A 72,089-nucleotide genomic window follows, 5' to 3' on the forward strand; every position below is an offset into this window, starting at 1 on the left:
ATCTTTGACCTCTTCCTCCCTGAGTTCGATAAACCTTGGGTGATTCACTTAAGGGAAACTTGCTGCTGTTCTACAAACCTCTGCTCTTGGAGGCCCAACACTGTCTACAGGAATAGAAGCGTGCGTAGACATCACCGGTTCAAGCGGAAGTACCGCTTGCACAAGAGGAAGTACCGCTTAGGTCGTTTTCTGCCTGTTTTCTGCACAGTTTTGACGCAAGAGGTAGTAGCGCTTCGACGAGCGGTAGTACCGCTTTGGGTCGCGAATCTGACCGTTTTTCTGCCCAACAGCCATATTTTTTAGCCCCCTATTTATACCTCTCTCCCACCTCTGTCCACACTAGTTCTTCCCATCTATTCTCTCTCCTCCATTGTTGACTTTGAAGAGCTTGATCCTCCTCTTGATCCCCCCACTATTTCTTGCATCTTTTTGGGGGAAAGGAGAGAGGAGATCTAGATCTAGTGCTCCACCAAGTGAATCCCCCTCCTAGTGAGGGGATCTTGCTAGATCTAGATCTTGGAGTAATTTGGTGTTCCTCCTCTTTTTTGTTCTTCCTCTCTTATTCTCCCAATAGCTTTTGTAGCTTTGTTGGAATTTGGGAGAGAAGGACATGGGCATCTTAGTGGTATTCTTAGCCATTGCATTAGGTGCATCGGTTTGGGTTCTCTCCAGGGTTTCAGTCTCGTGTGAGTTCGTGTGAGTTCCCTCTAGGGTTTCTTGGAACCCTAGAGGGCTTGTTGACCTTAGTGGTGTTGTTACCTTTGTGGCCTTGTCGCCTTTGTGGCGTGGTAGCCTTTGTGGCCTTGTTGCCTTTGTGGCCTTGTCGCCTTTGTGGCATGGTAGCCTTTGTGGTGTTGTTGCCTTTTGTGGGTGTGGTAGCCTTTGTGGTCTTGGAGCCGGTTGTGGCGCGTTGGAGCCTTCGTGGCCTTGTTGCTGTTTGTGGCGTGCTGTAGTCTTTGTGGCCTTGTACTTGAGAGCCTCAGGTGTTGTGGAGTTTGCCTCAAGCTTGATACTTGGGTGTTTGCCCCAAACTTGTACGTGTTCGGTGACCACCCTCAAGGGTCCCTTAGTGGATCGAGGCTTTCCCTTTGGTGGAAAGGTTCGAGGAGAATACGGTGGCCCTAGTGGCTCATTGGAGTGCCTTGTGCCTCCACACCGCTCCAACGGAGACGTAGCACCCAAGGGTGTGAACTTCGGAGTATATCGTTGTCTCCTCATTTGCCGGTTACTTCTCAACCCGAGCGCCCTTACCTATGTTCTTTACATTGTGATAGCCATCGTGCTTGATGTTATATATCTAGTTAGCTATCACCTTGTTGCTCATCATGCTTAGCATAGGTTGTTGGTGCACATAGGCAAACCGTAGTTGATAGGCTTTGAGCTAAACAAGTAAACCTTAAGTAGTTTTATTCCGCCTTGTTTAGCGCTCAAGTAGAAGTTTTTACAACCCGGCTATTCACCCCCCTCTAGGCGACATCCTTGTACATTCACTTAGTGGTTCACTCTCCGAGGACGCGTCCGTGATCGCGCTTGCGACCGGCATCCTTGGCGAGCCCGTCGTGCCCTGTATAGGCGTTGCCGGTGAAGGTACCAAAACCTCTTCATCTTGCAGCTCGGGGTTGTGGTCGACATCAGTGTCATCCTCGTCGATATGTGAACCGTCGTGGCGTGCGTCCAACACGCCGTGGTCACTGCACCTCAACACCTGCATCAACATGAGTGGAATACTCAACAATGAACGGCTCACCAATCGTGTCTTCACTCGTTGGTTCGATGCTCCATGCACAAGCTTTATCTTCCTCGAACACCACATCTCGAGAAATATGTACTTTCTTTGCCACGATAGGCCTTTGAGTTAGCACTTGTTTCATATCCAATAAAAACCACCTTCGTGTTGCGATCTTCTAGCTTTGTGAGGTTCGGTGTGGGCTTCTTCACATGCCCAACATAGCCAACAGTCCTAAGGCGTGCCACGTTTGGCTTCCTTCCATAGAAAGCCTCGTATGGAGTTTTTTCAGGCAAGATTTCGGTTGGTTCCCTATTTAGGAGATAAACCGCTATAGTGAACGCCTCTCCCCAAAACATATTAGGCATGTTCTTACTCTTGAGCAAACTGCGAGCCATTGCTACAACAGTCTGGTTCCTTCTCTCGACTACTCTGTTCTGCTACGGTGAATAAGGAGCGGTGATAAATCTTTTTATCCTTTTTTCCTCGCAGTAGTCATAGAGCTCCTTTGAAGTAAATTATCCTCCCCGGTCAGTGCGCAAGGAACACACTTGCAGCTTCAGTTCCATCTCTGTGGCTGCCTTAACCTTCAGGAACGCTTCGAACGCTTCATATTTGCTTCTTATCAAGACGATCCACATGAACCTTGAGAAGTCATCAACTAGAAGGAGAAAATATTTCTTTCCTGCGTGATTGGTCCACATAAGTCACCATGTAGCAGCTCCAAGGGTGCAGCAGCACGGAAACTCAACACGGCCGGAAACGACGCCGTATGTTCTTTTCCTACGAGACAACCATCACACACATGCTCGATGTGATCGATATGCGGCATACCGTTCACCATCTCCATGTCTGGTAGCTTCTTAAGGGCATGAAAATTCACATAACCAAACCTCGAACCACGCTTCTTCCGTTGATTTGGCTATCCAACACTATGGTTTGGATTCCTCAATGTTGAGAATATATAGGTGATTGCTAGAGCGTCTCACCCTTGCAAGCACCTTTCTCGCTCTATCCTAGAGAGTCATGAAACCATCAACAACTAGCATTTTGCAGCCGTACTCATCTAGCTGCCCAATGCTTATGTTGTTGCTCTTCAACCGTGGTATATAATACACCTCGGTGAGTATCCGGTGCTCGCTGTTTTGGCACTCGAACAAGACAGAGCATTTCCACAGATTTCTACTATGGAGCCATCGCCAAATTTAACAGAGCCCGTGACCTTGGTGTCTAACTCGGCAAACTTCTCTCGGCAGCCGGTCATGTGGTTACTCGCACCAAGCAATATTCTGGCTACCCTTCAATTTTGGGATCACCTTCCTCTCATTCAAGAACACCCTCTGGTTCATATCTGGAGCATCTAGTGTTAAAACACACTTTTCCATCAGCAGAAGATGTACAACTTCATCATCTCCTTTCTTTACAAGATTTGCCTTCAATCTTCTATCCGGCTGCTTGCACTCCTTTGCAAAGTGACTGGTTTCATTGCAATTAAAACACTTTACCTTTGATTTGTCATAATCCCGTGGCCTCCTTTCGTCGATGAAACGAACACCTTTGCCCCGACCAGCACCTTGCGAACTATCTTGTCCGCAGCCTTTGCCACCATCACGGCTGTCGGGTTTCTTGCTGCTGGAACCTTCAAAGTTCTTCTGCTCTTTTGCAATTCGAGCTTCAAGATAAGCGTGACTTCTCACCATTGTCATTAGCCTCTTTCCTCCCCTTATGATTCTCTTCGTGTGTCCGCAATCTGCCGATAGCTTCTGGAACCGTCATCTTGGTTATGTCGCTGAACTGCTCAATCGTCCCGACAATATTTGTGAATTTTTCGGTGACTGACGAAAACAATTTCTCGATGACCTCCGTATCTGTGACTTTCCCGCCGAGAGATTTAATCTCGCTCACCAAGTTTGTGATCTTCACGGAGTACTCGGCGATCGTCTCTCCTCGCAACATCTCCAACTTGTTAAGCTGTCGTTTCAGCACCTGAGCACGGGCACGCTTGCGAGAGAGCAGCCATGGTGACCTCGTCAACCTCGTTGTCGACCTCATCTCGGTGCCTTCTATGGCCTTCCACACTCGGAGGTTCCTGAGAATAAACTTCATCTTTGTGGCCCAAACCACATAGTTTGTGTCGGTCAGCATTGGATACTGAATCGGCACTGAACTTGATCTTGCCATCATCATGAGAGGCTTGGCGCTAGCTTCCGCCTTCACCAACGCCTTCTTCGACGTCGCCGCCTCCTTAGTTTCCTTGTCGTCGCTTGACATCTTCTGTCGTTCGACTAGCGCTTGTAACTCTCCCAGGCTCTGATACTACTTGTTGGTTCCTACCCTGAATCTTTACGAGCTGAAAAACTAGATCAAAGCAAGAACTCAAGCAAACTTCAACGTCAGAGAGGAAAAACGAATTTGGTGGTGCACAATGATCCCACATTTTCCCGGTTCTTTCTTTACTTCTTATAGGCGTCTACAGATAGAACTCCACGCCCAACACGGAATAGCAAAACCGAACCCAACACAACGTGACCCAGTACACAACTCGTACACGGTTTAGACTCTTCACAACCTTTCCTAAATCAAACGAAAATTTCCTAAACGTAAGACTCTTGAACTTGGACGACAAGATTAATCATCAACACTCTATTCCATAATATAAGACGTTTTGGCAAACTAATTTAGTTTGCCAAAACATCTTACCTTAAGGAACAAAGGTAATATTTCTGATGTACTTCCGCCGTTTGCCCGTCAGTGCCTTGGCAAGTGCTGCATGTACAACTGCAACCTGAACTCTGAAGCCATGAGTATTTTTGTGTTCATTGTTGCATTGTATCATTGACATAAGGAACGTGTATCACGAATTCTGACCATTAGGTGTTTTCTCTTTTGCCTCAATGGCTTAGCTTCCTTGTGAAATGGTTCATCTTGAACTAACTGTCACCTAAAATGGAACTAGGTTGATCTTGCTCAGGCAAATCAGTTGAACGCAAAGGCCAATGGATCAGGTTCAGAGACCTCACCCACTGCAGCATCTCTTTTTGTTTTGTAGAATGACTCGATGGTTTTATCTTGAACCATTGCCACCTAAAATTTCTTGATTCTTATAATAGGCATTTAGTGTCCGGCTTTAAATTAATAAATCCAACCATTGTCACCTAAAATGAAATTTACAGACAATAGTTGGTCTCTTTTCTGTTAAATAAGCAACTCAATTAGCCAAAAGTAAAATCGAAATCTGCAATAGGCTTACAACATGGTGTGGTACTCTGTCACTGTCTTATGTTCATTCAATTCATCAATTGGAATCAGTCTATGAAACTAAGGTGCTCATTTTGGGGTTTACATCAACGTGGCAACATAGTAGTAAATACGATTGAAGAACTCAAATCAACGTTTCCTATGTAAGTACATACCCTGTTCGATTTGACGCTCCCACAACTTGCCGCCACTAGAGATGGATCATCCGATCTAACAATTTTGATCGGACTCACGAGATGTAATTTTAGAGCAGAACATGAGCACGGGCGTAGATCGTCTTATCTACACTCGCGGCTTTGGTGGCATAGAACATTAGGTTGCTTGATCGGGATAATTTTTTTTCTGAGGGTGTGGGATAGCTAAGATGCCTATTTATAACTCTTCTGTTGGGCCACGGGACTTAGAAAATCGGGCAGAAAATCGGGCAGAAAATCTAGGAAGTCAGGAATAGGCTGTAACATCCCAAGTTTTCAAATCAATAAAGACAAAGAAATCCATTACTCAAATTTTGGAGTTAACAAAAACTTTTCCTTACACATATAGTGCTATGCATAAGTGTTCATGCATTTTTGGTATGCCATTGCCATGATGAGTGTTGATGTGTTACTCTACTATGCTTAAATCCTAACACATGATCTTAGCACCTCAATTTGAGAAAAATAAAGAATAGAGAGAAATACCAAATTTCACTCACATACACATTTAGCCATTTTTGCAAATCATCAATCAAGGCCACCTTTGCTTGTGCCTTTGCTTGTGAAACCCTAATGTATCAATAACACACACAATTGCATCAAAGAAACACAAATCAAATCAAAGGAAAAATCAAATCCTTGTTACATATGATAATGGTCAAAATTGGATTTCTTATCAACATGCCCACTTTGAGCCCCTGGTTTGGCAGATTCTTAAACCAAAACCCCTCACTTCTTTCCACCTCATCCAAGACCATATCAAGTTGAACATTTCTTGTGTTGACCATCATGGTTGACTCTGCCTAGTTTGACCAGAATAGAGGTGACAAGTGGAGACTTTGAATCAAAGAGAAGATCACCTCAATTTTGAAACTTTGTAAACTTACACCATTTTGACCACCACCACCACCATTCTACTCCCATATTTATTCAAAGCAACTCCACCAAAAAAATTTCAAAATTCGAAGAAAAGTTTCATGCGCCATATTATCAAACACCTTGCAGGCAGCATTTCAGTTTTGACACACACCCTAATATCCACCAGATTTTAACCTAAACCACTTTTGATTTGTGATGATTATGGCTCCTATGTGTCTCCTGCATCAAGCCATGTCCTTGCCCTGCTGATTAAAGCGTGGAGAAGCCCTAAACTATGCAATGTCGTGCACCATGCCGACCAGCATGCCACTCATCTCTCTGCCCCTCCTCTCCCACTTTAACCTTGCCCAGTACTCTCCCCTGGCATCCCTGAGACGATCCATGCACGGCCCTGGCTCGCGCGAGGCTGGCATTGGCCAGGCCAGAGAGTGCCCAGCACGCCCAGAACCATGCCAGTCACGCGGTGAGCCCGCACTGGACGCGCCAGAGCACGTCATTGTCCAGTCGCCTCCGTCCTCCCCTACGCCTCCGCTTCTGCATCAAGTACCGCCTCTACACCCTCTAGCCACTAGACACACTCGAGGCCCTGCGCGTGCACCGTCGCCGTCGTCCTCGTCGACTTTCCGCCGCAGTACCGTGACAGAAACTTGATCATCGCGAGCGATCACCTCATGCTTTTGCTGCGCCAGCTAGCCGTTGAGCATCGCCATGCCGTTGCCCATCGAGTGTCGTCCTCTCCTTGCCCCTTCGCGCCCTGGAACCGCCGCGCCATGCTTTACCTCCACGGGCACCCGCCAGTGACCTCCTCCGCTATAAATAGAGCACTCCCGCGTCTCAATCCTTCACACCATCAGCTTCTCCTCCCTTCCCTGCTTCTCCTCGACCAAGTCTCACACTCAATCGTCGCCGGAGTTGCACCAATTTGACGATCGGAGCCGCCAGTACCCGCAGGTCACCGCCGTCGATTGGAGCTTCCCCACGCCACGCCGCTTGTACCAGTCGCCTCGTCGTCATCGCCAACATCGCCGCGCACCTCGCCGTCGACCGCAGGAACGCCGGTAGGCTCTCCCACCTCCTAGGCTCGCCGGCAGTGAGTCGCTTCTCGCCGGAGAAGACGACGATCGTGCACCGTTAGATCTCATTCTAATCCTACGTCCCACGCTCGCCCATACCCCTTCGCTTGTTATGTTTCGCTGACAGTAGGCCCCACTGGCAGTCAGCCCACTCGCGCGAGACGCGCAGATGGGCTGGCCCAACTTATTTTCCCCGCAGCGGCCCACTTCCTTTCCCGCCTAAGCCCAGCTATTTGAATTCGAATTTAGTAATTGTTTGAATTCCTTACTGGTGTCAACTTCAAACTTGAATAGTTTCAAATTGGCTAAACCAAATTCTGTGAATTTTATATATTTGGAAAGCTTATGAAATTATCTAAACAACCTCACTGGTCTCACCCTCAGTTTCACTGTATATTTCAAATAGTAAAAATAACAAGGCAGGGCCTTTTCAAACTTCAAACTTTATTTAAAATTCAACCATAAGTGATTTTGAGTTGATTCCAACTCTCATAAATCACATTTGACTTACTCTGATTGTTTTTGCAAAAAGATAGCATAGTGGTTTGTATGATCATGGACTAGAGCAAAATAATGGCTATGGAGCCATTTCTAGTTCATTTAAATCATCCCATTTAATTGGTTTAAATAGTATGAGAGCTCCTCTCTCATTTAAATCATTATCTTAAGTAATCCAATGTGAGGTAATGATCTTAGTTTAGAATACCTCATGTATGATTACTTAATGATATTAAATTGTTTCATAGAGGTTTTAAATCACATGAGATCTACTATCTCATTTAAATCCTTTTTCCCAAATGACCATTATGAGGTGTTGACCTTGGTCAACATGTCTTCATACTTTGTTATTTGAGGAGATTAAATCTTAACAAGATATAATGAGAGGAAATTATTTTTCTCTTAACCAAGAAAACTAAGTCAATCACCTTGTGAATATTAATGTGATGCTAGAATAGTTTGTGTGAACCATTGGTGTGTTTAGTCTAGCACTTAAGATTTGTTGGTGATTGTATACCTCGTATTTGTGTATAGACGCTAGTACCAAAGAATACCAGGAGGAGGAGGTCTACTCTCAAGAGGAGGAAGAGAACTTTGATCACTACCCCACTCAAGGCAAGCTAATATTCTTGCAAACCACCCTAATGCAAGGCTCTACAAGAGCAAGGCAGCATCACTTTTACTTTATGTCTATTACACCTATCCCATGTTTTTACCTTACTTTTATTTTGCTTATTGTATTTCAAAGTTCACTTTTGACTTATGATTCACTTGGTCTAGAATAGAAAAAGAGTATCACACTTAGCTTAGAGCAATCAAAGTTAGATTAGTACCCCTCATGATTAGTTGCTATTGCTAAACTAAAAATGACTACTCTAGATGGGAACAAGTGAAAACCAATGACTTTGAAAACCTTGGAATGATGAGTCTTTCTATTGAAAGATTTTGAAGGTGAAGGTGACTTGTGAATGACTTGGTGAATTTGATGAAAACTGATGATTGGGTTTGGATGCGATACCTTTCCAATTTAGAGTACCCCCACAATACCTGATTATGGGTAGGGCTTAACTGGAAATTTATGCATCTTAGTATGGGTTCCCTCTAAACAAGCATCATAGGGGTTATGCCGAGGTTGCCTCCATTAAGAGTGAAATGATGTGAATATGAGGTGAATGTACGACCCCAAGCCCTGTGCAGTTCCCGTGATAACATTTGGCTATCACCGGGAGGCCAAACTCATGGGGAGAGGTGCCTATACTAGGGTATATAGGTGAAAGGTTATGGTTGATGATCCGTGTACTGAGTTACGATGATTCCGGGTTATCCTCGACGGATATAGTCAAAAGTTGTGGCATAAGAGTACAACCTCTGCAGAGTGTTAGACCTATTCGAATAGCCGTGTCCACGGTTACGGACGATTGGAAAGGCCATACTGTTCCGTTGTCAGAATTTTGGTCTTGAAAAGAAATGTTGAATTGAAAGGTGACTTGACTTTAATCTTACTTGATTTGTGGGAATGACACTAATGTTACCACTTGAGTTAGTTAGCAAAAATGAGGAGTCTTCATTAAATGTTTATGAACTAAACTTGGCTTTATGCAAATAAACCTAGAGCTTAGCACCCCTTACAAAAATTGCTAAAGCACTTACATTAGTATTAGTTTGCGAGTACTTTAAAGTACTCACGGCTGTGTCCCTAGCTATTCAAATGCCAGACTATGAAGAGGAGCAACAGTATCAAGACGACGGACAACAGGACGTCTACGATAACTAGGAGCATCTTCTAACGTCAAGTGTTGCCTGTGGAATAGATAGTCCACTACTACTTCGCTTCTGCTACGTATCTTGTTGTTGGTCATTAGATCAACTTATTGTGTAATATCGGATCATGTGATCTATTGTTGTACGATGATTATGTGTTGTAATAAATGATGACTCTATGATATTCAACTGTTATGTCTCGCAAAAACAATCTTCCTGGGATTGCGATGTATGGCATAATAGGCATCTGGACTTAAAAATCCGGGTGTGTTGACAAGTTGGTATTAGAGCCATTGTTTGACCTTAGGAGACCCTAGTTAGAATGGACGTCTGAAAACTTAGTTTCAAATTCAACGAAGTGAATAGTTACAAAAACATATTCACACTCTTACCTTTGAGATCTTTTCAAAACCATGAATTCATGCTCTTCTTTATAAGTTACTTAAAATTTTGAACACTTGCACCTCTCTCATTTACTCTTCTATTCCCTCTACAGATGGAGCAGTTCATCCAGACCGAGGCTTACCAGCTAGGGAATGGCGGGGACATGATCTTAGAGAGGGACCTCCATGCCCTATCTGAGTTCCTTGGACGCCCGTCCCCGGTGTTCTTCGGGGGTCAGGTCAACGACCAGCCCGGAGGACAGCTGCAGTGGGTCATCATGGCCGACCTCCCAGGGAAGCCTGAGTTTCCCCTGGAAAGGATCCAGTTCTCTTTCAGGGAGAACAACTGGGCGGACGGGCTCGCTCGTGCCCTTCAGGAGTCGCTTGCCCGTCTGTGCGGGCAGAACGCGATGAACATCCAAGGGAAACGCTTTGCTAACCTCGCAAGGCACAACTCCCTTGGAGTACCCATGAACCTGCCGTCCCACCCCGAGCTGAGGCATCACGTGGACCACCTCGACTTCATGCTATGCGAGGTTCGCATGGAGCTGGACAACTCCCGCGCCTACGCCAACCACACCTACCTAGCAGGCTCAACAGGCCGAGACCATCAAGGTCATTGCCAAGGAGCGCAGGACTCTTTGCCGCCTGAACGCGAAGAAGGACTACACCATCGCTCGCCTCCGAGCAAAGATAGCCTCACTGAAGGAGACTGTCGAAGCCCAGGCAGAGCAGCTCCATGACCTGGAGGGAGAAGGAGAAGTAGAAGACATCCAGGGAGATGGATACTCCTATGTGAGCAATGACAATGACTATGAAGAAGAGGATGACGAAGATCTGGCCTTCCACCCCTACGTGGATGGCCATGAGCATCTGGAAGCCGGGATGGATAATACCTTCCCGATCAATGTTGATGAAGAGTAGTTTCACATGAGCACTTGAGTAGCGTGAGTTGTATCGGTCCCTTGTATCGTAGAACGGTGAAATGGTTCTTCAAACCATCCGGTGTGTTAGCGTGTAATGTGTGCTCCTTGAATGAATAAATGTGTGTTTAATTTCAAGATGTCAAGAACTCAAGTTTTAAACTTTTGAACTTACCCAAAATAAGCCATAGAAAATTCCCTCTCATCTCATGATCTATCTCAATGTTCAGATGGCCCCTCCAAATCGCAGCGCAAATCAGGATGCAGTGATGAAAATGTTGCAGATGATGATGGCGACTGATAGAGAGGCTGAAAGAGCTGAAAGGCAAGCCAATATCGCTGCACTGCAACAGATCGCTCAGAATAACCAAGGCCATGGAAACCATGATCATCCGGGATCAAAGCTGAAGAACTTCCAGAACACTAACCCACCGGTGTTTAGCAAGACAGAAGAGCCCCTTGATGCGGACGATTGGCTCCAAACCATGGAGAACAATCTGGAAGTTGCCGGAGTGGAAGCCAATGATAAGGTGCTGTTTTCCACCCACTACTTGGCTGGACCTGCACGAGCCTGGTGGACGAGTGCCCGCGCACTGAATGCGGGGCAAATGATGACTTGGGCAGATTTCAAGCTCAAGTTTAGCAAGTATCATGTGCCCACGGGTCTGATCAAGAAAATGAGGGACGAGTTCAGGGAACTCAAGCAGGGCCGACTGACCGTGGTAGAATACCGCGACAGATTCCTCACTCTGTCAAGGTACGCCCCGGATGAGACGGACACCTCCGAGAAGAGGAAGGAGAGATTCCTGAACGGACTACACGATGAGATGCAAACTGTGCTGGTCAACATTCCTTTTGCTGACCTTGAAGCCCTGGTTGACTCAGCCATCCAGATGGAGGGAAAACTCAACCAAGCCAACGAGAACCGCAAGCTCCGCATGATGCACCAGAGTGGGCCCAGCAATACCCCAAGGTATCGCCCCAGCTCAAGCGGAGGGTTTGCCCCAAGAAACAACAAGCCCCCGATGCAGATGTCACGTCCGGGTTTTCAGAACCGGAGTGGAGGACACCCTAGGCCAGGAGGCCACAACAACAACAACAACCCCCACCATGCCAACACCAACCACTTCAACCGTGCCCCGATGAGAGCCCCCAACAACAACAACGCCAACACTGCTCCAAGGACTGGGAGCAACGCTGTTCCCATCACCCCCAAGGACAAGTCCACCATCACTTGTTACGAGTGTGGAGTGGTGGGTCACTACTCCAACAATTGCCCCAAAAGGCTCGCCAAGACTACCGCCAACACCTCTGCCCCTGCTCAGCAGCAACGCCGTGTCTCCACCGGCAGGAAGTTCACCCCCAACAACCCGAACAACCGCATCGGCCGCCTCTTTCACATGAGTGCGGAAGAAGCCCAGGAAGCACCAGATGTCGTGCTGGGTATGTTCTCTGTTAACTCAATACCTGCAAGAGTGTTGTTTGATTCTGGAGCATCGCATTCGTTTGTTACCGAAGATTTTGCATGCACTAGTAAGATTCAACCCATCAATTTGAAGCATGTCATGATAGTTCAAATACCTGGTTCAACAACTAAAGCTAGAAAATTTTGCAAAGATGTGCCTATCAGAATACATGAAATAGATTTTTATGCAAATTTGATTGTTCTAGGAGCAAAAGGTTTGGAAGTAGTACTGGGTATGGATTGGATGTCGAAACATCATGTGCTGATTGATTGTGCCAAGAAGGCCATCACCATGACTAGTAGCACCGGAGTATTAGTAGAACATGTGTCTGAGAGGCTGCCCAGAAAGTTCACCTGCAACCAAAGTCTAGCCAAACCAACATTGGATCAAATCAGGGTCGTTTGTCGATACCCCGATGTATTTCCTGATGATTTACCCGGTATGCCCCCAGATCGGGATATCGAGTTTATCATCGAGTTAATCCCTGGAACAGGACCTACAGCCCAGAGAGCCTATAGTATGAACCCGACAGAGTTAGTGGAACTGAAGAAGCAAATGGATGATATGTTGTTCAAAGGTCCGATTCGACCAAGTGTGTCGCCTTGGAGATCCCCAGTTTTGTTTGTGGATAAGAAGGACGGTGCCACTCGTTTATGTACGGATTACCGTAAGCTTAACGATGTCACCATCAAGAACAAGTATCCTTTGCCAAAGATAGAAGACCTGTTTGACCAGCTGACCGGTGCCAAAGTATTCTCTAAGATTGATCTTAGGACTGGTTACCATCAACTGAAGATTCGTGCCACCGATATCCCCAAAACCGCCTTTACCACCAGATATGGATTGTATGAGTACAATGTCATGTTGTTTGGATTGACCAATGCCCCCGCTTACTTCATGAATCTCATGAATAAGATCTTTATGAACTTCCTGGATAAGTTTGTCATTGTCTTCATCGACGACATCCTTATCTACTCCAAATCCGAAGAAGAACATGAGCAGCATTTGGAAGTGATCCTAGAAACCCTTAGGCAGCACAAGTTGTACGCCAAGTTCAGCAAATGTGAGTTTTGGTTGAAGGAAGTAGGATTCCTGGGACATATCTTATATGCAGGACGAATTTCCATTGACCCCTCCAAAATCAAGACCGTTGAAGAATGGAAAGCCCCAACTACTCAAACGGAAGTCCGTGCATTTCTCGGATTGGCGGGATATTACCGCCGGTTTGTTGAAGGATTCTCCAGCATAGCAAGACCCATGACTCAATTGTTGAAGAAGGACAAGAAGTTTGAATGGACCGAGAAATGTGAAGAAAGTTTCCAGCAGCTCAAGAGCAGATTGACCTCAGCCCCAATACTGATTATGCCGGACATCACCAAGCCATTTGACGTCTATTGTGATGCATCCAAGATTGGTCTTGGATGTGTGTTGATGCAAGAAGGCAAGGTAATATCATACCTGTCAAGACAACTGAAGCAACATGAGCAAAACTATCCAACCCATGACTTGGAGTTAGCCGCCGTAGTCTTAGCCTTGAAAGTATGGCGTCATTATCTCATGGGTAATCGATGCGAGATCTATTCGGATCATAAGAGCCTAAAGTATATTTTCACCCAGAAAGAGCTGAACATGAGGCAACGAAGATGGATTGAGTTGATCAAGGATTACGATATGGAAATCCACTATCACCCCGGCAAGGCCAATGTGGTAGCGGATGCCCTGAGTAGACAACCGAGTCAGTTGAACTCCATGATTGCCATAGAACAGCCTAGCTTGTATCACGAGTTTGAACAGTTTAGACTGGAGCTAGTTAGTGAAGGATTCCTAGCAAGCATCGAGCTTCAACCCACTTTGATGAGTCAGATCAAGGAAGCCCAGAAGGGAAATGCCAGCATTGATGGAATCAAGAGTCAAATAGTTGTAGGAAAGGCACCGGGATTCACCGAAGATGAAGAAGGAGTGCTGTGGTACAACGGACGTTTATGTGTACCATCAGATTCAGAGTTGAAGCAAGTTATCCTGAAATAAGCCCATGACACCCTTTACTCCATTCATCCCGGAGGAACCAAGATGTACCAAGATTTGAAGGAACAATTTTGGTGGCATGGAATGAAGAGAGAGATTGGAAGCTACATCGCCAAGTGTGATATCTGTCAACGAGTCAAAGCAGAACATCAACGACCCGCAGGATTGCTGCAAGCCCTGCAGATTCCTAAATGGAAGTGGGATTCTGTAGGAATGGACTTCATCACCGGATTGCCCAAATCTAGTAAAGGAAATGATTCTATTTGGGTAGTGGTCGATAGATTGACCAAGGTAGCCCATTTCATCCCCGTCAAGACCACTTATCAAGGACCAAGACTCGCAGAGTTATATATCTCACGGATAGTCAGCCTGCACGGAACCCCGAGGTTGATAGCGTCCGATAGAGGATCCCAATTCACCTCAAGATTTTAGCAGAAAGTACATGAAGGACTAGGAACCCGTCTGAAATTCAACACAGCCTATCACCTGCAGACTGATGGACAGACGGAACGAGTCAATCAAATACTGGAAGATATGTTGAGAGCATGTGTGCTTGAGTATGGATCCAAGTGGGAAGACTGCTTGCCTTACGCAGAATTCTCGTACAACAACAGTTATCAAGCCAGTTTGCAAATGGCCCCCTTTGAAGCATTGTACGGAAGGAAGTGCCGTACCCCTCTGAATTGGTCGGAAGTCGGAGAGAGCCAAGTGTTCGGACCAGATATTCTCTGAGAAGCTGAAGAGAAGGTGCACAAGATCCGCGAATACCTCAAGATAGCCCAATCAAGACAGAAGAGCTACGCTGACAAGAGACGCCGAGAGATGACCTTCGAGATCGGAGATTTTGTGTATCTCAAAGTATCCCTCCTTAAAGGAATGCAGAGATTCCAACTTAGAGGAAAGCTTGCACCCCGATATGTTGGACCCTTCAAAGTCCTGAGTCGCCGAGGAGAAGTATCTTATCAGCTGGAACTACCTGAAGAAATGTCAGCGGTACATAATGTGCTTCACATCTCCTTACTCCGGAAATGCTTGGAAGTGCCGGAGATGACCGAGGTTTTCAAGAACATCGATCACCGAGCTGTGGATATCAACTCAGACTTGACCTATCGCGAAGTACCTATTCGCATCTTGGAAGAAGCTTTCAGAACCACCCGCACCAGGAGTATCAAGTTTATGAAGATCCAATGGAGTAACCATACCGAAAAAGAGGCTACTTTGGAGCGAGAAGACTTCATGAGGACTGAATACCCAGATCTCTTTAGTACCTAATTTTCTTTAAGATCTCGGGACAAGATCTTTTGTAAGGGGGAAGGGTTTGTAACATCCCAAGTTTTCAAATCAATAAAGACAAAGAAATCATTACTCAAATTTTGGAGTTAACAAAAACTTTTCCTTACACATATAGGGCTATGCATAAGTGTTCATGCATTTTTGGTATGCCATTGCCATGATGAGTGTTGATGTGTTACTCTACTATGCTTAAACTGTAGGATAACGTTGCATAGAAAACAAAATTTTTCCTACCGCGAACACGAAATCCAAGCCAAGATGCAATCTAGAAGACGGTAGCAACGAGGGGATTATCGAGTCTCACCCTTGAAGAGATTCCAAAGCCTATAAGATGAGGCTCTTGTTGCTGCGGTAGACGTTCACTTGCCGCTTGCAAAAGCGCGTAGAAGATCTTGATCACGGCGCCACGAACGGGCAGCACCTCCGTACTCGGTCACAAGTTCGGTTGTTGATGAAGACGACGTCCACCTCCCGTTCCAGCGGGCAGCGGAAGTAGTAGCTCCTCTTGAATCCGGCAGCACGACAGCGTGGTGTCGGTGGTGGTGGAGAAATCCGGCGGAGCTTCGCTAAGCGTGCGGGATGTGGTGGAGGAGAGAGGGCCGCTAGGGTTTGGGAGAGGGGGGCGCCGGCCACTAAGGGGTGCGGCCACCTTGTGGTCTTGGGGTGGCCGGCCCCCTCCCCTTGGCCCCTCATTATATAGGTGGAAGCCCCAAGTGTTGGTCTCCAAGTCTTCGAATAAGACCTGAACCAAAAACCTTCCATATGGTGGGGAAACCTACCCAAGCTAGGACTCCCACTAGAGGTGGGAGTTCCACCTCCCATATGGGGGGGTGGCCGGCCCCCTAAGGGGGAGTCCACTTGGGACTCCTCCCCCACTAGGGTTGGCCGGCCATGGAGGTGGAGTCCCATGTGGACTCCACCTTCCTTGGTGGTTTCTTCCGGACTTTTCTAGAACCTTCTAGAACCTTCCATAGAACCTTCCGCATCATTTTAATTCACATAAAATGACATCCTATATATGAATCTTATTCTCCGGACCATTCTAGAACTCCTCGTGATGTCCGGGATCTCATCCGGGACTCCGAACAAATATTCGAACTCCATTCCATATTCAAGTTCTACCATTTCAACATCCAACTTTAAGTGTGTCACCCTACGGTTCGCGAACTATGCGGACATGGTTGAGTACTCACTCCGACCAATAACCAATAGCGGGATCTGGAGATCCATAATGGCTCCCACATATTCAACGATGACTTTAGTGATCGAATGAACCATTCACATACGATACCAATTCCCTTTGTCACGCGATATTTTACTTGTCCGAGGTTTGATCATCGGTATCACTCTATACCTTGTTCAACCTCGTCTCCTGACAAGTACTCTTTACTCGTACCGTGGTATGTGGTCTCTTATGAACTTATTCATATGCTTGCAAGACATTATACGACATTCCACCAAGAGGGCCCAGAGTATATCTATCCGTCATCGGGATGGACAAATCCCACTGTTGATCCATATGCCTCAACTCATACTTTCCAGATACTTAATCCCACCTTTATAACCACCCATTTACGCAGTGGCGTTTGATATAATCAAAGTACCTTTCCGATATAAGTGATTTACATGATCTCATGGTCATAAGGACTAGGTAACTATGTATCGAAAGCTTATAGCAAATAACTTAATGACGTGATCTTATGCTACGCTTAATTGGGTGTGTCCATTACATCATTCATATAATGATATAACCTTGTTATTAATAACATCCAATGTTCATGATTATAAAACTAATCATCCATTAATCAACAAGCTAGTTAAGAGGCATACTAGGGACTCTTAGTTGTTTATATATCACACATGTATCAATGTTTCAGTTAATACAATTATAGCATGGTATATAAACATTTATCATAAACATAAAGATATATAATAACCACTTTTATTATTGCCTCTTGGGCATATCTCCGACAGTCTCCCACTTGCACTAGAGTCAATAATCTAGATTACATTGTAAGGTACCTAACACCCATGGCATTCTGGTGTTGGTCATGCTTTGCCCTAGGGAGAGCTTTAGTCAACGGATCTGCTACATTCAGATCAGTGTGTACTTTGCAAATCTTTACTTCTCCATCTTCGATGTACTCGCGAATCGAGTGATATCACAGCTTGATATGCTTCAGCCTCTTGTGTGACCTTGGCTCTTGTGCATTGGCGATGGCACCCATGTTATCACAGTAAATGATTAATGGGTCCAATGCACTAGGAACCACACCGAGCTCTACAATGAACCTCTTCATCCATACCGCTTCTGATGAAGCCCCTGAAGCCGCTATGTACTCTGATTCTGTTGAAGACTTCGCCACCGTGCACTGCTTCGAGCTTGCCCAGCTTCTTTGCAAAGCACCATTCAATATAAACACGTACCTGCATCGTGACTTAGAGTCATCAGGATCAGTGTTCCAACTTGCATCGGTGTAACTTGTTACAACGAGCTCTTGGTCACCTCCATAACAAAGAAACATATCCTTAGTTCTTTTCAAGTACTTCAGGATATTCTTGACCGCTGTCCAGTGTTCCATCCCTGGATCACTTTGATATCTGCTAGTCAAACTAACAGCATGTGCTATATCCGGTCTAGTACATAGCATGGCATACATGATAGAGCCTACTGCCGAGGCATAGGGGATCTGACTCATCCTTTCTCTTTCTTCTGCCGTAGCCGGACCTTGAGTCTTACTCAAAACCTTGCCTGGTAACATAGGTAAGAATCCTTTCTTACTTTCGTCCATTCTAAACTTCTTTAGAATCTTGTCCAGGTATGTACTCTGTGATAGCCCTATTAGGCGTCTTGATCTATCTCTATAAATCTTGATGCCTAATATGTACGATGCTTCACCAAGGTCTTTCATTGAAAAACTATTATTCAAATAACCTTTAACACTGCTTAATAGTTCTATATCATTCCCGATCAATAATATGTCATCTACATATAATATCAGGAATGCTACAGAGCTCCCACTCACTTTCTTGTAAATACAGGCCTCTCCATGACACTGTATAAACCCGAAGTCTTTGATCACTTTATCAAAGCGTCGGTTCCAACTTCTCGATGCTTGCTTCAGTCCATAGATTGAACGCTGAAGTTTGCATACTTTGTCAGCATTTTTAGGATCGACAAAACCTTTGGGTTGTACCATATACAACTCTTCCTCAATGTCTCCATTAAGGAACGCCGTTTTGACATCCATCTGCCAAATCTCATAATCGAAAAATGCAGCTATTGCTAACAAAATCCTCACAGATTTTAGCTTCGCTACAGGTGAGGAAGTCTCATCGTAGTCAACACCTTGAATTTGTCGGAAACCCTTTGCGACTGCTACCCAGGACTGGCTCGTGGTTGACGAGGGAGGAAATCTCTGTTGTGTAGCTTTTCGTTCCCCGGCAACGGCGCCAGAAAAAGAGCTGTTGACGTGGCAGTCGTAGCTTCCTTGTGACGGTAAAGCACTCGTCCGTTGGGAACCCCAAGAGGAAGGTATGATGTGTACAGCAACAAGTTTTCCCTCAGTAAGAAACCAAGGTTTATCGAACCAGTAGGAGCCAAGAAGCACGTTGAAGGTTGTTGGTGACGGAGTGTAGTGCCGCGCAACACCAGGGATCCGGCGCCAACGTGGAACCTGCACAACACAAACAAAGTACTTTGTCCCAACGAAACAGTGAGTTTGTCAATCTCACCGGCTTGCTGTAACAAAGGATTAGATGTATAGTGTGGATGATGATTGTTTGCAGAAAACAGTAGAACAAGTATTGCAGTAGATTGTATTCGATGTAAAAGAATGGACCGGGGTCCACAGTTCACTAGAGGTGTCTCTCCCATAAGAAATAGCATATTGGGTAAACAAATTACAGTTGGGCAATTGACAAATAGAGAGGGCATGACAATGCACATACATGACATGATGAGTATTGTGAGATTTAATTGGGCATTACGACAAAGTACATAGACCGCTATCCAGCATGCATCTATGCCTAAAAAGTCCACTTTCAGGTTATCATCCGAACCCCTTCCGGTATTAAGTTGCAAACAACAGACAATTGCATTAAGTATGGTGCGCAATGTAATCGATAACTATATCCTCGAACATAGCATCAATGTTTTATCCCTAGTGGCAACAGCACATCCATAATCTTAGAGGTTGCTGTCACTCCCCCAGATTCACGGAGACATGAACCCACTATCGAGCATAAATACTCCCTCTTGGAGTTACAAGCAATGACTTGGCCAGAGCCTCTACTAGCAACGGAGAGCATGCAAGATCATAAACAACACATAGATAGATTGATAATCAACATAACATAGTATTCTCTATTCATCGGATCCCAACAAACACACATGTAGCATTACAGATATATGATCTTGATCATGATAGGCAGCTCACAAGATCAGACAATGAAGCACAATGGGGAGAAGACAACCATCTAGCTACTACTATGGACCCATAGTCCAGGGGTGAACTACTCACTCATCAATCCGGAGGCGACCATGGCGGTGTAGAGTCCTCCGGGAGATGATTCCCCTCTCCGGCAGGGTGCCGGAGGTGATCTCCAGAATCCCCCGAGATGGGATTGGCGGCGGCGGCGTCTCAGTATGTTTTCTCGTATCATGGTTCTCCGTACTGGGGGTTTCGCGACGAAGACTTTAAGTAGGCGGAAGGGCAACGCGGGGGGCCACACGAGGGCCCCACACACCAGGGCCGCGCGGCCAAGACCTGGGCCGCGCCGCCCTGTTGTTTGGGCGCCTCGTGGCCCCACTTCCTTTCCCCCTCGGTCTTCTGGAAGCTTCGTGGAAAAATAGGACCCTGGGCGTTGATTTCGTCCAATTCCGAGAATATTTCCTTACTAGGATTTCTGAAACCAAAAACAGCAGAAAACAAAGAATCGGCTCTTCGGCATCTCGTTAATAGGTTAGTGCCGGAAAATGCATAATAATGACATATAATGTGTATAAAACATGTGAGTATCATCATAAAAGTAGCATGGAACATAAGAAATTATAGATACGTTTGAGACGTATCAAGCATCCCCAAGCTTAGTTCCTACTCGTCCCGAGTAGGTAAACGATAACAAAGATAATTTCTTAGTGACAATGCTACCAACATAATCTTGATCAATACTATTGTAAGCACATGTAATGAATGCAGCGATCAAAACAATGGTAATGACATGAGTAAACAACTGAATCATAAAGCAAAGACTCTTCATGAATAGTACTTAAAGACAAGCATCAATAAGTCTTGCATAAGAGTTAACTCATAAAGCAATAATTCAAAGTAAAGGTATTGAAGCAACACAAAGGAAGATGAAGTTTCAGCGGTTGCTTTCAACTTGTAACATGTATATCTCATGGATATTGTCAATGTAAAGTAATATAACAAGTGCAATATGCAAGTATGTAAGAATCAATGCACAGTTCACACAAGTGTTTGCTTCTTGAGGTGGAGAGAAATAGGTGAACTGACTCAACATAAAAGTAAAAGAATGGTCCTTCAAAGAGGAAAGCATCGATTGTGCTATATTTGTGCTAGAGCTTTTTATTTTGAAAACAAGAAACAATTTTGTCAACGGTAGTAATAAAGCATATGAGTTATGTAAATTATATCCTACAAGTTGCAAGTCTCATGCATAGTATACCAATAGTGCCCGCACCTTGTCCTAATTAGCTTGGATTCACATGGATTATCATAGCATAGCACATGTTTCAACCAAGTGTCACAAAGGGGTACCTCTATGCCGCCTGTACAAAGGTCTAAGGAGAAAACTCGCATTGGATTTCTCGCTTTTGGTTATTCTCAACTTAGACATCCATACCGGGACAACATAGACAACAGATAATGGACTCCTCTTTAATGCATAAGCATTCAACAACAGATAATATTCTCATAAGAGATTGAGGTTTGTTGTCCAAACTGAAACTTCCACCATGGATCATGGCTTTAGTTAGCGGCCCAATGTTCTTCTCTAACAATATGCATACTCAAACCATTTGATCATGATAAATCACTCTTACTTCAGACAAGACGAACATGCATAGCAACTCACATGATATTCAACAAAGAAATAGTTGATGGCGTCCCCAGGAACATGGTTATCACACAACAAGCAACTTAATAAGAGATAAAGTGCATAAGTACATATTCAATACCACAATAGTTTTTAAGCTATTTGTCCCATGAGCTATATATTGTAAAGGTAAAGAATGGAAATTTTAAAGGTAGCACTCAAGCAATGTACTTTGGAATGGCGGAGAAATACCATGTGGTAGGTAGGTATGGTGGACACAAATGGCATAGTGGTTGGCTCAAGGATTTTGGATGCATGAGAAGTATTCCCTCTCGATACAAGGTTTAGGCTAGCAAGGTTATTTGAAACAAACACAAGGATGAAGCGGTGCAGCAAAACTCACATAAAAGACATATTGTAAACATTATAAGACTCTACACCGTCTTCCTTGTTGTTCAAACTCGATACTAGAAATTATCTAGACCTTAGAGAAACCAAACATGCAAATCAGATTTTAGCATGCTCTATGTATTTCTTCATTAATAGGTGCAAAGTATATGATGCAAGAGCTTAAACATGAGCACAACAATTGCCAAGTATCACATTATTCAAGATATTATACCAATTACCACATATATCATTTTCCAATTCCAACCATATAACAATTTAACGAAGAAGAAACTTTGCCATGAATACTATGAGTAAAGCTAAGGACATATTTGTCCATATGCAACAGCGGAGCGTGTCTCTCTCCCATACAATGAATGCTAGGATCCATTTTATTCAAACAAAAACAAAAACAAACAGACGCTCCAAGCAAAGTACATAAGATGTGACGGAATAAAAATATAGTTTCAGGGGAGGAACCTGATAATGTTGTCGATGAAGAAGGGGATGCCTTGGGCATCCCCAAGCTTAGATGCTTGAGTCTTCTTGATATATGCTGGGGTGAACCACCGGGGCATCCCCAAGCTTAGAGCTTTCACTCTCCTTGATCATGGTGTATATCATCCTCCTCTCTTGATCCTTGAAAACTTCCTCCACACCAAACTCAAAGCAACTCATTAGAGGGTTAGTGCACAATTAAAATTCACATATTCAGAAGTGACACAATCATTTTTTATACTTCTGGACATTGCACAAAGCTACTGAAAGTCAATGGAATAAAGAAATCCATCAAGCATGACAAAACAGGCAATGCAAAATAAAAGGCAGAATCTGTCAAAACAGAACAGTTCGTAAAGACGAATTTCTAACAGGCACCAGACTTGCTCAAATGAAAAAACTTAAAACTAATGAAAGTTGCGTACTTATCTGAGGATCACTCACGTAAATTGGCATAATTTTCTGAGTTCCCTACAGAGAATTAGCCCCAGATTCGTGACAGCAAAGAAAACTGTTTCTGCGCAGTAATCCAAATCTAGTATCATACTTTTATTAGAGACTTTACTTGGCACAACAATGCAATAAAACTAAGATAAGAAGAGGTTGCTACAGTAGTAAACAACTTCCAAGACTCAAATATAAAACAAAAGTACTGTAGTAAAATAAACACATGGGTTATCTCCCAAGAAGTTCTTTGTTTATAGCCATTAAGATGGGCTCAACAATTTTAATGATGCACTCGCAAGAAATAGTATTTGAAGCAAAAGAGAGCATCAAGAGGCAAATTCAAAATACATTTAAGTCTAACATGCTTCCTATGCATAGGAATCTTGTAAATAAACAAGTTCATGAAGAGCAAAGTGACAAGCATAGGGAGATAAAACAAGTGTAGCTTCAAAAAATTTAGCATATAGAGAGGCATTTTAGTAACATGAAAATTTCTACAACCATATTTTCCTCTCTCATAATAACTTTCAGTAGTATCATGAGCAAACTCAACAATATAACTATCACATAAAGCATTCTTATCATGAGTCTCATGCATAAAATTATTACTCTCCACATAAGCATAATCAATTTTATTAGTTGTAGTGGGAGCAAATTCAACAAAGTGACTATCATCATATATAGGAGGCATATTGTAATCATAAAAGAAAATTTTCTCCTCAATGCTTGGGGGACTAAAAATATCATGCTCATCAGAGCCAGCTTCCCCAAGCTTAGAATTTTCCATAGCATTAGCAACAATGGTGTTCAAAGCATTCATAGTAATAACATTCCCATTAGCATGCATATAAAGTTCCATGGGTTTTTTAATTCTCTCTTCAAACACATCATGTCCTAATTCAAGATAAAGTTCATAAAGATCTCTCATATTTTTGTTGTTTTCCATTATGCTTAACTAGTGAAATAAAAACTTGCATTATATTAAGTTAAAGTAAAACAAGTAACTAATTTTTTTGTGTTTTTAATATGGAGAACAAGATAGTAAATAAAGTAAAACTAGCAACTAATTTTTTTTGTGTTTTGTTTTAGTGCAGCAAACAAAGTAGTAAATAAAATAAAGCAAGACAAAAACAAAGTAAAGAGATTGCGATGTGGAAACTCCCCTTGCAGCGTGTCTTGATCTCCCCGGCAACGGCGCCAGAAAAAGAGCTGCTACCCAGGACTGGCGCGTGGTTGACGAGGGAGGAAATCTCTGTTGTGTAGCTTTTCGTTCCCCGGCAACGGCGCCAGAAAAAGAGCTGTTGACGTGGGAGTCGTAGCTTCCTTGTGACGGTAAAGCACTCGTCCGTTGGGAACCCCAAGAGGAAGGTATGATGTGTACAGCAGCAAGTTTTCCCTCAGTAAGAAACCAAGGTTTATCGAACCAGTAGGAGCCAAGAAGCACGTTGAAGGTTGTTGGTGACGGAGTGTAGTGCGGCGCAACACCAGGGATTCCGGCGCCAATGTGGAGCCTGCACAACACAAACAAAGTACTTTGTCCCAACGAAACAGTGAGGTTGTCAATCTCACCGGCTTGCTGTAACAAAGGATTAGATGTATAGTGTGGATGATGATTGTTTGCAGAAAACAGTAGAACAAGTACTGCAGTAGATTGTATTCGATGTAAAAGAATGGACCGGGGTCCACAGTTCACTAGAGGTGTCTCTCCCATAAGAAATAGCATATTGGGTAAACAAATTACAGTTGGGCAATTGACAAATAGAGAGGGCATGACAATGCACATACATGACATGATGAGTATTGTGAGATTTAATTGGGCATTACGACAAAGTACATAGACCGCTATCCAGCATGCATCTATGCCTAAAAAGTCCACTTTCAGGTTATCATCCGAACCCCTTCCGGTATTAAGTTGCAAACAACAGACAATTGCATTAAGTATGGTGCGTAATGTAATCGATAACTATATCCTCGAACATAGCATCAATGTTTTATCCCTAGTGGCAACAACACATCCATAATCTTAGAGGTTGCTGTCACTCCCCCAGATTCACGGAGACATGAACCCACTATCGAGCATAAATACTCCCTCTTGGAGTTACAAGCAATGACTTGGCCAGAGCCTCTACTAGCAACGGAGAGCATGCAAGATCATAAACAACACATAGATAGATTGATAATCAACATAACATAGTATTCTCTATTCATCGGATCCCAACAAACACACATGTAGCATTACAGATAGATGATCTTGATCATGATAGGCAGCTCATAAGATCAGACAATGAAGCACAATGGGGAGAAGACAACCATCTAGCTACTGCTATGGACCCATAGTCCAGGGGTGAACTACTCACTCATCAATCCGGAGGCGACCATGGCGGTGTAGAGTCCTCCGAGAGATGATTCCCCTCTCCGGCAGGGTGCCGGAGGTGATCTCCAGAATCCCCCGAGATGGGATTGGCGGCGGCGGCGTCTCAGTATGTTTTCTCGTATCGTGGTTCTCCGTACTGGGGGTTTCGCGACGAAGACTTTAAGTAGACGGAAGGGCAACGCGGGGGGCCACACGAGGGCCCCACACACCAGGGCCGCGCGGCCAAGACCTGGGCCGCGTCGCCCTGTTGTTTGGGCGCCTCGTGGCCCCACTTCCTTTCCCCCTCGGTCTTCTGGAAGCTTCGTGGAAAAATAGGACCCTGGGCGTTGATTTCGTCCAATTCCGAGAATATTTCCTTACTAGGATTTCTGAAACCAAAAACAGCAGAAACAAAGAATCGGCTCTTCGGCATCTCGTTAATAGGTTAGTGCCGGAAAATGCATAATAATGACATATAATGTGTATAAAACATGTGAGTATCATCATAAAAGTAGCATGGAACATAAGAAATTATAGATACGTTTGAGACGTATCAGCGACAAGTCGAGCTTTATAGACAGTAATATTACCATCAGCATCTGTTTTTCTCTTGAAGATCCATTTATTCTCGACAGCCTTGCGGCTATCAGGTAAGTCTACCAAAGTCCACACTTTGTTATCATACATGGATCCCATTTCGGATTTCATGGCTTCTTGCCATTTGTTGGAATCTGGGCTCATCATCGCTTCTTCATACGTCGCAGGGTCCTCATCATTGTTGTCCACAATCATGACATTTAGACAAGGATCATACCAATCAGCAGTGGCACGTTCCCTTGTCGATCTGCGAGGTTCAGTAGTTTCCTCGTTCGAAGTTTCATGATCATTATCATTAGCTTCCTCTGTTGCCGGTGTAGGCGGCACAGGAACAGTTTCCGGTACTGCGCTACTCTGATCAATGAGTATAGATTCATTAATCTCATCGAGTTCTACTTTTCTTCCAGTCACTTCTTTAGTGAGAAATTCTTTCTCAAGAAAGGTTCCGTTCTTAGCAACAAAGATTTTGCCTTCGGATCTGTGATAGAAAGTGTACCCTATAGTTTCCTTAGGGTATCCTATGAAGACGCATTTCTCCGCTTTGGGTTCTAGCTTGTCCGGTTGTAACTTCTTTACATAGGCTTCGCAACCCCAAACTTTAAGGAACGACAGCTTAGGTTTCTTATTAAACCATAATTCATACGGTGTCGTTTCTACGGATTTTGATGGTGCTCTATTTAAAGTGAATGCAGCTGTCTCTAATGCATAACTCCAAAATGATAACGGCAAATCAGTAAGAGACATCATAGAACGAACCATATCTAAGAGATTTCGATTACGACGTTCGGACACACCGTTACGTTGTGGTGTTCCCGGCGGAGTCAATTGTGAAAGTATTCCGCATTTCTTTAACTGCATGCCAAACTCATAACTCAGATATTCACCTCCGCGATCAGATCGTAGAAATTTGATTTTCTTGTTACGTTGATTTTCTACTTCACTTTGGAATTCCTTAAACTTCTCGAAAGTTTCGGATTTATGTTTCATGAAATAGATATACCCATATCTACTCAGATCATCTTTGAAGGTTAGAACATAACGATAACCACCGCGCGATGCTACGCTCATTGGTCCGCACACATCGGTATGTATGATTTCCAATAAGTCAGTAGCTCGCTCCATCATACCAGAAAATGGAGTCTTAGTCATTTTTCCCATTAGACATGCTTCGCATCTATCAAGTGACTCAAAGTCAAGTGATTCAAGTAATCCATCAGTATGGAGTTTCTTCATGCGTTTCACTCCAATATGACCAAGACGACAGTGCCACATATAAGTAGAATTATCATTCAATTTAATTCGCTTAGCATCAATGTTATGTATATGTGTATCACTACTATCGAGATCTAACAGAAATAAGCCATTCTTTTCAGGTGCTCGACCATAAAAGATATTATTCATAAAAATAGAACAACCATTATTCTCAGACTTGAATGAATAACCGTCTTGCATTAAACAAGATCCAGATATAATGTTCATGCTCAACGCGGGTACAAAATAACAATTATTTAGGCTTAAAACTAATCCCGAAGGTAGATGTAGAGGAAGTGTGCCGACAGCGATCACATCGACTTTGGATCCATTTCCAACGCGCATCGTCACTTCATCTTTCAGTAGTCTTCGTTTATTCTTTAGTTCCTGTTTCGAGTTACAAATATGAGCAACCGAACCAGTATCAAATACCCAGGTACTAGTACGAGAACCAGTGAGATAAACATCTATAACATGTATATCAGATATACCTTCTTTCTTCTTCTTGACAAGGCCGCTCTTCAGATCCGCCAAATACTTGGAGCAATTGCGCTTCCAGTGTCCCTTCTCCTTGCATTAATAGCACTCAGCATCAGGCTTAGGGCCGTTCTTAGGTTTCATAGGAGGTGTGGCAGCTTTCTTGCCACCCTTCTTGAATTTTCCCTTAGACTTGCCCTGTTTCTTGAAACTGGTGGTCTTGTTGACCATCAACACTTGGTGCTCTTTCTTGATCTCAATCTCAGCAGCTTTAAGCATGGCGAAGAGTTCAGGTAACTCTTTGTTCATGTTCTGCATATTGTAGTTCATCACAAAGTTCTTGTAACTAGGTGGCAGTGATTGAAGGATACGATTAATCCCAAGTCTGTTAGGAATAACTATTTCCAAGTCACTGAGTTTCTTCGCATGCCCGGTCATAACGAGCATGTGCTCACTAACGGAGCTACCCTCTACCATCATACAACTGAAGAAGTGTTTCGATGCTTCATAGCATTCCACGGCCGCATGAGTTTCAAAAATAGTCTTCAACTCTTTGATCAACTCATGTGGATCGTGGTGCTCAAAACGTTTTTGAAGATCGGCTTCCAGACTGCATAGGATGGCACACTGTACTTGAGAGTACCGAGTTTTCCGAGTCGCGTAAACATTCTTTACTTCATCGGTTTCTGTTTCTGCAGGAGGGTCACCTAGCGGTGCATCAAGCACATATTGCAGATTTCCGCCAGCGAGGAAAATCCTCACATGACGGAACCAGTCGGTGAAGTTGCTACCGTTGCTCTTAAGCTTTTCTTTCTCTAGGAACTGGTTAAAATTGATTGGGGACGCCATATCTACAACATATATTTCCAATAGTTTAGACTAAGTTTATGACAAATTGAGTTCAAATTTTAATTCAACATAATTAAAAATCTAGGTGAACTCCCACTCAAAACAATATCCCTCGCATTGTCTTAGTGATCACACGAACCAAATCCACCACACCTAAGTCCGATCATCATGAGACAAGGTGTGATTTCAATGGCGAACATTCAAAGTATTCATCATATCAATCATATGATTCATGCTCTACCTTTCGGTATCACGTGTTCCGAGACCATGTCTGTACATGCAAGGCTCGTCAAGGCCACCTTAGTATTCGCATGTGCAAAACTGTCTTGCACCCGTTGTATGCACTTGTTGATTCTATCACACCCGATCATCACGAGATGCTTTGAAACGACAAGTCTTGGCAACGGTGCTACTAAGGATGAACACTTTATTATCTTGAGATTTTAGTGAGGGGTCATCTTATAATGCTACCGTCGCGATCTAAGCAAAATAAGATGCATAAAAGGATTAACATCACATGCAGTTCATATGTGATATGATATGGCTCTTTTGTCTTTGCGCCTTTGATCTTCATCTCCAAAGCACGGACATGATCTCCATCATCTTCGGGCATGATCTCCATCATCGGTGGCGTAGCGTCAAGGTCAATAGCACCGTCTTCATGGTTGTTCACCTCATGTAGCAACTATTACAACTACTTTGAAATACTACTCAACAAGAAATTTAAAGACAACCATAAGGCTCCTGCCGGTTGCCACAATACAATAATGATCATCTCATACATATTCATCATCACATTATGGCCATATCACATCACCAAACCCTGCAAAAACAAGTTAGACGTCTCTAATTTGGTTTGCATATTTTACGTGGTTCAGGGTTTTTGAGGGAGATCTAATCTACCTACGAACATGAACCACAACGTTGATACTAATGTTGTCAATAGAAGAGTAAATTGAATCTTTACTATAGTAGGAGAGACAGACACCCGCAAAGCCTCTTATGCAATACAAGTTGCATGTCGAACGAGGAACAAGTCTCATGAACGCGGTCATGTAAAGTTAGTCCGAGCCGCTTCATCCCACTATGCCACAAAGATGCAAAGTACTCAAACTAAAGATAACAAGAGCATCAACGCCCACAAAACCATTGTGTTCTACTCGTACAACCATCTATGCATAGACACGGCTCTGATACCACTGTAGGATAACGTTGCATAGAAAACAAAAAATTTCCTACCGCGAACACGAAATCCAAGCCAAGATGCAATCTAGAAGACGGTAGCAACGAGGGGATTATCGAGTCTCACCCTTGAAGAGATTCCAAAGCCTACAAGATGAGGCTCTTGTTGCTGCGGTAGACGTTCACTTGCCGCTTGCAAAAGCGCGTATAAGATCTTGATCATGGCGCCACGAACGGGCAGCACCTCCGTACTCGGTCACACGTTCGGTTGTTGATGAAGACGACGTCCACCTCCCGTACCAGCGGGCAGCGGAAGTAGTAGCTCCTCTTGAATCCGGCAGCACGACGGCGTGGTGTCGGTGGTGGTGGAGAAATCCGGCGGAGCTTCGCTAAGCGTGCGGGATGTGGTGGAGGAGAGAGGGCCGCTAGGGTTTGGGAGAGGGGGGCGCCGGCCACTAAGGGGTGCGGCCACCTTGTGGTCTTGGGGTGGCCGGCCCCCTCCCCTTGGCCCCTCATTATATAGGTGGAAGCCCCAAGTGTTGGTCTCCAAGTCTTCGAATAAGACCTGAACCAAAAACCTTCCATATGGTGGGGAAACCTACCCAAGCTAGGACTCCCACTAGAGGTGGGAGTTCCACCTCCCATATGGGGGGGTGGCCGGCCCCCTAAGGGGGAGTCCACTTGGGACTCCTCCCCCACTAGGGTTGGCCGGCCATGGAGGTGGAGTCCCATGTGGACTCCACCTTCCTTGGTGGTTTCTTCCGGACTTTTCTAGAACCTTCTAGAACCTTCCATAGAACCTTCCGCATTATTTTAATTCACATAAAATGACATCCTATATATGAATCTATTTTCCGGACCATTCCGGAACTCCTCGTGATGTCCGGGATCTCATCCGGGACTCCGAACAAATATTCGAACTCCATTCCATATTCAAGCTCTACCATTTCAACATCCAACTTTAAGTGTGTCACCCTACGGTTCGCGAACTATGCGGACATGGTTGAGTACTCACTCCGACCAATAACCAATAGCGGGATCTGGAGATCCATAATGGCTCCCACATATTCAACGATGTCTTTAGTGATCGAATGAACCATTCACATACGATACCAATTCCCTTTGTCACGCGATATTTTACTTGTCCGAGGTTTGATCATCGGTATCACTCTATACCTTGTTCAACCTCGTCTCCTGACAAGTACTCTTTACTCGTACCGTGGTATGTGATCTCTTATGAACTTATTCATATGCTTGCAAGACATTAGACGACATTCCACCGAGAGGGCCCAGAGTATATCTATCCGTCATCGGGATGGACAAATCCCACTGTTGATCCATATGCCTCAACTCATACTTTCCGGATACTTAATCCCAACTTTATAACCACCCATTTACGCAGTGGCGTTTGATGTAATCAAAGTACCTTTCCGATATAAGTGATTTACATGATCTCATGGTCATAAGGACTAGGTAACTATGTATCGAAAGCTTATAGCAAATAACTGAATGACGTGATCTTATGCTACGCTTAATTGGGTGTGTCCATCACATCATTCATATAATGATATAACCTTGTTATTAATAACATCCAATGTTCATGATTATGAAACTAATCATCCATTAATCAACAAGCTAGTTAAGAGGCATACTAGGGACTCTTAGTTGTTTATATATCACACATGTATCAATGTTTCAGTTAATACAATTATAGCATGGTATATAAACATTTATCATAAACATAAAGATATATAATAACCACTTTTATTATTGCCTCTTGGGCATATCTCCAACATAAACCCTAACACATGATCTTAGCACCTCAATTTGAGAAAAATAAAGAATAGAGAGAAATACCAAATTTCACTCACATACACATTTAGCCATTTTTGCAAATCATCAATCAAGGCCACCTTTGCTTGTGCCTTTGCTTGTGAAACCCTAATATATCAATAACACACACAATTGCATCAAAGAAACACAAATCAAATCAAAGGAAAAATCAAATCCTTGTTACATATGATAATGGTCAAAATTGGATTTCTTATCAACATGCCCACTTTGAGCCCCTGGTTTGGCTGATTCTTAAACCAAAACCCCTCACTTCTTTCCACCTCATCCAAGACCATATCAAGTTGAACATTTCTTGTGTTGACCATCATGGTTGACTCTGCCTAGTTTGACCAGAATAGAGGTGACAAGTGGAGACTTTGAATCAAAGAGAAGATCACCTCAATTTTGAAACTTTGGAAACTTACACCATTTTGACCACCACCACCACTCTACTCCCATATTTATTCAAAGCAACTCCACCAAAAAGAATTTCAAAATTCGAAGAAAAGCTTCATGCGGCCATATTATCAAACACCTTGCAGGCAGCATTTCAGTTTTGACACACACCCTAATATCCACCAGATTTTAGCCTAAACCACTTTTGATTTGTGATGAATATGGCTCCTCTGTGTCTCCTGCATCAAGCCATGTCCTTGCCCTGCTGATTAAAGCGTGGAGAAGCCCTACACTATGCAATGCCGTGCACCATGCCGGCCAGCATGCCACTCATCTCTGTGCCCCTCCTCTCCCACTTTAACCTTGCCCAGTACTCTCCCCTGGTATCCCTGAGACGATCCATGCACGGCCCTGGCTCGCACGAGGCTGGCATTGGCCAGGCCAGAGCGTGCCCAGCACGCCCAGAACCATGCCAGTCACGCGATGAGCGCGCACTGGACGCGCCAGAGCACGACATTGTCCAGTCGCCTCCGTCCTCCCCTACGCCTCCGCTTCTGCATCAAGCACCGCCTCTACACCCTCTAGCCACTAGACACACTCGAGCCCCTGCGCGTGCACCGTCGCCGTCATCCTCGTCGACTTTCCGCCGCAGTACCGTGACAGAAACTTGATCATCGCGAGCGATCACCTCATGCTTTTGCTGCGCCAGCAAGCCGTTGAGCATCGCCATGCCGTTGCCCATCGAGTGCCGTCCTCGCCTTGCCCCTTCGCGCCCTGGAACCGCCGCGCCATGCTTGACCTCCACGGGCACCCGCCAGTCACCTCCTCCGCTATAAATAGAGCACTCCCTCGTCTCAATCCTTCACACCATCAGCTTCTCCTCCCTTCCCTACTTCTCCTTGACCAAGTCTCACACTCAATCGTCGCTGGAGTTGCACCAATTTGACGATCGGAGCCGCCAGTACCCGCAGGTCGCCGCCGTCGATTGGAGCTTCCCCACGCCACGCCGCTTGTACCAGTCGCCTCGTCGTCATCGCCAACGTCGCCGCGCACCTCGCCATCGACCGCGGGAACACCGGTAGGCTCTCCCACCCCCTAGGCTCGCCGGCAGTGAGTCGCTTCTCGCCGGAGAAGACGACGATCGTGCACCGTTAGATCTCATTCTAATCCTACGTCCCACGCTCACCCATACCCCTTCGCTTGTTATGTTTCGCTGACAGTAGGCCCCACTGGCAGTCAGCCCACTCGCGCGAGACGCGCAGATGGGCTGGCCCAACTTATTTTCCCCGCAGCGGCCCACTTCCTTTCCCGCCTAAGCCCAGCTATTTGAATTCGAATTTAGTAATTGTTTAAATTCCTTACTGGTGTCAACTTCAAACTTGAATAGTTTCCAATTGGCTGAACCAAATTCTGTGAATTTTATATATTTGGAAAGCTTATGAAATTATCTAAACAACCTCACTAGCCTAACCCTCAGTTTCACAGTAGATTTCAAATAGTAAAAATAACAAGGAAGGGTCTTTTCAAACTTCAAACTTTATTTAAAATTCAACCATAAGTGATTTTGAGTTGATTCCAACTCTCATAAATCACATTTGACTTACTCTAATTGTTTTTGCAAAAAGATAGCATAGTGGTTTGTATGATCATGGACTAGAGCAAAATAATGGCTATGGAGCCATTTCTAGTTCATTTAAATCATCCCATTTAATTGGTTTAAATAGTATGAGAGCTCCTCTCTCATTTAAATCATTGTCTTAAGTAATCCAATGTGAGGTAATGATCTTAGTTTAGAATACCTCATGTATGATTACTTAATGATATTAAATTGTTCCATAGAGGTTTTAAATCACATGAGATCTACTATCTCATTTAAATCCCTTTTCCCAAATGACCATTATGAGGTGTTGACCTTGGTCAACATGTCTTCATACTTTGTTATTTGAGGAGATTAAATCTTAACAAGATATAATGAGAGGAAATTATTTTTCTCTTAACCAAGAAAACTAAGTCAATCACCTTGTGAATATTAATGTGATGCTAGAACAGTTTGTGTGAACCTTTGGTGTGTTTAGTATAGCACTTAAGATTTGTTGGTGATTGTATACCTCGTATTCGTGTATAGACGCTAGTACCGAAGAATACCAGGAGGAGGAGGGCTACTCTCAAGAGGAGAAAGAGAACTTTGATCACTACCCCACTCAAGGCAAGCTAATATTCTTGCAAACCACCCTAATGCAAGTCTCTACAAGAGCAAGGCACCATCACTTTTACTTTATGTCTATTACACCTATCCCATGTTTTTACCTTACTTTTATTTTGCTTATTGTATTTCAAAGTTCACTTTTGACTTATGATTCACTTGGTCTAGAATAGAAAAAGAGTATCACACTTAGCTTAGAGCAATCAAAGTTAGATTAGTACCCCTCATGATTAGTTGCTATTGCTAAACTAAAAACGACTACTCTAGATAGGAACAAGTGAAAACCAATGACTTTGAAAACCTTGGAATGATGAGTCTTTCTACTGAAAGATTTTGAAGGTGAAGGTGACTTGTGAATGACTTGGTGAATTTGATGAAAACTGATGATTGGGTTTGGATGCGATACCTTTCCAATTTAGAGTACCCCCACAATACCTGATTATGGGTAGGGCTTAACTGGAAATTTATGCATCTTAGTATGGGTTCCCTCTAAACAAGCATCATAGGGGTTATGCCGAGGCTGCCTCCGTTAAGAGTAAAATGTTGTGAATATGAGGTGAATGTACGACCCAAGCCCTGTGCAGTTCCCGGGATAACAGTTGGCTGTCACCGGGAGGCCAAACTCATGGGGAGAGGTGCCTATACTAGGGTATATAGGTGAAAGGTTATGGCTGATGATCCGCGTACTGAGTTACGATGATTCGGGATTATCCTCGACGGATGTAATCAAAAGTTGTGCCACAAGAGTACAACCTCTGCAGAGTGTTAGACCTATTCGAATAGCCGTGTCCACGGTTACGAACGATTGGAAAGGCCATACTGTTCCGTTATCTGAATTTTGGTCTTGAAAAGAAATGTTGAATTGAAAGGTGACTTGACTTTAATCTTACTTGATTTGTGGGAATGATACTAATGTTCCCACTTGAGTTAGTTAGCAAAAATGAGGAGTCTTCATTAAATGTTTATGAACTAAACTTGCCTTTATGCAAATAAACCTAGAGCTTAGCATCCCTTACAAAAATTGCTAAAGCACTTACATTAGTATTAGTTTGCGAGTACTTTAAAGTACTCACGGCTGTGTCCCTGGCTATTCAAATGCCAGACTATGAAGAGGAGCAACAGTATCAAGACGACGGACAACAGGACGTCTACGATAACTAGGAGCATCTTCTAACGTCAAGCGTTGCCTGTGGAATAGATAGTCCGCTACTACTTCGCTTCCGCTACGTATCGTGTTGTTGGTCATTAGATCAACTATCTGTGTAATATCGGATCATGTGATCTATTGTTGTAAGACGATTATGTGTTGTAATAAATGATGACTCTATGATATTCAACTGTTATGTCTCGCAAAAACAATCTTCCTGGGATTGCGATTTATGGCATAATAGGCATCTGGACTTAAAAATCCGGGTGTTGACATAGGCCCACATGAAGTCTCTGCCGGCCTGGGCTGTGCGATCGCCGTCTGTCTCTAGTTCTCGGGCTGGGTAGTGCCCACTCTTTGTCCAGGCTACACATATTAATGAAAACTGCAAATTCTCAAAAAAAAAAAACTGCACGAAAGATCTAAACAAAATAAAACTGCACGAAAATGTACCATAAGAGGTCGTTTGGTATCCATCATTCGAATCTGGAATCCTGAAATTCATTTTGAAATTCCATAGGTGGGTTGTTTGGTTGCCACAAAATTGGGCCATCATTTCATTTAAGAAATCCAGCAAAATGATGCCATGAGTAAACACAATTCCGAGCTGAAACCTGTCATTCACGTTTCTCCGTGGAAGCCATTTACAAATTCAATATTGAATTCTACTGTCATTTGCAATTACTGTGGCAACCAAACAAGTGTCCATTTCTGGAATTACAATGTAAATGAAATAAATACATGAATTCATTTTAAAATGCTACAAATGAAATCAAAGTCTGGCTTCCAAACAACTTCTAAGTATTTCCCCTAGTTTTTCTTGACTGGACGAATGCACGAAATGTACTTTTTTTCTGGCACGCAAGAAATATACCGATGGATTCGCTGAATGTGTACATCAGTACAGGGCCGGCATATCTTGTGTTTACCGAGTTTCGGGAAAAAACAGTGTGTGAACGTAAGATCCTGCAATTAGCACAAGTCTTTCAGTCAATGTAGTACGTAGGTCTCTCTACCTTGCTAGGTCTACATGTCCTAAATAAACAGCTACCTGCAGTATGCAGTTGGTATAACTGTCATGGCACAGTTTTTCTTGATTTGACTAGCTAGCAGATGTGTATGCCTATATATGTGCTACATTTTTCCTTGGTCTTTCCAAGTCGGAATATACATCAAGTCAAGTCAGTTGCGTGTAGAATTTGGACAATGTACGTCGTTGCTGATCATTTATCAGGCGTTTGGCTCTGGTGGTTAGGTCCCTTGTGGTGGAACCAGCCACCCAGGTTCAAGTCCTAGATTTGACATGAGTGTTTGCATTTACCTGGATTTATTCCAGAATTTAACCGGCGCTATGCTTTCAGTGGTAGGTGACGTGCCCGTCAACAGCGAGGCGCCAGTGGTGACTTCGTCAACCTCAAGATATGCCGGCTCAGTCCCTCGGAGGTGCTCATAGGGGTAGGGTGTGCGTGCGTGCGTTCATAGGGGTGTTTGTACGTGCGTGTTTGTGAGCGTCTGCGTTGTACTGTGTTCTCAAAAAAATTTATCAGGCGTTTAACTAATTAATCAGATAACCGTCGTATTTCGTTGGTGAAGAGGGCAGACTAACGCGTTGAACTGTTGGGTACCTGCTTTAAGTTCTGTGCGCTCTCAGCGAAACAACCCTGCTTGACTTGCTCTACAGCCTCTCAAAAAAGAAAAAAAACCTATTCTTACAACATATATTTCTATTTATTCAGTTGCTGTCTAGTTAGATATCGTTTTTTTCCAAGGAAGACCAGATATCGTTGAATCAGCCCCATAAGAGGTATACCAGGTCGAAACACTAAAAAAACTCACCGGCAAGACTGCGACATGCAAAGTTCCAAGATATTAGCTAGCGAGACAAGGCGGAGTGGAATAATGTCGGCAACGAGCTGGTGTTGTCTCCGGCGGCAACGAGCTGAACCACAGTTTCCGGTTGTGTAATGCATGGTGGAGTAGGAGGAGCAAGGAGGAAGAACATGCTGCATATATTTCCCCTGTGTCCAACCAGGAACGGAGCAGTGCGTACTATGTATGCATAAATAGGAGAAAATAGAGACATACCTAGTGAGGCAGTAAAAAATATATAATGATTTCAAGTACTAATTCTTGTTGGACTACCCGCAGATATTTCCACGAAAGTACACTCAACACTCGTACGGACAACACTACGCGTTAGCATGCATATGGTAAACTATTGCAAGAGGCATAACCGAATGATGGGACAATCCCCATTTGATTATTTTCCAGGCCCATGGGAACTAAATAATCCAAATTTACACGTGAGTTTATTATTACAATAGCAACATACTCTATGGACTAAAAGTACATATTTTTTTCGAGGAATACTAAAAGTACATATTCACAAAGTCAAACACTACAAAGTACATACAAACGACTACTACCTCCGTTCCTAAATATAACCCTTTTTAGATAGCTAATTTAGCTTTCTAAAAAATCTTATATTTCGAAACTGATGTAATAATATGCAATAAATTAATTAAGCCATATTTCTTTTGCACATCTTAACTACTTGTAACTCCTCCTACCAGAGGCAAAGTATGCTAATCTAGCTTAACATCCTTCTCCATCAGTCCATACATACGAGAGAATTAATAAATTTCTTGATTCTGGATTCACCACTTATTAGAAGGATTGTAGCCTTTCGCTGAGAAAATAAAAATATCAGCATGTCAGGTTTTGCAGGTGCCACACGCACAGCATATGCAGACGAATATATTGCTGTTTATACATAGTTCGTATACCTAGGTTGATTAGTTGCTTTGCTTTTTGCTGCCTGATATCGGCGGTGTGGCATGACTTTTGGTCGATTTAGCTGTGCCTGCTTGACAAGAAAACACTTTAGAGAGTCCGCTGATTATTTGGTCAATTCAAGAGAGAAAGTGCAACAGAAATCTTTTGGAGAAAAGGGACATAAAGGTCGATCAAAAAGTAAGGCGTGCATGCACTCGAAGATCCAGCACCGTAGCTGCTCTTACTTGGACACTAGTATATAACAGTAAGCTCGAGTGATGGAGTCTACTCACCGGTGGAAGATGCCTGTTTATGTGGACGATTGTCCAAGCTTGAATGCTTGGTGCTCATCGCTGCATGGAAATTCAGAACATATAAAATTTAATTGGTAAACGAATGGGATTAGGATATACTCGGGGCATGAGTGAAGAGTCATGACCAATTGGGACTGGAACTAACCAGAACTAGACGATGCATGTTTTGCAGGACCTTCTGTTGCAGCATGGGGTTTACGGTTACCTGAATGATTTAGCTGAGGAGGCACAAACTTAGCACTGATCGTTGCATAAATATGACAAAGATATAAATCAGTTAGTCCGTAGCATGCCTACGATAACTACTGAAGGTTACTAACTCACCGTTCGCCTTGGACGGCATCTTCTTTTGCGTTGGAGTCTTGGAGAGGCCTTGTTCGTCTTGAGCAAGTTTGAGCTGTTGATGGTTGTTGATGCATGGCCAAGTGCGGCTTTTATAGTCTAACCCATGTGATAATCGTAGAAATTGCACCTAATTAATTTGGTCGATCATGACATCTCCTTAGAAAATACTATGTATTATTCTAGGCTAGTACTTATATTGATTTATACATATCTCCTATCCTATCCTATGGGTGCCAAGGTCATTGAATCATCAACTTGACCCTCTTAGCAGAATTACCAGAATTAGAGCGAGAATTATTTCGAAGTGCACAAATATATCTGTTGTTTTTTCTTTCCATAATGCACCCTAGAGTTAGCTCCATGAAGACAGCAAGCCAAAGGGAAAATATGCTATATATACTCCCTATGTCTATTAATACAAGAGCACCTTCTCTCGTCTTAAGTCAAACCTATTTAGGTACGATCAAATTTCTAGAAACGAATATCAATATTTTCATCACTAAATCAATGTCATAATTTTATAGTATAACGATTTTGATGTGTTTTTCAATAAACCATGACAAACTTAAATATTAATAGCATCATCTTAAGACAAGAGAAAGTAGCCTTGCATATATAGATGGAGAAAGTATTTTTCCAAGCAAATGGAACTGCCGTATCATATGGTTGTGATCCTCTAGCTTGTCCATGGTCCAAGCTGACTAATTATACGCGGTCTCTAGCTAGAAAAAGGCATCAAACGTACTGATGGATCTACTGAAGGTATGGACCTAATATATATCCCGCAATAAGAGTGATCGTGTGAAATTTCCTTGGTCTTCCCATTTCACATACTCTCTCCATTTTACGAAAGTTATCTTAGATTTGTTAAAGGTTAGATGTATCTAAACAGTATATATCTAAATTTAGCCAAATCTCAGACAAACTTTATGAGACGGTTATGCTGCAGCTCTATCTTTCTTGATCTTGCTACCTGATGTGTATGTGTATGTATGTGGTAGATTTTTTCCTGGTCGTTCCAAGTCGGAATAATAAGTTCTTTAATATATCAAGTCAAGTCAGTTACATGTAGAATTTGGACTGTATGCGTCATTGCTGATCATTTATTGGCACGTAGCAAATTAAGAAGTACCAAATAATCTTAGTACGTAGTACGTTTATTCAACGTAATTAGTACGTATACGTGTTGAACAGTCGTATAGGTACCTGCTTCAAGTGGTGAACTAAACTAGATATCCTGGCCGATATATATAAGCCCCAGAGCAGACAAAAGGGACGACAAACAGACGAAAAAGACTCACGGGAAAGACCCCACGCGCGCGCAAAGCTATGCCTCCTTTTCTACTCTCCTAATTTCTTATTCGTTTTTTGGCCATGGTACCAATTCACGTCCTGGGATGGACGTGGCATCCGCACGTCAGCGCCTGTGGTCGGTGCACCATGAGTCCAACCGGTCATTGTCGCATAGGTCCTCGGCGCAGCCTGAGTCCAACCCATACATTCAACTATAACTTTGTTTTTTTTTTGAACGAACTCTAACTTTATTTCTACAGCTTATTATATAGCCTGCTAATACCGCATAGGTCGTCCGGCAAATTATTACTCCAATATATAACCTTCATTCCATAGTAAACATAAATATTATTTATGTATTTGAATTGATCAGGTCGACCACCCATAAGTAGAAAAAAAATTCTAGCATAAATAGCTAGTACCCCTATCCATTGAGTAATATAGCAAAACAAAAAATTTCTAGCATAAAAATTTCTGTATATGGCCATCCACAAGCACATCTCAACGAAATGTTGAGTAATCTGTTGAATATATAAACCAATTACCATATGATTTAATCCAAACAAAATAATTGACATAGCATGATTGGAGAAACAATAATAAAACTAATCATGTAGACTAACATAGTAGAAGAAAAGATAGCATCTAAATAAGATAAATATATTGCATCTACGCCAAACATCATAACTAGAAATTTTAGAAAGATCTGAGAGAGAGAAGAATCACATACAACACAACTTGAGCGGCAGCAGTGACGGTGTTATCTCCCATGTTGAGGTTGTTGAAGAGCTTGTCGACGTCCGGGGTTACACTAATTGCTAGGATGAAACTGATACAATCAAGCTGCAATATTTTCATCAGTGCACCAAAGGACACCTAGGAGCCTCTGAGCAAATTGCGACAACAGCTTAAAACCAATCGTCAGCATTCATCCGAATATCTATTCCGGAATCCCGTATCATATTTCGCATGGCTAGAACAACTAATGGAATCAACGAAAAACGGGTTGGAGACTCCGCATTATTCTTATGGGCACCAGCTAAGGGTCCGTAATATTCCCTCCGTCTCAAAATGTAAGGCATCTAAAGATTAGTCAAAAAAACTTTTTTAAGTTTGACCAAGTTTATACACAAAAATATAAACATTTACAGTAGAATCAACATGCATAGATTCACCATAAAATATATTTTCTTAATATGTCTATTCGATATTATAGATGTATATATATATTTCTAAATATTTGGTCAAAGTTAGTAAAGTTTGATTTTGACCAGTCCTTAGATGCCTTACATTTTGGGACGGAGGAGTAAATCTCATCTCCGGCCCGCCCCCTCTCCCCGGGCCTCACCCTCAAGGCACCTAATAAAGCCCGTCAACGGAGCTCAATTGCGCTCACGGGTTTTGCACTAGCTAGAAGTCATTTCTGAGAAGGTCGGGGTGACGAGTGTCTTGCCTGTCAGAGCAGGGTTTTAAGCGTCCGTTAGCGACAATGAATTATGTATTTGTGCATAGACGAGTCAGGGCATATTTTGCACTCCCTCTATTCATAATTATGTCATGTTCTAGGTACAGCTAAATTTAATCATTGTAAACTTTGACCATATATTTTGGGAAAGGTATAAACATCAATAATGTATAATTTATTGTATTAGAATCGTCATAAAGTGTATCTTTTCATTGTACATGCATTTGAAATTATGGATGTGGCTATTTATTATACTTAATTTTGGTTAAACTTTTCAAATTTTTATTTTGAGTAAACCCAGGATGCGATTTAATTGTGAACCGGTGGAGTAGAACAATGAATCTTCCATCTGTACGTGGAATCAATGGAATGGATAGGAATGCCTGTTTTTTCTACCCTAACCGAGGCATGATAAGATAGATATGATCTATCAGTGGAATTTTGGTTGAACTTTCTAGTGTAGTGATCTTGCTGCGGCCTTGATTTAACTCGCTCTTGGTGCCAGCATGCTGCGCCCCGCGAGGGTGCCGGTACAGCGATCGGTTCCAACTACGTGCATGCATGCAATACGTATATGTACATTAACTTGGACCCTGATCGGTCAGATGTGACGTGATCGACGTGCAACTTCTGTCGAACTTCATAGATAAGAGTACCGCGGGAAGAAATGTATAGGGAGAAGAGGACGACTGAGTAAATAAGGAGAGCAAGCAGGAAGAACAAGAAACGGAGCCATATATAGTGATTTTTTCTTCTTCTATCCAACCAGAAACAGCGCAGGAGCACGGAGCACGGTGTACTACTCGCAGAAATTTCCATGAAAATGTACTCAACTCATACGGACATCATCGATCACGCGTTTACATGGATGGTGAACTAGCTATCTGTTCCAAGAGGCATACCCAATCAAGTCGAGCACTCCCCCTTTTTATCTTTTTTTTTTCTAGTTTCATGCAAACTCAGTAGAGAATCAAATTTGTTGATAAATGTGAATTCATTACAATACCAACATACTTTACAATCTAAGAACAACGAACAAATTAACCAAAGCTGGAGTATCTACAAAGGTATAAACTACTAACATGCCATAGATTAAGCCACATATTTCTTCTGCACCTCCTAACTACTTACATACAAGCTACAAGTATGCTAATCGATTGATATGCACATCGTTATTCTTCTGCATCAGTCCATACGAGAGAATTGATTTATTTCTGGATCCTGAATTCACGGCTTTGAAGTACTTGGAGCCTTGCCTGACAAAATGAAATTTCAGCATGTCAGGTTTCTGCGGCGCCACAAGCACAAGATATGCAGATGATATATTAGTGTTTACATATAGTACGTTCAATAAGTAGGTTCATTAGTTGTGTTGCTTTTTGCTGCTTGAGCGTCATCGCTGCTTTAGCTTCTTCAATCATGAGAAAGCACAAAAGACAAGGAAAAAGGTACTTTCGAACCCGTTGATTACTTGGTCATGCATTTTAAGAGAAAGTGCAAAAGAAATCTTTTAGAGGACAGGGAAATAAAGACAGATCAAAAGGCAAGGCCGATTACGACAACAGTGCAAGCATGCAATCGAGGATCAGTAGCTGTTCTTATTACTTGATTGATGACTAATAGAGTGCCCGAGTATACTACTAACCAGTAGAAGATGCCCCTTTCAGGCCTTTCTGCTGATGCGCATCTGGTTTCCTGGTCTCCAAATTCTGCTGTGTACGCACAAGCTTCGTACTCATCGCTGCATGGCAATTCACAAAATGTAACAACAGTTGCTAAGCGAGCATGGCATTAGTATGTATTCGAGTCTTGAACATTTGAGAACGGTACTTACCTGAACTAGATGATGCATGTTTTGCAGCATCTTCTGTTTCAACATTCGTTGTTCTACGATTTCCTGAATAAGTTTGCTGCCGAGGCACAGACTTCGCACTGATTCCTGCATAAATATGACGAGATATAAATCCGTTAGTCCGTAGCATGCATGCAGTATGCTATGGTAACTCCGAAGATTAACTAACTAACTCACCGCTCGCCTTGGACGGCATCTTCTTAAGTGTTGGAGACCGGAGAGGCCCTCCTGTTCTTCTTGAGCAAGTTTGAGCAGTTGATGCATGTTCTAATGCCGCTCTTATAGGCTAACCCCCATGGGAAAATCGTAGAAATTGCATCTAATTAATTAGGGCGGCCATGCATGACATCACCTTAGAGAATACCATGGAATATTCTACCCTATTCGCAGTACCTACGTTGTTGTATAAATTCCTCATATATGGGTGCCAAATTAAGTCATCGTATCCTCAACTTGGCCCAGTTGGCAGAATTAACTGGAGTTAGACCTAGAATTATTTCGAAGATCACATAAACATGTCTTAAAAAAAAGTAATGCACCCTCGAGTTAGCTCCGTGAATATGACGATCCGTAAGGAAAATATGCTATTCCCTACTTCTGTTAATACAATAACACTTATTTTTGCGACACAATCTATTAATAATCATCAATAACAGTACAAACAGCTCCAGAACTAATAAAAGTTACAAATAGATTTTTTAACCACCTAGCGACGACTACAAAACAACATGACGAGTCGAAGGCACGCCGCCGAGTGCAACTTATTTAGGTTGGACTGTTTTTTTTAAGAAGTATCAGTATTTTCATTAGCAAATCAATATCATAACATCTATCATGAAATATATTGTATATTACAGATTTTAATATAAACCTTTATAATTTCATCTTAAGAGAACAGAAACTGGCCCTTGCCTATATAGATGGAGAGAGTAGTTTCCAAGAAAATGAAACTGCCGTCACATATGGCTGTGACCCGCTAGCTTGTCGAAAGGCCCAAGCTGGTTAGTTGCACCCGGCAGTTCTCCTATTAAGGCCTTGTTTAATTCTCTTGTATTTTCACTCCCAAAAGTTTGGGGATAAGAGGGGATTTGGTGTTCATCCAATCCCCTACCATCCCCTCAAATACCCCTCCCCAAAAATACACTAGTATGAGGTAGAGTTTTAAATCTAGCCAAAAATGAGGGAAATTGTGGGGATATGTGGGGATTATCCTCCCCAAACCTGGAGAAGTAAACATGCTACTTGGGAGATTTCGGGATTAGGGATAATCCCCTCCGATCCCCTAAAATACTCTAGAAGTAAACAAGGCCTAAAACAGCTCAGAAAAATATGTATTGGATATTTGGATCCCTCTCGGGCAGTAGGGTCTAGCTAGAAAAAGGCAGGAAATGTATACTGATGGATCAGCTGAAGGTATGAACCTAATATCCCGAAATAAGAGGCCGATCGTGTGTAATTTCCTTGATCTTAACATTCAAAATCAAAATAGCACAAGTCTATAGGGAGTTAGTTCATGTGTTAGCTGTCTACCTTCTACGGGCGCGTTTGGTTGCCTGGGCCGAAATCGTGCACCACTGGCGCAGCGAGATGGGCACCCCTGCGCGTTGCGAACGGGCGGCGGCCACTTTTGGCCCATCGTTTGGTAGGCTGTGCTGCATCGGCCCGAACAGAGTTGCAAATTGTTTGGATGCCTCTACACAGCGTTCCATCTATGTTCAGCCACATCACATGTATTTGGTTGCCATTTTGGGCACCCTGACAAAAGCTTCTCCTCACCACATTCAAATATGGTGACCTTACCATCATACAACGGCACACAGACAGGTCAAACACGATCATAATCACAGCAAACACTTATAAACCACGAACAGTGTACTTCACAGGTCCTAATCTAGCGTCAGAGTGGTAAGACGCTTGCCTAAACCTGGGGGCAGATTCCCCAGGTCCAAAAGCTGTGTTCAAACGCCTCCTAGAGGCCAGCACAACACTGAGATATGCACAAAAGTAGTGTTTATCAGCCTCCTAGAGGCCATCACAAGTAACAAGATCAGACATAAACATAGGCAGCGATGGAGCAGCGGCACCTTAATGGGAAGGATCAGCAAAAGGGCCCTCGCGGTGCCTCTTGCAGCTGAAGACGCTGGAGCAGGACGTCTCCTTCCTGAAAACGGTGACCTTGAAGCCATCGTCGTCAGGGTGAAGACGAGCATGTCATCGATGTGCAGTAAAATCCAGGCGCAGAACTCGCTCCAGGACTTGATGAACCCGACGCGCTGCCCTGTCCACTGCAGCTGCACCTTCCACGCGCAACGGTCGCCCAAGTACAAGCAGACCTTCACAGGGGGGGCCATTGTACTTGAGCTTGTACTTCCTGATGAGGGGCTGCTCCATGAACGACGGGACGACGAGGGCACGGAGGTCCTGGCTCTCCACTTGGACGAAGAACGCCGGCAGACGCGGATTGGCATGGTGCCCCAGGTCAGCAGGACGACCGACGCGGCGCTGATACGTCTCAAACGTATCTATAATTTCTTATGTTCCATGCTACTTTTATGATGATACTCACATGTTTTATACACATTATATGTCATTATTATGAATTTTCCGGCACTAACCTATTAACGAGATGCCGAAGATCCAGTTGCTGTTTTCTGCTGTTTTTGGTTTCAGAAATCCTAGTAAGGAAATATTCTCGGAATTGGACGAAATCAACGCCCAGGGTCCTATTTTTACACGAAGCTTCCAGAAGACCGAGGGGGAAAGGAAGTGGGGCCACGAGGAGGCCAAACACTAGGGCGGCGCGGCCTGGGCCTTGGCCGCGCCGACCTGGTGTGTGGGGCCCTCGTGTGGCCCCCGACTCTGCCCTTCCGCCTACTTAAAGCCTTCGTCGCGAAACCCCCAGTACCGAGAGCGACGATACGGAAAACCTTACTGAGACGCCGCCGCCAATCCCATCTCGGGGGATTCAGGAGATCGCCTCCGGCACCCTGCCGGAGAGGGGATTCATCTCCCGGAGGACTCTACACCGCCATGGTCTCCTCCGGATTGATGAGTGAGTAGTTCACCCATGGACTATGGGTCCATAGCAGTAGCTAGATGGTTGTCTTCTCCTCATTGTGCTATCATTGTCTGATCTTGTGAGCTGCCTATCACGATCAAGATCATCTATCTGTAAAGCTACATGTGCGTTTGTTGGGATCCGATGAATAGAGAATACTATGTTATGTTGATTATCAATCTATTACCTATGTGTTGTTTATGATCTTGCATGCTCTCCGTTGTTAGTAGAGGCTCTGGCCAAGTTTTTGCTAGTAACTCCAAGAGGGAGTATTTATGCTCGATAGTGGGTTCATGCCTCCATTAAATCTGGGACAGTGACAGAAAGTTCTAAGGTTGTGGATGTGCTGTTGCCACTAGGGATAAAACATTGATGCTATGTTCGAGGATATAGTTATTGATTACATTACGCACCATACTTAATGCAATTGTCTGTTGCTTGCAACTTAATACCGGAAGGGGTTCGGATGATAACCTGAAAGTGGACTTTTTAGGCATAGATGCATGCTGGATAGCGGTCTATGTACTTTGTCGTAATGCCCAATTGAATCTCACAATACTCATCATGTCATGTATGTGCATTGTCATGCCCTCTCTATTTGTCAATTGCCCAACTGTAATTTGTTTACCCAATATGCTATTTCTTATGGGAGAGACACCTCTAGTGAACTGTGGACCCCGGTCCATTCTTTTACATCGAATACAATCTACTGCAATACTTGTTTTACTGTTCTCTGCAAACAATCATCATCCACACTATACATCTAATCCTTTGTTATAGCAAGCCGGTGAGATTGACAACCTCACTGTTTCGTTGGGGCAAAGTACATTGGTTGTGTTGTGCAGGTTCACGTTGGCGCCGGAATCCCTGGTGTTGCGCCGCACTACATCTCGCCGCCATCAACCTTCAACGTGCTTTTTGGCTCCTACTGGTTCGATAAACCTTGGTTTCTTACTGAGGGAAAACTTGCTGCTGTACACATCATACCTTCCTCTTGGAGTTCCCAACATCACAAGGAAGCTACTACGCCCACATCATCTGTGCGCAAGCAGCTCTTTTTCTGGCGCCGTTGCCGGGGAGATCAAGACACGCTGCAAGGGGAGTCTTCACATCGCAATCTCTTTACTTTGTTTTTGTCTTGCTTTATTTTATTTACTACTTTGTTTGCTGCACTAAAAACAAAATACAAAAAAATTAGTTGCTAGTTTTACTTTATTTACTATCTTGTTTGCTATATCAAAAACACAAAAAAATTAGTTACTTGCATTTACTTTACTTATTTCATCATGTTTCCTCCTAAGTTCACTCTAAAAGACATACCGGTAGGACAAGGGTCTATAATTGGAAGAGATAATATAGAAGAATTTTTCACTCATGTTAGTATGCACGAAGATCTTAAAGATATACCCCTCGCAAAAGCTGTCCCTACTTATGAAGATGCCTCTGTTTGTTTGGTACGCATGATGGAAGCTAGATTTATTAGTCTCAACCCCATGATACAACACATGTTTCTTACACTTTCTGATATGGAGAGGGGAGAGAAGAGAGATTTTGTTCTAAAAGTCCTAGTGCGAGAATTTGAGGATATAGCCAAAGAAGCTAGAAAAGTTTTTAGTAAGCATGAGAGGCTTGGTATGTTCACTGATTTTAGAAGAACACTTGAAAAAATGGATATGGATAGAATAAGGTACACTAATAATGTTAATGATAGCGGAGAGATTAAAGTACCGATACCTATTAAGCTCCTAGGAATGCATGAAGCATTAGAAAAGAATTTTGATTGGATTGTTCCTGAAAATTTATTTGATGAGAATAGCAAGCCTAAAAGTAATATAAAAGGAGCCTCTGAAACTTACATAGATAAGATACAATGCATTGATGCTTCATCTCTTGATAATACTTGATACACACTTTCTGCGCCTAGCTGAAAGGCGTTAAAGAAAAGCGTTTATGGGAGACAACCCATGTTTTTACTACAGTACTTTTGTTTTATATTTGAGTCTTGGAAGTTGTTTACTACTGTAGCAACCTCTCTTTATCTTAGTTTTATTGCATTGTTGTGCCAAGTAAAGTCTCTAATAGAAGTATGATACTAGATTTGGATTACTGCGCAGAAACAGTTTTCTTTGCTGTCACGAATCTGGGTAAAATTCTCTGTAGGTAACTCAGAAAATTCTGCCAATTTACGTGAGTGATCCTCAGATATGTACGCAACTTTCATTAGTTTTAAGTTTTCTCATCTGAGCAAGTCTGGTGCCTGTTAAAAATTCGTATTTACGAACTGTTCTGTTTTGACAGATTCTGCCTTTTATTTTGCATTGCCTGTTTTGCTATGTTAGATGGATTTCTTTGTTCCATTGACTTTCAGTAGCTTTGTGCAATGTCCAGAAGTATAAAGAATGATTGTGTCACCTCTGAATATGTGAATTTTTATTATGCACTAATCCTCTAATAAGTTTGTTTCGAGTTTGGGGTGGAGGAAGTTTTCAAGGATCAAGAGAGGAGGATGATACAACATGATCAAGGAGAGTGAAAGCTCTAAGCTTGGGGATGCCCCGGTGGTTCACCCCTGCATATATCAAGAAGACTCAAGCGTCTAAGCTTGGGGATGCCCAAGGCATCCCCTTCTTCATCGACAACATTATCAGGTTCCTCTAGTGAAACTATATTTTTATTCCATCACATCTTATGTAATTTACTTGGAGCGTCGGTTTGTTTTTGTTTTTGTTTTGTTTGAATAAAGTTGGATCCTAGCATTCATTGTGTGGGAGAGAGACACGCTCCGCTGTTGCATATGGACAAATATGTCCTTAGGCTTTACTCATAGTATTCATGGCGAAAGTTTCTTCTTCGTTAAATTGTTATATGGTTGGAATCGGAAAATGATATATGTGGTAATTGGTATAATATCTTGAATAATGTGATACTTGGTAATTGTTGTGCTCATGTTTAAGCTCTTGCATCATATACTTTGTACCTATTAATGAAGAAATACATAGAGCTTGGTAAAATCTGATTTGCATGTTTGGTTTCTCTAAGGTCTAGATAATTTCTAGTATTGAGTTTGAACAACAAGGAAGACGGTGTAGAGTCTTATAATGTTTACAATATGTCTTTTATGTGAGTTTTGCTGCACCGCTTCATCCTTGTGTTTGTTTCAAATAAACCTTGCTAGCCTAAACCTTGTATCGAGAGGGAATACTTCTCATGCATCCAAAATCCTTGAGCCAACCACTATGCCATTTGTGTCCACCATACCTACCTACCACATGGTATTTCTCCGCCATTCCAAAGTAAATTGCTTGAGTGCTACCTTTAAAATTTCCATTCTCCACCTTTATAATATATAGCTCATGGGACAAATAGCTTAAAAACTATTGTGGTATTGAATATGTACTTATGCACTTTATCTCTTATTAAGTTGCTTGTTGTGCGATAACCATGTTCCTGGGGACGCCATCAACTATTTCTTTGTTGAATATCATGTGAGTTGCTATGCATGTTCGTCTTGTCTGAAGTAAGAGTGATTTATCATGATCAAATGGTTTGAGTGTGCATATTGTTAGAGAAGAACATTGGGCCGCTAACTAAAGCCATGATCCATGGTGGAAGTTTCAGTTTGGACAACAAACCTCAATCTCTTATGAGAATATTATATGTTGTTGAATGCTTATGCATTAAAGAGGAGTCCATTATCTGTTGTCTATGTTGTCCCGGTATGGATGTCTAAGTTGAGAATAACCAAAAGCGAGAAATCCAATGCGAGCTTTCTCCTTAGACCTCTCAGACAAAGTGCATAGAGGTACCCCTTTGTGACACTTGGTTGAAACATGTGCTATGCTATGATAATCCATGTAAATCCAAGCTAATTAGGACAAGGTGCGGGCACTATTAGTATACTATGCATGAGGCTTGCAACTTGTAGGATATAATTTACATAACTCATATGCTTTATTACTACCGTTGACAAAATTGTTTCTTGTTTTCAAAATAAAAGCTCTAGCACAAATATAGCAATCGATTCTTTCCTCTTTGAAGGACCTTTCTTTTTTACTTTTATTGTTGAGTCAGTTCACCTATCTCTCTCCACCTCAAGAAGCAAACACTTGTGTGAACTGTGCATTGATTCTTACATACTTGCATATTGCACTTGTTATATTACTTTATGTTGACAAATATCCATGAGATATACATGTTACAAGTTGAAAGCAACCGCTGAAACTTTATCTTCCTTTGTGTTGCTTCAATACTTTTACTTTGAATTATTGCTTTATGAGTTAACTCTTATGCAAGACTTATTGATGCTTGTCTTTAAGTACTATTCATGAAAAGTCTTTGCTTTATGATTCAGTTGTTTACTCATGTCATTACCATTGTTTTGATCGCTGCGTTCATTACATGTGCTTACAATAGTATTGATCAAGATTATGTTGGTAGCATTGTCACTTAAGAAATTATCTTTGTTATCGTTTACCTACTCGGGACGAGTAGGAACTAAGCTTGGGGATGCTTGATACGTCTCAAACGTATCTATAATTTCTTATGTTCCATGCTACTTTTATGATGATACTCACATGTTTTATACACATTATATGTCATTATTATGCATTTTCCGGCACTAACCTATTAACGAGATGCCGAAGAGCCAGTTGCTGTTTTCTGCTGTTTTTGGTTTCAGAAATCCTAGTAAGGAAATATTCTCGGAATTGGACGAAATCAATGCCCAGGGTCCTATTTTTGCGCGAAGCTTCCAGAAGACCGAGGGGGAAAGGAAGTGGGGCCACGAGGCGGCCAAACACTAGGGCGGCACGGCCTGGGCCTTGGCCGCGCCGACCTGGTGTGTGGGGCCCTCGTGTGGCCCCCGACTCTGCCCTTCCGCCTACTTAAAGCCTTCGTCGCGAAACCCCCAGTACCGAGAGCGACGATACGGAAAACCTTACTGAGACGCCGCCGCCAATCCCATCTCGGGGGATTCAGGAGATCACCTCCGGCACCCTGCCGGAGAGGGGATTCATCTCCCGGAGGACTCTACACCGCCATGGTCGCCTCCGGATTGATGAGCGAGTAGTTCACCCCTGGATTATGGGTCCATAGCAGTAGCTAGATGGTTGTCTTCTCCTCATTGTGCTATCATTGTCTGATCTTGTGAGCTGCCTATCATGATCAAGATCATCTATCTGTAAAGCTACATGTGCGTTTGTTGGGATCCGATGAATAGAGAATAGGGATTTCTATTTTCGTGCCCTCGGGTCCTTAGTTGTACTCAGTTTTCCCCAGCTCCTTAGTTTTTCCTCAGTTTTCCCCAAGCCCTTGTCTGAACCCGCAGAAGGAGCTCGGACGGAAGGAATCCGTTAAGTTGACCGTTCCGTGCTGACGAGTGGGGTCGTGTCGTTTGTGGGGTCACGTCGTGTGGGACCGCGTCGTGTGGGGCTGGTAGGAAGGGACCGCATGGGACAGGACGAGACCATGTTTGTGGGGCCGTAGCGTGTGGAGCCGTGTGGGTCCGGGACGGGAGCACGAGTGGTTTCTGTCTCTTTCGCCCAGATTAGCAGTTTTCAATGTACCTTTTTCCTCTCTCTCGCTCGATCTCATTCATATTTGATAGCCCAAATTGGTAGCAAATCTAGAGCAGCTTGTCCTTCTGTTTTTTAACGCCATTCATTTCTTGATGCCTTCGTTTTTACCCAATCAGGTAGGAAATCTAGGGCACAAATCCAGAGAGAAAATATAGGATAAGCTGCATACAGCAACCAACATAGCATAGATATATTCAGGACAGATCCAAAAGTAGTACCGATAGATCCAACATAAGCTACATTTTACATGAATTTAAGCTGCTCTACAGATAGAGCAGTCACATACGAGAGTGCAAAGAGGCACGTTCAACGCCTCTGTAGCGCGTGTGACTCGCTTGGAGGTTGCGCAGGTGAATCCCAAGTGCTTTGTGTTTGGCCATGTACGCATGCACGTTCACGGTCCTTCCAACTCTAGCGCCACATCTGCCAATGGATTCAGCATGGTTCACCAGGGAGTTGAAGTCGGTGGCGCGGAGCTTCCTGTTGCAGAAGGGGCACATGTAAATGCCTCGAGCAAAGGGGCCATCGTAATGGCCGGACTGCAGCCTCCTGAGGACGTGACGAGTTTTGGTGTGGAAGGACTCGTCGTCGCTATCGACGTCGCTGCTCTGCACCTGTCACGTAGCACCAAAGATCGTGCAAAAAAAACGGAGTCAATTGCAACGATGATGGAACAGAGAGTGAACAAAAAATCATGCATGATAATATGGGCTCGAAAAAAAGAGGTAGCCTCAGTTACATTGGACACACTTATATCCAGGATTTGAGTCAGCAAACCAAAGATCATGCACAACAAATTTGTACACACCAATTGTTTACTGACCAAACCCTGAATCAATTTATGCCCAAATATTCATCATCATCGGCACAAATCTTAAACAAAAGCAAATCACAAACACTAATAACGCAAGATCTAACACAAAAGGATCGAACTAGGAACAGACGAACAGTAATAACGCAAGATCTAACACAAAATGATTGAACTAGGAACAGACGAACCGTAATAACGCTAGATCTAACACAAAATGATTGAAATGAGATAAGAACAAGTGAACAAAGGGTAACCTCCGGCTCGTTGTCGACGATGCTGGTGTCGTAGGGGTTCTCCGGCGCGTCGTATTGCACTGGTTCGTACGGGTCCCAAGCGACGGGGGACTGGACGGTGGCGGCGGCCGATGCGCCGGCTGCTACGTTGGAAGCAGCGTCAGGGGCCTGGAAGGGGGCGGCGGCCGATCCGCCGGCTGCTACGTTGGAAGCAGGGATAGGGGCCTGGACGGGGGCGGCGACCGATCCGCCGGCTGCTACGTTGGAAGCAGCGACAGGGGCCTGGACGGGGGCGGCGGCCGATGCGCCGGCTGCTACGTTGGAAGCAGCGACAGGGGCCTGGACGGGGGCGGCGGCTGATGTGCCGACAATGGGCATCTCATTCTTCTCCATCGCCGGCGGTTTTCTTCGGGGTTTTTTCTTCGGTTGTGGAGAAGATGATGGGACAGGAGAGGCGGTTGCAGTGAGCCAGTGAGAACGTGCGTCGAGGGAGAGAAAGAGGGGCTCTATAAAGACGAAGGTGGCGTGTACCGCAACACGCGTCCGCTATGCACGGCTGCAGCATGCACCGCTACACGAGTCTAACCCTGGGACGTTTGGTGTACTCAGTTATAACCTCAGGCCTTATACAGAAATTTTATCTGTACTCAGTTTTCCCCTCGAGGACTTAGACCGGCAAGTGCAATATACTCAGTTTTACCCTCAAGTAGCTGGTCAACAGAGAGTCAACAAATGAGATTAACATAGCTAATTGAGTCATTTCATGCGCAAAAAAATCCAAAAAAATAAAAACATAGTGGCAACTACTCATGGAGTCTTCCTACGCAACCTGCCACCTAGAAAACCTTAACAAACATATATAAATCAAGTTTTACCACAAATTGCCACTTCTTAGAATCACTAGTGTAGCTATGAAGATGATTGGTTTTCCACCCAAACCCCTTTGCAAAACATCTTTCCCAAAACATAGTTTGTCTAAATGATGCCATAATTGTCACACTCATGTATATTTGAATTGCAAATAATTTGATGTAGCCCAATATGAATTATATTGTACAAAACACACATTTTTCATGTTGTAATTCTTTTGTTTGAATCCCTTAGTCTATTTACTATTTATGTGCCCTTGGATTCTTAGTACTACTCAGTTTTGCCCTCAAGTACTGTCACAAATGCTCTGAGAAGCCCAAACTTATCCTGATTGGTTGAGCCGTTGTCACACGGATCGACTCCACGAACCGTTGATCCACTGATCTAACGGGCAGTATACCCCTATCCGTCTCTTCGTGGCAACCTCTCTCTCTCTCTTCGTGGCCACCCCTCTCTCTCTCTGTCGGTGGAGAATGACCACCCCTCTATTTATGTGCAATAACGAGTTTGCCACTTAATATAGTTTTGGATATAGTATTGGTATAAACATGAGGCATACATATTTGCGGATTTCGGTGATTGCATTATTTGTCACCCCTCTAACAATTATCAACTATCTTTAGCTGTCCTTTTCTTTTAGGGAATATAGTTTGGGATATAGTATTGGTATTTTGAAACGGCCTAAAAGTGGTATAATTTTGTTATAAACATGAGGCATACATATTTGCGGATTTCGGTGATTGCATTATTTGTCACCCCTCTAACAATTATCAACTATCTTTAGCTGTCCTTTTCTTTTAGGGAATATAGTTTGGGGTATTGTATTGGTATTTTGAAGGGACCCTATTTTGAAAGGGATCCCATTTTGAAACGGCCTAAAAGTGGTATAATTTTGTTATAAACATGAGGCATACATATTTGCGGATTTCGGTGATTGCATTATTTGTCACCCCTCTAACAATTATCAACTATCTTTAGATGTCCTTTTCTTTTAGGGAATATAGTTTGGGATATGGTATTGGTATTTTGAAACGTCCTAAAAGTGGTATAATTTTGGTATAAACACGAGGCATACATATTTGCGGATCTCGGTGATTGCATTATTTGTCACCCCTCTAACAATTATCAACTATCTTTAGCTTTCTTTTAATTTTAGGGAATATAGTTGGTAATTTCGGTGAATGTACACACTAACTTTGAAAACAACTACAAGTACATGTAACTGAATAATGGATTTGTAAGGTATCCCTTGTAACAACTTCTAGCGCCTGGTGAGCAATGATAAGAATCCGATCGTAATTATACAACAAAAAAAAACCAGCCATCAGGTTAGCTTGCTTCTTCAACTCGATCAGCTGCCTTAACTGCTTGTTCATTTTCTTCAGTTCTCCCTTCACTTCCACCAGTTCTGCATTGGGAGCATTAGGCATAATCGGAACGGCTCCTCTCTCCGCCGCATTCTCTACAGCAAGTCCCCCCCCCCTCCCAAATTGCGCCCCCAATAGCGCCAATTGATTCATGCAACTGAAGCCTCTGAACGTACACATCGATCCACTCGAAATGCCTGCATTTCTTCAAGATCTGAAAACAACAACGTGAACCCTAAATCCCAAATTCGAGGGAATAACAAGAAAATCGAGAGAAAACAGAGAAATTGGAGCGAGATCTAACCTTATCCCCCTCTCTATATGGCAAGCTCTCGCATGCAACGAACTCACGTCCACGGTTGCCGTTCTCGTCCGTCTTACAGATCGACCGCTTCAGAGGCTCCTGGCGTGGGCAGTCAGGGCATCTTGTCAAAGGCACGGGTCCATACTGCGGCCATGAAGAACGGGAGGTCGAAGAGAAACTAGACATCACCCGCCTACCGGAGAAGGGCTGCCGCTGGTGGAGAAGAAGAACAATGGGGCGCGGAGAAAGAAAGGGGAAGCAATGGCACGGGCGCGGGCGCGGGGCTGGCTCGGGCTCCCATTTTGCAACGGTCACCTGGGTAAGCTGTGGGTCCGGCGCGCTAACGTGGACAAGTTGTGGGTCCCACGATGATCTGGATAAGTGGAGACGTGTCCACTGCGGGGCACCAACAGCGGCCCCACTTGCCAGCACCAACCAACGTCAACTTAACGGGATTCCTTCCGTCCGAGCTCCTTCTGCGGGTTTCAGACAAGGGCTTGGGGAAAACTGAGGAAAAACTAAGGAGCTGGGGAAAACTGAGTACAACTAAGGACCCGAGGGCACGAAAATAGAAATACCTAGAGAATACTATGTTATGTTGATTATCAATCTATTACCTATGTGTTGTTTATGATCTTGCATGCTCTCCGTTGTTAGTAGAGGCTCTGGCCAAGTGTTTGCTAGTAACTCCAAGAGGGAGTATTTATGCTCGATAGTGGGTTCATGCCTCCATTAAATCTGGGACAGTGACAGAAAGTTCTAAGGTTGTGGATGTGCTGTTGCCACTAGGGATAAAACATTGATGCTATGTTCGAGGATATAGTTATTGATTACATTACGGACCATACTTAATGCAATTGTCTGTTGCTTGCAACTTAATACTGGAAGGGGTTCGGATGATAACCTGAAAGTGGACTTTTTAGGCATAGATGCATGCTGGATAGCGGTCTATGTACTTTGTCGTAATGCCCAATTGAATCTCACAATACTCATCATGTCATGTATGTGCATTGTCATGCCCTCTCTATTTGTCAATTGCCCAACTGTAATTTGTTTACCCAATATGCTATTTCTTATGGGAGAGACACCTCTAGTGAACTGTGGACCCCAGTCCATTCTTTTACATCGAATACAATCTACTGCAATACTTGTTTTACTGTTCTCTGCAAACAATCATCATCCACACTATACATCTAATCCTTTGTTACAGCAAGCCGGTGAGATTGACAACCTCACTGTTTCGTTGGGGCAAAGTACTTTGGTTGTGTTGTGCAGGTTCACGTTGGCGCTGGAATCCCTGGTGTTGCGCCGCACTACATCTCGCCGCCATCAACCTTCAACGTGCTTTTTGGCTCCTACTGGTTCGATAAACCTTGGTTTCTTACTGAGGGAAAACTTGCTGCTGTACACATCATACCTTCCTCTTGGGGTTCCCAACATCACAAGGAAGCTACTACGCCCACATCATCTGTGCGCAAGCAGGCGCCTCGGCGCTGTGATCTGCGCGTGGGCTTCCATGAACGCTACATTGGGATCACGCAGCTGCACACGGACGGCATAGTCCACATCGTCCAGTATGGGCCCATCCGAGAAGTATTCCAGGAAGGGCCAGTTCTGCACACGTACAACGAAGCCATGTCAAGATGAACAAGGCAATGGCATGGAATGCAGAAGCAGAATCAAGCAATGTCATGGAATGCAGAAGAAGAATCAAGCAATGTCATGGAATGCAGAAGCACAAGCAAGCAATGTCATAGAATGCACAAGCACCAGCAAGCAATGACATGGAATGCACAAGCACCAGCAATGTCATGGAATGCACAAGCAGCAAGAAGCAATGACATGCACAAGCACCAGGAAGTAAAGGCAAGCAATGGCATGCACAAGCAGCATCAAGCAATAGCATGCACAAGCAGCACCAAGCAATGGCAAGCACAAGCACCATCAAGTAATGGCGATGCCAAGCTCAAGCACCATCATGGACTTGACAAGTCCATGGCAGTGCTTGAGCTTGGCACGGCAAGCATAAGCACATTGCAGTGAATCCATGTCATTGCCTGATCTACAATGTCATCTAGTCGACGTAAACAAGCGACAAGGAGATTGAGTGAAGGTACTTACGATTGGGTGGATCGCCAGCGCCCCACTCTGAGGAGGAAGAGGAGGAAATCCCGGTGGAGGGGGAAGCGGCGTAGCCGGTAAGTACGTCCTCAGGTCCGGCCGCGGTGCAGCTGTCGGGAAGCTGGGCACCGATGGTGCTGACGTCCGGCGCCGAGCACGAGGTCGGGTGAACCCTGGCGGCGGCGAGAAGGGAGGCGCGCCAAAGGGGGCTGGCGGTCGCGGCATGCCCCATGGCATCGCCGTCTGCATCGGGGTGGACGCGAACCCCGGCGGGGGATCCATCTCCCTGCTGGAGCCCGGTGCACCGCCCGCCATTGCCGCCGCCCTCGCCGTCGGAAACCCTAGTGGGGACGGGGCAAAAACCCCCATCCCCGACGGATTGGCCGGTCGAATCCCGGCGGCTCGAAGAGCCAGGACGGCGGCGCTCCGGGTTGCGATGCCGATGGGCCTCATGCTCGCGAACGGCGATGGTCGATTCATCGCCGGCACGCGGCCGGCATCGATCTTCGCGGCCGAGTCGCTACCTCCGGCCTCGTATTCGCGGACGAGGCGCATTAGCGCCTCGTTGGATCGGGTGGCCGACGGCCGTACGACAGGATCCGTCGGCGCTGGAGAGGATGGCAGAGGCGGAGGAGGCGAGGAGGCCATGGCGGCGGTTGATGGGACATGGCGATGGTGTCTGTGCCAGGAGTGAATGGGGAGAGAGAAGAACGAAGCGATGAGGGAAGTGGGCAGCAAGGACCAAGAAAACACGCTATCTCCTGTGCCTGTGCTTCTTCACGCGTGCAACCGTTGCACGCGGGCGTGCAAAATAGCACGACAACCGGCCTGGCCCCGGAGAAACTGCCGATTCGGGCGTTCCTCCAGGGCCTGCCCCATGAGTGCTTTGAGAACCGGTTGGGCCACAACGCGAACATCTCACAGGCAACCAAACGGGCGGTTTTTGCTGGGCCGATGCGAGCCAAAGGGCTCACAGCCTACCAAACGCGCCCTACATGTATGTTCTATAAGGGCATGTACAATGGTAGAGAAGGCATACCTTCCCTTACCCCGCCACATCGGTTAGAGAAGTCATTAGATACAAGTAATACAACACATTATCTCTCACAACAATCTCTAGCAATTAATATGAAAAATTAAATTTTGGTAGGAAATTTGTTGCTAAGGGAAGACATATGTGATACAACGGAGAAAATAGTCTTCCCTTATTTCTTAAGAGATGATCCCTTAGCTAAGGGAAGACAATCTTCTCTCTCTTTATTCTCTCTACTCCAACTAAGCAAAAATATGACGTGGCATCACTAAGAAAAGGCTAACATCACCCCATTGTACGTGCCCTAAGTAGCCAGCATGCAGATTGTATAGCTACGAAGGCCCAATTTGACTTGATCTGACTAGCTGATGTGTATGTGGTAGGTTTTTCCATGGTCGTTCCAAGTCGGAATAAAATATTTAAAAAATCAAGTATTTTCAGTTACGTGTAGAATTTTCACGATATATGTCGTACTTGCTGATCATGTATTTGGTGCTTAGCTAATTTCAAAGTATTTGGTTGGTGAAGAAGTAAACAAACGTGTTGAACAGTCGTACAGCCACCTGCACCAAGTTATCATCGAAACTGCCCTGCCTGACTTGGCCATGCCTACCGTGTCCCATGCTAAACCTGAACCTGACGGTGTAGGGGTTACATAGGAGTCCACGCGTCAGCACATCTGTGGTCGGTGCGGCTTGAATCCAGTAACAGTCTTCCACGTCACATTGTCGAGGCCGTCTAGAGATGCACGGTTGAGGCGTTCCTGTGAAGAGGCGAAGACTTGTCCATACGTGAGCTCATGGATGGATCCAATCCGTACGTGAGCTCAATTTACCTGCGCTTCTTCCGTGATTTTGTCCTTAATTTGTTGAATGATAGAGCGATCAAGCATTAATTAAGCATGTTAGAAATAGATTAGCCACTGTTAAATACTACTCAGATATAACTTGTATCTAGCTAAATACTCCGTATGAGTCAATTAATTTGAAATGGAGAGTGAGCGTGTCAAGTGCGCAACTCGTATATACAAATTAGTCATGTCCTCTCAATGATAAACAGTTAGGAGTGGAAGAATGATTAAAGTACATGGGTATTGGCAACGTAATTTTCTCATAAGGGGGCCATCCATGCTGATTGGAGATTATCATACCACCTAATATCTTCAAAACCATGGATTCATCTTACTGCAGCCTGTCATGGGTGGTGATGGTACTGTTGAGTGGGGGTAAATTTGTCCCGATGCACTTTCGGGATTCATTTTTAATAGTTGTTAGTGGATTTTGTCTTCTATGATTATATACCCGATGTACTTTCAGGTTAGTGGATTCATCTATATGGTTATTACTCGGTTCCTCTTATATAATACTACCCGGTGCATTTCTGAATCAGTGGTGTCATCTTCTACGGTTTTCAATGGATTTATCTTCTATGGTTATATAAATGCTGACCCGATGCACTTCTGGATCAGTGGATTCATATTTTATGGTTACCAGTGGATTCATATTCTATGGTTATCAATGGATTTATATTATATAATATTGAACCGATGCAACTTTAATACTTCATCTTTAGTGACGTAATCGTCAATGGTTTAATCTTCAAACGGCTTCATCTCCAATGGAGTAAATCTTTAGTGGATTCATATTATATGATTATCAATGGCTTCATCCTAAATGACTTCAACTTATATAGTTATCGTGTGAGACTATCCAATGCTAGCTTGATGCGTCTCCAGGGATCAACAACTTCATCGAGTTCTTGTAGGGGAAGTCGAAAATGAGCAGCAGTTGTCATAACTTTCGGATCGCATCTAACAGATGATCGTCAAGTTCTTCATCGACTAGTTCATCTAGCAGTCGGCTGGATTTTTTCCCGTACAACTAGCACGGATCGATATTAGCTAGAAGGTGCGGATCCCGCTGAATCATCGTCAAGCTCGACATCGGCTGATTCATCTGCGCCGACACCTTCAACTTCATCACAGCTCCACGTGAGCCAGCGCGTGGCATCGGCCGTAGCCTTGATCCGTGCAAGCAGGATATGTGTATCAACAGCGGCGTGGATGTACAAGATCGGATGGTTTCGTAAATTTGCGATTCTCTATAACTGAACCCATCTCTTTCCCTCTCCTCTTAAGTTGGCATACCAATTGTTCGTTTAAACTAACCTTTTGCATTGTACGTATCTGATAGAAGTACATACAAAAAAAGATTGGGTTGGTACTTTTTACATAGCCAGGCGAAGCAGAGTTTCTTTGGGTAAGACAAGGAACGGGTCGTACGCAACCCCCAGCCAAATTTCTGCTCAAGGTCACAGACATGACAAACAAGATTGAGCACTTGCGCTGCTATGATAATATAAGAGTCTAGACTCGGTTATCTCGACTACCGTTAGAGACAAGTCAATAACTCGATGGAGTACGATTGGCAATTCAACGATACATACGGTGGCACTCGCCATCCGATACAAGGAATACCAGGTGCTATATTTCAAATTAATTACTATACGTAAAGTTTATTCAGTCAAATATATTTTGCGGCTCAGGCTATTATTTGCGCGCAATTTTTTGCACTTCAATATAACTGTAGATCGAAATAAGCTTCGACTACTTTATTCTGTCGACCCCGTTCACCATCGCGCATCTGCCATCCTGGACTCGACATCGCGTACACACCTCGCTCGGGGGCTCCTCATTGAGCACCCGCTGCGAACTCGACATCACGCACTCGGCACAATCGGGGGCTCGCCCGTCGAGGATTCGCCACATCGACTGCGTTGACTACGTCCGCCGTACAACCTGCTTCCACGTCGACTACGTTGCACCAAATAAGCTAAGTATTCTTCAACTCATAATAAATTATTATTTCCTTTCTCCACACCTGACACTCGGGGGCTGCGCTAAATAATTTTCTTCAAACAAAGGAGACGAAAAATAGAGATAGGACTTCGAGATCATAGACTCATCATTTATTCCAATCGCATACTCGATGAAAAATTGCTTCAAGAAAGTCGACAAAAAAATTCTTCAAAGAAAGAAGACGACAAAATAGAGATGGAAAATTTTTCGAGTCCGCAGACTTGTCATTTATTCCCATCGATAGCACCGGCGGTGTACCCGACGACAATATAAAAGAATCCAATGCATTCAACTATCGCATCACGCCTGACAAAAATATAGAAGAACCCAAAAATTTGGTCATTCCATAAGCCGAACAAATGCACTCGACAATATATTCTTAGAGCGCGTCTACCGCGGTAAAACTCTGAATGTCGTGACTTGTAAAAGGGTCACGAAGGTCAGACCCCAGGATCCGTCCTGTGTGGCGTGGCATCGCACCCGAATGCGCTCTCTCACTTTATCCACATCAACAGATGTGAAGAAAATCCCAGCAGACGCGTTGGGTACCCGATAACTTAGCTGAAATTTAGTTTTCGATAAGTTCTAAAGTGGCACGTCCTAAATTACGCCAGTATCCTAGGTTCGAGACCGAGGACTCGAACTTGAAGTAGGTTTATTCGGATTTACCAGAAGAGCAATTAACCGGTACCTGATCCGTCGGATGAACCAGCCTGATTTACCAATATCTGTCAAATAAAAATAGCAATGGCCTGGAGTCGGAAAAATCAAGAAGAAAAGTCAGGGTTCAGAGATTCAACCCGATTCTGCGATCTAATATCTCCATTGTAAATATATCAAGGTTTGTAGACTCAACTCGACTATGCGACTCAAGTGGAGCCTACTCCCAACGGATCACATGGATTTCATCAAGTCCTCTGATAACCCACAAGTATAGGGGATCGCAACAGTCTTCGCGGGAAGTAAAACCCAAATTTATTGATTCGACACAAGGTGAGGTAAAGAATACTTATAAGCCTTAACAACTGAGTTGTCAATTCAGCTGCACCTGGAAAAGCACTAGTAACAAGGGTGATGTGAAAGCAGCAGTAATATGAGAGCAATAGTAACAGAATACAAAGAAGAATAAAGAATACAGAGGCAATGGCACCAGAAAATAGTTGATACTACTTCCAATGACATATAGAACGAGTATATGATGATGAGAGATGGACCGGGGTTCCCAGCGATCTACACTAGTGGTAACTCTCTAATAACAAGTGACAAGTGTTGGGTGAACAAATTACAGTTGGGCAATTGATAGGATTGAAATATCATTAAGACAGAACATCAAGATTATTAATCATGTAGGCATGTTTTCCATATATAGTCGTACATGCTCGCAATGAGAAACTTGCACAACATCTTTTGTCCTACCAGCCGGTGGTAGCCGGGCCTCAAGGGAATCTACTGGCTATGAAGGTACTCATTTTAATAGAGCACCGGAGCAAAGCATTAACACTTGGTGAAAACATGTGATCCTCATACCTACGCCTTCCCCTCCAGTTGTCCCAATTTCTGTCACTTTGGGGCCTTTGGTTCCGGACATAGACATGTGCATACAACTTGTAGATACAATCTAAGCAATAAGTATAGAGCTTAAATCTAAGATCATGCCACTCGGGCCCTAGTGACAAGCATTAAGCATAACAAGATTGCAGCAACAATAACTTCACAAACTTTATAGATAGACTAATCATAATGTATCATCCATCGGGTCCCAACAAACACAACACCGATTACATCAGATGAATCTCAATCATGTAAGGCAGCTCATGAGATCATTGTATTGAAGTACATGGGAGAGAGAGTACCAACTAGCTACTGCTAGAACCCGTAGTTCATGGGGGAACTACTCACAGAGCATGATGGAGGCGGTGGCGTCGATGGAGATGGCTTCCGGGGGCACTTCCTCATCCCAGCAGGGTGCCGGAACAGAGACTTCTGTCCCCCGTATTGGAGTTTCGCGATGGCGGCGGCGCCCCTGGAGTCTTTTTGGAGTTTCGTCAATTGGTATCGCGTTTTTAGGTCGAAAGAGCTTATATAGGCGAAGAGGCGGCGCAGGAGGGCGCCTGGGGCCTCCTCCCCATAGGCCGGCGCGGCCAGTGTGGAGCCCGCGCGGCCCTAGCGTGTGGTGGCCCCCTAGCCTGCCTCCGACTCTCCTTCGGTGTTCTGGGGTCTTCCGGGAAAAATAAGATACTGGGTCTTTGTTTCGTTGAATTCCGAGAATATTGCCCGAACAGCCTTTCTGGAACCAAAAACAGCAGAAAACAGGAACTGGCACTGTGGCATCTTGTTAATAGGTTAGTTCTGGAAAACGCATAAAAACATTATAAAGTGTGAGCAAAACATGTAGGTATTGTCATAAAACAAGCATGGAACATCCGAAATTATAGATACGTTGGAGACGTATCAGCATCCCCAAGCTTAGTTCCTACTCGTCCTCGAGTAGGTAAACGATAAAAAGAATAATTTCTGTAGTGACATGCTACTTACATAACCTTGATCATACTATTGTAAAGCATATGAGATGAATGAAGTGACTCAAGGCAATGATCTATAGTTGCTAACAAATAGATAACACATAGCAAAACTTTTCATGAATAGTACTTTCAAGACAAGCATCAAAAGTCTTGCATAAGAGTTAACTCATAAAGCAATAGATTCAAAGTAAAAGCATCGAAGCAACACAAAGGAAGATATAAGTTTCAGCAGTTGCTTTCAACTTTCAACATACATATCTCATGGATAATTGTCAACATAAAGTAATATAATAAATGCAATAAGCAAGTATGTAAGAATCAATGCACAGTTGACACAAGTGTTTGCTTCTAAGATGGAAGGAAGTAGGTAAACTGACTCAACATAAAGTAAAAGAAAGGCCCTTCGCAGAGGGAAGAAGGGATTAAATCATGTGCTAGAGCTTTTTAAGTTTTGAAACCATACAGAGAGCATAAAAAGTTTTGAGAGGTGTTTGTTGTTGTCAACGAATGGTAGTGGGCACTCTAACCCCCTTACCAAACAGACTTTCGAAGAGCGGCTCCCATGAACATTATCTCTCACATGTACTTTAGTTTAATTTATTTTTATTTTTGGGTGACACTCCTTCCAACCTTGCTTTCACAAACCATGGCTAACCGAATCCTCGGGTGCCTGCCAACAATCTCATACCATGAAGGAGTGCCTTTTTAGTTTTATTTAGATGACACTCCTCCCCACCTTTGCTTTCTCAAGCCATGGCTAACCGAATCCTCGGGTGCCTTCCAACATTTCACATACCATGGAGGAGTGTCTATTTGCAAAATTAAGTTGCTTACTGACGAATCAGAGCAAAACATGTGAAGAGAATTATTAATGAAAGTTGATTAATTGGGGCTGGGAACCCCGTTGCCAGCTCTTTTTGCAAAATTATTGGATAAGCGGATGAAGCCACTAGTCCATTGGTGAAAGCTGCCCAACAAGATTGAAAGATAAAACACCACATACTTCCTCATGAGCTATAAAACATTGACACAAATTGAGAAGCATTTTGAATTGTTTAAAGGTAGCACATGAAGTATTTACTTGGAATGGCAGGAAATACCACATAGTAGGTAGGTATGGTGGACACACATGGCATAGGTTTTGGCTCAAGGTTTTGGATGCACGAGAAGCATTACCTCTCAGTACAAGGCTTTGGCTAGCAAGGTTATTTGAAGCAAACACAAGTATAAACGGGTACAGGAAAACTTACATAAGAACATATTGCAAGCATTATAAGACTCTACACTGTCTTCCTTGTTTCTCAAACACTTTTACTAGAAAATATCTAGACCTTAGAGAGACCAATCATGCAAACCAATTTCAACAAGCTCTACGGTAGTTCTCCACTAATAGGTTTAAACTACATGATGCAAGAGCTTAATCATGATCTACTTGAGAGCTCAAAACAATTGCCAAGTATCAAATTATCCAAGACAATATGAGGCATTGTCTGTTTCCAACCAAATAGCAATAAATGCAACAGCTTCCAACTTTTGTCATGAACATTAATAGTAAAACGAAGAACAAATGTTCATATGAAAAAGCGGAGCGTGTCTCTCTCCCAAACAAGGATTGATAGCATCCGAATTTATTCAAACACAAGCAAAAATAAAAACAAACAGACGCTCCAAGTAAAGCACATAAGATGTGACCGAATAAAAATATAGTTTCAATAGAAGAAACCTGATAAATTGTTGATGAAGAAGGGGATGGGGTATCCCCAAGCTTAGACTTTTCACTCTTCTTGATCATATATCATCCTCCTCTCTTGACCCTTGAAAACTTCCTTGACACCAAACTTCTCATAAACTTCATTAGAGGGGTTAGTACTCAAAAAACTTTAATCCACTTTGGTCCTGTAGTGACACGTTGCAAGAACTCAATAAAACATTAGCTACAGCACTCCACATGTAGAAAGCCTTGCTTAAAGTCCACAAGAGACAATGCAAAAAACAGAGACAGAATCTGCCAAAACAGAACAGCCAGTAAAGACGAATTTTTAAGAGGTACTTCCGTTGCTCAAATCAGAAAACTCAAAACTAATGAAAGTTGCGTACATATCTGAGGAGCACGTACGTAAATTGGCAAATTTTTATGAGTTACCTACAGAGAACCCTGCCCAAATTCGTGACAGATAGAAATCTGTTTCTGCACAGAAATCCAAATCTAGCATCAACCTTCTATTAGAGACTTTACTTGGCACAACATTGCAATAAAATAAAGATAAGGAGAGGTTGCTACAGTAGTAACAACTTCCAAGACACAACAAAACAGTAGCAAAATAAAGACATGGGTTATCTCCCAAGAAGTGCTTTCTTTATAGCCATTAAGATGGGCTCAGCAATTTTTAATGATGCACTCGCAAGAAATAAGAGTTGAAGCAAAAGAGAGCATCAAAAAGCAAATTCAAAACAAATTTAAGTCTAACCCACTTTCTATGCATAGGAATCTTGTACATGAATAAATTCATGAAGAACAAAGTGACAAGCATAAGAAGATAAAACAAGAGTAACTTCAAAATTTTAAACATATAGAGAGGTGTTTTAGTACCATGAAAATTTCTACAACCATATTTTCCTCTCTCATAATAATTTTCAGTAGCTTCATGAACAAACTCAACAATATAACTATCACATAAACCATGTTTCTCATGATCCATAAGCACATAATTTTTATCAATCTCAAAAATAATGGGATCAAAACTTTCAAACCCACTTTTATCAATAATATAACAAGATGATTGATCAATCTCAAGACATATGGGACTCCTAGATAAAGTCAAGACTTCTCCAATCCCATTTTCATTAGTAGTTCAATTAATATTATCAAGTAACATAGGACCATCATCTAGAGTTTTATCATAAACATTTGCCAAGCAAAATTCTTTAGTATCATGCATTTCGACATCAGGCACAAACAAAGCATTATCATAAGATTTATCAAAGTAGCATGGATTACCATAGATAACAGTAGCATAATTATTCTCACAAGTTTTACTCATAGGTAATATTTCAAGAGAATCCACAGGAACATAACATTCAACCTCTTTCGGTAAGCATGGAGGACAATCAAATAGTGTAAGAGATAAAGAGTTACTCTCATTAGAAGGTTGGCATGGGTAGCTAATCCATTCTTCCTCCTTTTGTTCATCACTCTCCTCTTCTTCTTCATCCAATGAGCTTTCAGGTTCATCAATTTCCTCCTCTTTTTCATCCAATGAGCTTTCAGGTTCCTCAATTTCTTCTTCCACAGGTTCCTGCAAATTGTGAGTGCATTCGTGTGCATTAATGAGTCTCTCTTTATAATCAATGATATAAGGATTATCACTGTAACTTTCTATGCAAAAATTAAGGATAGAAGAGACATAATCTTTAAGGTCCTTACAAACAACACAAGTTTCATAATTTCTAGACATGAAGGATTCTATCTCAGAGGCTCCCATAAACATGACAAATTGTTCTACTTGTTCGAACCCAAGATGAATATAGTTATTCCAATTGTAGTTCATAATTAAAACTTCTTCACTAAAGCCACATTGGAATTTCAGATGTTTAGTATCCTGTTGAGAGCAACAGTTTATATCATGGCGTTTAAGCAAGATTTTAGCAATTGTATTCAATTTTTCTATCACAGCACTCATCACTTCCCCCGCTCTTGATTCTCTATAATTATTATATAATTCTATAAGCTCCAACATGGTCATGCGTTCTTCCATAACAACAGTTTTTAATTTTTTGGTTTTTCAAATTTTTATGGATTTTTGGGTATATGAGAAAAATAAAACAAAACAAAAAGAAACTAGAGAAAAGTAAACTAAGCAAAATAATACTAGACAGAAATAAACTAAGCACAAATAAACTAGGCAAAAGTAAACTAAGCAAAACAAAATAAAATAAAATAAAAACAGAGAGAGAGAGGTAGCGTGTACTCCCCAGGTGAACTTATGAGTAGAGCTATGCCTCCCCGGCAACGGCGCCAGAAAATAGTCTTGATAACCCACAAGTATAGGGGATCGCAACAGTCTTCGCGGGAAGTAAAACCCAAATTTATTGATTCGACACAAGGGGAGATAAAGAATACTTATAATCCTTAACAACTGAGTTGTCAATTCAGCTGCACCTGGAAAAGCACTAGTAACAAGGGTGATGTGAAAGCAGCAGTAATATGAGAGCAATAGTAACAAGAATACAAAGAAAGCGAATAAGAATACGTAGGCAATGGCACCAGAAAATAGTTGATACTACTTCCAATGACATATAGAACGAGTATATGATGATGAGAGATGGACCGGGGTTCCCAACGATCTACACTAGTGGTAACTTTCCAATAACAAGTGACAAGTGTTGGGTGAACAAATTACAGTTGGGCAATTAATAGGATTGAAATAGCATTAAGACAGAACATCAAGATTATTAATCATGTAGGCATGTTTTCCATATTTAGTCGTACGTGCTCGCAATGAGAAACTTGCACAACATATTTTGTCCTACCAGCCGGTGGCAGCCGGGCCTCAAGGGAATCTACTGGCTATTAAGGTACTCCTTTTAATAGAGCACCGGAGCAAAGCATTAACACTTGGTGAAAACATGTGATCCTCATACCTACGCCTTCCCCTCCAGTTGTCCCAATTTCTGTCACTTTGGGGCCTTTGGTTCCGGACATAGACATGTGCATACAACTTGTAGATACAATCTAAGCAATAAGTATAGAGCTTAAATCTAAGATCATGCCACTCGGGCCCTAGTGACAAGCATTAAGCATAACAAGATTGCAGCAACAATAACTTCACAAACTTTATAGATAGACTAATCATAATGTATCATCCATCGGATCCCAACAAACACAACACCGATTACATCAGATGAATCTCAATCATGTAAGGCAGCTCATGAGATCATTGTATTGAAGTACATGGGAGAGAGAGTACCAACTAGCTACTGCTAGAACCCGTAGTCCATGGGGGAACTACTCACGGAGCATGATGGAGGCGGTGGCGTCGATGGAGATGGCTTCCGGGGGCACTTCCCCGTCCCAGCAGGGTGCCGGAACAGAGACTTCTGTCCCCCGAATTGGAGTTTTGCGATGGCGGCGGCGCCTCTGGAGTCTTTTTGGAGTTTCGTCAATTGGTATCGCGTTTTTAGGTCGAAAGGGCTTATATAGGCGAAGAGGCGGCGCAGGAGGGCACCTGGGGCCTCATCCCCATAGGCCGGCGCGGCCAGGGTGGAGCCCGCGCGGCCCTAGTGTGTGGTGGCCCCCTGTCCCGCCTCCGACTCTCCTTCGGTGTTCTGGGGTCTTCCGGGAAAAATAAGATACTGGGTCTTTGTTTCGTCGAATTCCGAGAATATTGCCCGAACAGCCTTTTCTGGAACCAAAAACAGCAGAAAATAGGAACTGGCACTGTGGCATCTTGTTAATAGATTAGTTCCGGAAAACGCATAAAAACATTATAAAGTGTGAGCAAGACATGTAGGTATTGTCGTAAAACAAACATGGAACATCAGAAATTATAGATACATTGGAGACGTATCATCCTCCAACATGATTCAACAATTATATCAAGTCCTCCAGCAGAAGTCGATAAAAAGACGCGCTGCGTCCAGGAATATAGTCAAGTTCTTTATCGAGTAGTACAACTTGAGTCTATGCCCAGGTGCAAACACCTGCCCATAGACTCGGGGGCTACTCCCATCGGGATCGCTGGACGTGCACCCGATAGAAAAATAATTTCGGAAATCGTCGATAGCGTTGATACGTCTCCGACGTATCGATAATTTCTTATGTTCCATTCCACATTATTGATGATATCTACATGTTTTATGCATACTTTATGTCATATTTATGCATTTTCCGGCACTAACCTATTAACGAGATGCCGAAGAGCCAGTTGCTGTTTTCTGATGTTTTTGGTTTCAGAAATCCTAGTAAGGAAATATTCTCGGAATTGGAAATCAACGCCCAGGGGCCTATTTTTCCACGAAGCTTCCAGAAGACCTAGGGGGAGATGAAGTGGGGCCACGGGGCGCCGCCACACTAGGGCGGCGCGGCCCAGGTGGGGCCCATGCGGCCCTGCTGTGTGGGCCCCCGTGAGCCCCCCGACTCTGCCCTTCCGCCTACTTAAAGCCTTCGTCGCGAAACCCCCAGTACCGAGAGCCACGATACGGAAAACCTTCCAGAGACGCCGCCGCCGCCAATCCCATCTCGGGGGATTCAGGAGATCGCCTCCGGCACCCTGCCGGAGAGGGGAATCATCTCCCGGAGGACTCTTCACCGCCATGGCCGCCTCCGGAGTGATGAGTGAGTAGTTCACCCCTGGACTACGGGTCCATAGCAGTAGCTAGATGGTTGTCTTCTCCTCATTATGCTTCATTGTCGGATCTTGTGAGCTGCCTAACATGATCAAGATCATCTATCTGTAATGCTATATGTTGTGTTTGTTGGGATCCGATGGATAGAGAATACTATGTTATGTTGATTATCAATCTATTACCTATGTGTTGTTTATGATCTTGCATGCTCTCCGTTATTAGTAGAGGCTCTGGCCAAGTTTTTACTCTTAACTCCAAGAGGGAGTATTTATGCTCGATAGTGGGTTCATGCCTCCATTAAATCTGGGACAGTGAACGAAAGTTCTAAGGTTGTGGATGTGCTGTTGCCACTAGGGATAAAACATTGATGCTATGTCCGAGGATGTAGTTATTGATTACATTACGCACCATACTTAATTCAATTGTCTGTTGTTTGCAACTTAATACTGGAAGGGGTTCGGATGATAACCTGAAAGTGGACTTTTTAGGCATAGATGCATGCTGGATAGCGGTCTATGTACTTTGTCGTAATGCCCAATTAAATCTCACAATACTCATCATGTCATGTATGTGCATTGTCATGCCCTCTCTATTTGTCAATTGCCCAACTGTAATTTGTTCACCCAACATGCTATTTATCTTATGGGAGAGACACCTCTAGTGAACTGTGGACCCCGGTCCATTCTTTTAATCGAATACAATCTACTGCAATACTTGTTCTACTGTTCTCTGCAAACAATCATCATCCACACCATACATCTAATCCTTTGTTACAGCAAGCCGGTCAGATTGACAACCTCACTGTTTCGTTGGGGCAAAGTACTTTGGTTGTGTTGTGCAGGTTCCACGTTGGCGCCGGAATCCCTGGTGTTGCGCCGCACTACATCTCGCCGCCATCAACCTTCAACGTGCTTCTTGGCTCCTACTGGTTCGATAAACCTTGGTTTCTTACTGAGGGAAATCTTGCTGCTGTACACATCATACCTTCCTCTTGGGGTTCCCAACGGACGAGTGCTTTACCGTCACAAGGAAGCTGCTACACGCCATCAGCTACTTTTTCTGGCGCCGTTGCCGGGGAGATCAAGACACGCTGCAAGGGGAGTCTTCACAATCCAATCTCTTTACTTTGTTTTTGTCTTGCTCTATTTTATTTACTACTTTGTTTGCTGCACTAAAACAAAACACAAAAAAATTAGTTGCTAGTTTTACTTTATTTACTATCTTGTTTGCCATATTAAAAACACAAAAAATTAGTTACTTGCATTTTATTTTTTTTACCATGTCTAGTTCTGCACTTGTTACTTCTTCACCTGAAGAATTAGTCTTCACTTTTAAACAAGGGGATGAGGAGAGTTTTAAAGATGCTTGGTCCAGAATTTTTACTTCTTATCGTAAAACTGAACCACAAATGACTCTAAGTTTACTCCTTAGTAACTTTTATTTTGGGCTTATGATTCGCTATAGATATGCCTTGGATGCTTTAGTGGGAGGAGATTTCCTTCATTGCAATGGGGATCAAGCTTTTAATGCCATAAAGAAGTTGGTTGCATCACATGATTCAGCTAATAATTTTGATTCAGCCCTTATTAGCATTTATAATAGATTAAACACTCTTGAGATAAGTGCATCTCGCTTGAACGAAAATTATAGGTATGTTCGTAACCGTCTTGATCAAGTTTTAGTGAACTCTGAACCTTCATTATGGGATCCTACTGTTAAAATTGCTATCGGTGATCAAACTCTTCATGCCAATTGTGATATTATGTCTGAATTTTGCCTTATGCCTAAG

At 43.3% G+C, this 72,089-nt stretch overlaps 1 protein-coding gene across 2 annotated transcripts; it reads right to left on the reverse strand.

Annotated features, from left to right (window-relative positions):
* Positions 1–37,396: 37,396 nt before the first annotated feature.
* On the reverse strand, positions 37,397–38,698 carry LOC127331146 (uncharacterized). Of its 2 annotated transcripts, none has more exons than XR_007869644.1 (5): positions 38,573–38,681; positions 38,394–38,466; positions 38,228–38,287; positions 37,946–38,022; positions 37,397–37,848 (listed from the first exon to the last, which is right to left on the reverse strand). XR_007869644.1 is itself a non-coding variant. In XM_071826649.1 (5 exons), the coding sequence occupies exons 1-4, from the start codon at positions 38,665–38,667 to the stop codon at positions 37,955–37,957; spliced, it is 318 nt and encodes a 105-aa protein (XP_071682750.1). In that variant the 5' UTR covers positions 38,668–38,698; the 3' UTR covers positions 37,397–37,848; positions 37,946–37,954. The 2 variants fall into 2 exon arrangements, 1 of the variants encoding a protein (XP_071682750.1); XM_071826649.1 differs by having other exon boundaries at positions 38,394–38,488; positions 38,573–38,698.
* Between the last annotated feature and the right edge of the window lie 33,391 nt (positions 38,699–72,089).

This window comes from Lolium perenne, chromosome 1, assembly GCF_019359855.2.
Source record: "Lolium perenne isolate Kyuss_39 chromosome 1, Kyuss_2.0, whole genome shotgun sequence".
Classification (NCBI taxonomy): Eukaryota; Viridiplantae; Streptophyta; class Magnoliopsida; order Poales; family Poaceae; genus Lolium; species Lolium perenne.

What these genes read in the sequence shown, in the direction of transcription:
- LOC127331146 (XM_071826649.1), bottom strand. Translation starts at nt 38,667, where the DNA reads ATGCATCAACAACCATCAACAGCTCAAACTTGCTCAAGACGAACAAGG. An exon ending in ACATGCATCGTCTAGTTCTG is followed by an intron (nt 38,288 to 38,393) that starts GTTAGTTCCAGT and finishes ATTTCCATGCAG; the next exon opens with CGATGAGCACCAAGCATTCA. An exon ending in TAAACAGGCATCTTCCACCG is followed by an intron (nt 38,023 to 38,227) that starts GTGAGTAGACTC and finishes CTTGTCAAGCAG; the next exon opens with GCACAGCTAAATCGACCAAA.